The sequence below is a fragment of the Marmota monax genome, unplaced genomic scaffold, assembly GCF_021218885.2.
Source record: "Marmota monax isolate L192 unplaced genomic scaffold, Marmota_monax_Labrador192_F-V1.1 WCK01_AAM20220418_F8-fsc00132, whole genome shotgun sequence".
Lineage (NCBI taxonomy): Eukaryota > Metazoa > Chordata > Mammalia > Rodentia > Sciuridae > Marmota > Marmota monax.
This window is the reverse complement of record NW_026695199.1, coordinates 6,151,326-6,213,848: the sequence shown is the minus strand read 5'-3', so window position 1 is coordinate 6,213,848 and position 62,523 is coordinate 6,151,326. Positions and strand designations below refer to the sequence as shown.

General features: G+C 34.4%; 1 protein-coding gene and 2 long non-coding RNA genes across 3 annotated transcripts in view; 2 read left to right on the top strand and 1 right to left on the bottom strand.

Moving 5' to 3' along the window:
* Window positions 1–9,043: 9,043 nt before the first annotated feature.
* Oprpn (opiorphin prepropeptide) lies at window positions 9,044–23,702 on the bottom strand. Its single transcript, XM_058574044.1, has 3 exons — window positions 23,553–23,702; window positions 22,315–22,380; window positions 9,044–10,221 (listed from the first exon to the last, which is right to left on the bottom strand). Exons 2-3 carry the CDS (start codon window positions 22,366–22,368, stop codon window positions 9,145–9,147), a joined length of 1,131 nt encoding a protein of 376 aa, XP_058430027.1. The 5' UTR covers window positions 22,369–22,380; window positions 23,553–23,702; the 3' UTR covers window positions 9,044–9,144.
* A 15,806-nt stretch (window positions 23,703–39,508) lies between these two features.
* Window positions 39,509–41,184, top strand: LOC131423600 (uncharacterized). The gene is made up of 3 exons (XR_009225334.1): window positions 39,509–39,576; window positions 39,887–39,969; window positions 40,797–41,184. It is a non-coding gene; the product is annotated as an uncharacterized LOC131423600 (long non-coding RNA).
* A 16,649-nt stretch (window positions 41,185–57,833) lies between these two features.
* The window catches only part of LOC131423602 (uncharacterized), a 4,968-nt gene continuing 278 nt past the window's right edge, over window positions 57,834–62,523 (top strand). Inside the window, exons 1-2 of the long non-coding RNA XR_009225347.1 lie at window positions 57,834–58,034; window positions 60,700–60,750. This is a non-coding gene — a long non-coding RNA (uncharacterized LOC131423602). The remainder of the gene's footprint in view (window positions 58,035–60,699; window positions 60,751–62,523) is intronic.

Sequence of the window (62,523 nt, the reverse complement as noted above, 5' to 3'; positions counted from 1 at the left end):
GCAGGATGAGAGGGGGGAGGAAAAGAGAGAGAGAAGGGAAATTGCATAGTAAAGGAAGGAGACCCTCATTGTTATACAAAATTACATATAAGAGGAAGTGAGGAAAAAAAAACAAGAGAGAGAAATGAATTACAGTAGATGGGGTAGAGAGAGAAGATGGGAGGGGAGGGGTGGGGAGGGGAGGGGGGATAGTAGAGGATAGGAAAGGCAGCAGAATACAACAGACACTAGTATGGCAGTATGTAAAAACGTGGATGTGTAACCGATGTGAATCTGCAATATGTATACGGGGTGAAAATGGGAGTTCATAATCTGCTTGAATCAAATGTATGAAATATGATATGTCAAGAGCTTTGTAATGTTTTGAACAATTAATAATAAAAAAAGAATTTTATAAAAGGGCCTGTGTATTGGAGGAAAATATAACTAGACAAATGTTTTAAAAGCAGAAGCTTATGAATAATGGTAACTTAAATATATTTCATGGATTTTTTAGTGAAGTTTCTGTGTCAGTGAACAGATTTGGTTGATGTATTAGGTATCAACATATATTAGTGCATATCCAGGCATGGTTCAGTTAAATGACTTGATGGGGTGGTTATGAGGACTAGGAATTTGGCTCTGATATACTCACTGAGACTGATTACTTAGGAATGAAACTAGTTGCATTTTCTTAGAAGTAGTCCAGGATGGAAGCTAGAGCATGACATTTGAAAGGATGGTCAACAAGCAGATGTAAAATAGACAAGCAGTGACACCAAGGGCTCCAGTTGATTGGGAGACCCCTCTATAACTGAACCTGCAATACAAAAATCCAGAAGGGAACAGACATCATTTGGAAGTGAAGGCTGACAGGAAGGCAGCAGCAGGAGAGTAAATCTTAACAGAGCTCCAAAGTACTGGACTTGATTTGGCAGTAGGGTAGGTGTACCAGGGTAAGTTATAGACCTGAGTTCTAGAAGAACTAGAAAAGTAAGCATTTTTTTCAACCTATACTTATTTTGTTCTAGGCATTAAGGATAGAGTAAATAAAACATTCTTCTCATTGAGTGTATATAAATGAAAGAAGAGAGAATAAACAAGATAAATAAAGGAAATATATATATATATATATATATATATATATATATATATGTATGTATATATGTATATACAAAAAAAAGTATATATTTCCATTCTTAGATGCTGTGTATGGAAGTTCTAGTTGTTCCTTGGCATTGCCAATAATTGTACTTTCATGGGTGTTGTGGGATGCTATTGCAATTTTAATTTACATTTTACTTATAATGAATGATAATCATTTTTTACATGCTTATTTTTTGTTTTTTTAGTTGTGGGAATTAACTGCAGGACCTCACACATGCTAGGCAAGCACTGTACTGCTGAGTTGCATCTCTAATCTTTGTTTGTCCTTTACATATCTTTGATGAAGTGTCTTTTCAGATCTTTTTTTTTTAAATTTTTTTTAGTTGGACACAATATATTTATTTTTATTTATTTATTTATATGTGGTGCTGAGGATGGAACCCAGTTCCTCACATGTGCTAGGCGAGCGCTCTTCCACTGAGCCACAACCCAACCTCGTCTGTTCAGATCTTTATCACCTTTTCCCTTACAGCATTGTTTCTCATTTTTGTGTTACATGAGTTATTTATATTATTATGGACTCACGAACTCTATTAGAGTTACATGTTTTGTTAATTACTATAGCTTTATTTTGTTTTAAATTAGGAAATGTAAGTACTTTAGCTTTTTCTGATTAAATTATTTTGATTATTTTAATTCCTTTGACTTTACAAAGAAAATTTTGAATCAGTGGGTATATTTCTTTAAAAAAATCATACTGGGACTTTAGGTTTGCATTTAGTTTATAGATGAATTCAGAGATTCAAATCTTAACTACATGGGGTCTTCCAATTCCTAAATATTGAATTTGTTCAAATCTTCTTCAATGTGTCACTAATAGTGATTGATAGTTTCAATATACAGCTCTTGTAAATTATTCTATTTAATTTATTCCTAAATATTTCATACTAAGGATTCAGTTGCAAATATTATCTTTTATTTCAGTTTTTAGTTGTTCATTATTAGTATATAGAGGTACAATATATGATACAATAATGACCAGGCATCTTGCAATCTTGTTAAACTCACTTAAAGTGAGTTCAGATACAGCCCTTTTGCAGATTTCTTGAAGTTGCTACAATTTAAAGAAACAAAACGAGGTGTTCTATAGATTTAGCTAGGCTATACTAGTCAGAGAATGTGCGTCTTAGTTTTCTTTGTGCTATTGGGCCAGGGAGTAATTTTTATTACTGAGGTAAGATAGAAGGAATAAGAAATTGAAAGGAGATATTAAGAAAAACAAGAAAATATGACTTTAATCTAGAAATTCCTCATACTTTTCCAGACCTGTCACTCTCCATTTCAATCTTCTCCTAGGTCAGTTACTCCCAAATTTCTGGAAAAATCTGTAAATCTACCTGTGCACTATTAGCTAATCCCCCAATGAAGAAAGAAACATGGTATTTTGAGAAATATGTAATTTAAGGGACTTTCCAGTCCTATCTTCTGGTCAGATAGTGAAGACTTAAGGATATGGAGTTTGACTAGACTACCTGGTATCATTCCTTCATCCATTCCCATATGTATCCTTCACCAGATTTCCTTTAAAAGAAGGATCGGCAGTTCCAAAAGTGCACCTCTCATTCTTGAGATGGCCTATGTTTTCCTTTGAATGCATATTCCTTGGCTTCCCCTAAAGGCATCTCTCTCTTGAGATTGCCCCCATTCTCCCTTGAATGTGTATCTGCTTTCCTAAAGAACCCTATGTCTATGCCTCTGACAGGTGTGTGCTGAAATTCTTTTCTGTCCCACAAGCCAAAGACCCTATGGTCCTGAGTCACTTTCCCTCTTCTCTAATCTGTCACTCTGTTTTTTCATTGGAGAATTTAATCTATTTATATTGAAGGTAATTATTTATAGGCAACAATCTTACTACAGACAAGTTACAAAAACTTGTTTTCTAGTTTCATTTTAATTCCTTTCTTTTTTTCCTTCTTCTTCTGCAGTCTTTCTTGTGGTGAAGTGACTTACTCTAGCAACCTAATTTGATTCCTGGCTTATTATTTCGATTTTTGATCAATGCTTACCAAACTATATTTTGATTATAAGAAAGTCATGTGAAATGATAGCATCTTAACACAATCATAAAAATAAATATGCTAATAAACTCTACATTTTTATTCCTTTCCTCCTCACATTTTGAATTTTTGATAGCCCATTTTGCAGTTTTTAATATTGCCTATTTCTTTCTTTTTTATAGCTTTATTTTATTCATTTCATTTTTTATGTGGTGCTGAGGTTTGAACCCAGGGCAATGCTCTACCACTGAGCCACGACCCAGCCTTAATATTGACTATTTCTTAACATTTTACTTTCCTTGTATTATTTTTAATTGTTTTGGTTTTTGGTCCTCATACTAAAAATATGAATGGTTATGCATTATGTTAATAATATTGGGGCATTCTGAATTTGCATAATTACTCTTAATAGTGAGTTTTATTCCTTCTTACTCATTAATGTTTCTTTCTTTTTGTTTAAAAAACTCCCTATAGCATTTCTTGAAGGACAGGTTTGGTGGAGATAATACTCACTCAGGTTTTGTCTGGGAATGTTTGTATGTCTTCTTCATTTCTAAAGGACAGCTTTGTGGCCACAGAATTCTCTATTGGTAACTTTTCCCCCCTTTAGTAATGTGAAAATCTCATGCTATTTCTTCATGGCCTGCAAGGTTTTTGCTCAGATGTTTTCTGTCAGGTGAACTGGAACAAATATATGTGTTGTTTCTTTTTTCTTGCTGCCTTGAGAATTTTTATCTTTCACCTCTGAGAGAGCTTACTTGTAAAACCTTGGAAGTTATATGTCTTAGAGTAGACTTGTTTGAGTTAAATCTAACTGGTGACCTCTGACCTTTATGTACCCAGATATTTGTTTCCTTTTAGGTTTGGAAAGTTTTCTGTTAGTATCTCTTTCAATAAGCTTTCTAACCCCTTTGGCATTCTCAAGTCACTCCTCAACCCCAAAGTCCAATATGTTCTCTTTTAATGTCCCAGAATTCCCATAAGCTCTTCATTTTATTTTCTTTTTTTTCCCTCTGTGTATTCTCAAGTAGCTTGTCATCAAGCTTACTAATTATCTCTTTTCTTTGATTTGTCTTATTATTGATGTCTTCTATGTTTGTAATTTCACTTGGTATAGTTTTTATCTCAAGAGTTTCTGTTTGGTTTTAAAAAATCATTTCCATTTTTCTGTTAAGCTTCTTTTTAGTGTATTAAATCATTTCTCTATGCTTTCTTGAAGCTTCTAGAATTTTCTTAAAACAGCTGTTTCAAAATCTTCGAGTCCTCTCATATTAGTTACCATCTTGTTGTTGTAGCACTTTATTTTGACCACTAAGTGAGGTCGTGGTTTCCTGAAAGCTCTTGATGCCTGTTGGTATGCAACATCATCTGACCATTAAAGAATTATTTATTCCAGTCTTTGTAATCTGGCTTTCTTCCGGTCTTTCCAGAAATTTTAAGCACGCCGCTTATTTTCTCTGAGACTATATTTACTTCCAGTATATCAACACTAGATGGAACCCTAAGTCCAGGCTTGTCACAAGTTTGCTGTAGGTATGTCATTATTATTTGAGCAGTAGAGAGTGATTCAAGCACAGGTTTTTTTTTTTTTTTAAATCTGTAGTTGATGTGTTTTTCAGAATGAATCCGGGGGATACCTGAAAGCCTCTCCCTGGACCCAGGGCAGTCCCAGATGCCTTATTCACAGTCATCAACCTATCGTTGGGCATTATGGCTTTCGGCCTGACTCTGGGCAGATTTACTGTGGAGAGACCAGCCCAGATTTCTATCCCCTGCCTCTGACCACCAATGCTGTCAAGCTCTATAACACTTAAGCACATAGCCGCCCACTGCTGTGATCAGCAAGGCCAAACTAGCAGATTCCTGCAAGAGGGATGGAAGATTAGAAAAATAAAGACTCACATATGCAGATTTTGAAGATAACAGCTAGGATTGGGTGGAATGCTGCTCTCTTATGGAGAAGAAGGTCTAAAAAATTATGCTAGCTATCTTTATTATATATGTCTTATAAATCAGATTAAAGACTATGCAAGCATTATTCTTTGTATTCATGAAAGCTACAGAGTTAGCAATATAATGCAGTTTATCTCTCAGTTATACTACAGTTTCAATGTGCAATGTTAGAAGCTTTGTGTAGCTCTCCAGAAAGTCCATTGTTTAAAGTTACTGTTATGGGAGCAAGATAAGGAGCAGCAGAGCTGGTGAAACATTGTGGTTTTCTAACAGAAGAGTTCCTTTATTCCTGGGAGCTGTTGCCTGAGAGATCAAGGTTGAGGTTGATAAGACTCTAGCACAGAGCCTTCTCATGGAGGGCATTACCATAGCAATTAGGCATCCTGTACCTTTTCACAGAAACTTTCCCAGGCACCAAGCATGGCACAGCCATGAAGTCATCAGGGACCTCAATTTCAGACACTGCTCTCCCATTCACTGTCACCATTCTCCATACACCACAACTAGCATAGCACTAGAGTAGGACTAAGACCTATACTGCTATTGGCTACCTACTGCTGAAAAGCACTCATACCCAACCTGCTGCAACCAGCTACAGATGCTGGCCAGGATAGAAATTGGATAGACCTCTGCATCTCCCCCAAGGGTTGGAACTATTTCGAGATCCACACATAAACAGGCCTGGGGTTGGGAACATTAGGGTCTGCCTAGCATCTGGCATCACTAGACTGGTACTAAGTTCCAAGGCAAAGTCCTGTTCTTACTGCCCTGCTCTACTCCCATCAAAAGGTGTCTTCTTCTAGACCAAGCTGTCTGAGTTTGGGATAGCATTAGTGAAGGCAGTCCTTCATCACTAGGTCATCACTAGGTCATCAAGGTTGATATCTGAGTCTCAGAGCTGCAAGGACCTGCATAATCTCAGGGGTGCACCAAGTTCCATGCTGCAGCTGGCAGTGAATGCAATTTGAAAAATAGTTCTGTCCTATTGAAGTCTCTGCCTGATGCCAGGACAGGACTATGGTATCCATCTGTGAGCACTGGCATGGGGATAAGTGAGCTGCCTGAGAAGGATGGTGATAGATATAGTTTCTTGGCTGCTAAGGCTGATGATAAGCTGGGTTACCCCTGAATCTCACAGTCACAGGGATGTGTGTAAATATGTGCATGTGTGTGCTTGCAGGCAAGCTCTCAAGTGTTTTTTTCCAAGCCCATTTTAAGGCTGGCAATGATGCAGGGCAAAACTTGAGACTATACCAATGGTGTGAAGGTCTCTTCTTAATATCAAGTCAGGTCTAGAGGCTCTATCTATGAGCTTTGGCTTAAATATAGCAGCTTTTGTTTTCTACCTGGTTCTAAGCCTCACCATAGTGGACCTAACACTGAACTCCAAGAAAAGGTCTGGTTAGATTTCATGTTCTGGTCTCCAGTGAGTGGTTTTGCTCCCCACTCTGCTGTGTGAAGTTTTGGGAGGGATGGTAGCATTCTTTGCCATCTGGCTAACACAGTTCCAATGGCTCAGTCCACAGGTACACCGCTTGGGGTAGGATGCCCAGCAATGGATTCAATGTTATGGGCCTGGTACTGGGTTTCAAGTCTGAATTCTGGATTTAAATCCCTCTCTTTCACCCAAGTGGGAGGCATGTCCTTTACACTGTTCTGATTGGAGTTGAGGGAGAGGTAACGTGAGCAATTCCTTCTTTCCTGCTTTCTTCAATGCATCTTTTCCTTTTTTAAGTACTAAAAACAGCTACCATAGTTTCTAATCTAGTTTTATTAGCTCTTATGACGGTAGTTTGGTGTATGAATAGCTATTCAAATATGATGTGTTTGTGGAGAGATAATAGCTTAAAGGTCTTATTCCTGCTATCTTGTTCCATCTCTTCCTTCATTATCCTTAATTTTCATGCATTGATTGGTGTTTGGGTAATTGAAGAAGTCTGTACCTATTTCAGTCTTCTCAGACTGATTTTGTCTGCAAAAATTCATCAACACTCATTTTCTATTCAGATATTCTGGGAAGGCTGCGTGATGTGGTCCATGGGTGGGGTTGCTACTTGAGTCCTTGGACTCACTGGCCTGGTCCCTGAGTCAGCAGGTGGCTGACTTAAAGCATGGATCCACTTTTGTGAACCTGCTGGATAGGTCTGGTAGGGTTGGTCTGGAGCCCACATCCCAGTGATTGGCCTAAAGCTTGTGACTTCTGGGGCCCAACTTTAGCTGAGGGCTTTTGGGACAGGTCAGTCTGGCTGTAGAGAATATCAGAGATCAGATTCATCCTGTAGGTCTAAAGTTTGTTGCTATGAACTTTGGGTGAATACCATCTAAGAGTCTGGGCCCAGGGTTCTGCCTTGTCCTGAGTGTTACTGTGGCAGGCCCAGTATTGGGGTTCAAGGCAGAGTCCTGTGCTTCCTTCCTTCTCTTTCCCCAAAGTAGAAAGCATCTTTTTTCACATTGTGCTGCCTTTAGTTTGGGAGAGGTATGAAGGTAATGTAAAACTGTCCTACCAACTTCAATGAATCTTTTCTTATATCTGTGATACACCAAGGTATTCTGATTTCTGACTTTCTTTCTTTAGAACTTGTAAAGTTATTTTTTTCTATATAGATCATTATTCAAACTGATGTTTCTGTAAGGGGATAATCACTAGAGAGTCTTACTGTGCCATCTTGCTTTGTCCATTTCTCTCATGTTTTATATTTATAGTCTTATATTTAGAGCACCTTTAAAGTTTTAAAATATATTTTATTTAATATTTATTTTGTATCTGTACTTACACCTTTATGTATGTATTATTTCAATTAAAATCATTTTGTATTTTAATGTTTCCTTTCTTTTAGTTTATATTGTATTTTTCCTGTATTTATGTTCCTGTGTTTATGTAGAAATGTTCAGAGGTGAGAACTGTAATCTAACTATAACTGTAGGCAAGTGGGGTATGACTGGAAAAGGTGGGTGCCTGGTGCCATACTCTGGAGGGGTTTATTTTCTCTGGGGCTCCTTCTGCCTTGATGTTCAGCTTCACCTTGTTCCCAGAGTAATGAACCTGGCTAACTATGGACTACACTTCTAGAACCATGAGCTAAAATAAATTTTTACTCTTCTAAATTGTTCTTGTTGTGTATTTTGGTCACAGCAACAAAAAGATGACTAACATAGATATTGGTAGCTAGAGTGTTGGGAGAAACCTCATATCTAAACTATTATCATTTACTTGTATTTTATTACCTATTTCCCCCTATAGACATGTTAATCTCTTTGAGAAAGGAAATAAAAAGGTTATATGATTTATCTTTCAGCCATCTCTAATATTTTCTGTGTAAGAAATTAGAAACACATATTTTTCCTTGCCTGAACATTTGACTACATGATGTTGAGTCAGGCTACTTATGATGTGAACCTATGTGATCATAATTCCTCATTAGCCATCCATTCTTCTCGGATTACTTCTGCATACTTGGAGGATTACCATGCAAAATGTAATAGACTATGAGGTTTTGGTCAATTTTTGCTGATAAAATAGATAAGAGAGAGGTAGGGGTGACATTCTTTCTTGTTCCCTGCTATGTGCTGCATTTGCTGGCAGTAGTTATATCCTTGCACATCACAGGTCATTTGGGGTGGTTTTTCCTCATCTGTTTCCTCTCTCACTCAAGTTCTGGTATCACTATTTGTTCTCTTTGCCTCACCATATCTACTTACCTACCAGCTTCATTATGGCTAGATCTTAAATACTTCAATATTAATACCTTTTTGAATTTATTTAATCCTGCTTACTCACTTTAAGTTGACCCTTCATATATATGTTTGTGTGACACACACACACACACACACATCTATATCTATATACAAAAGGATTCTGTTTCTTTCTGGGTACCTGGCTTATCAGCTGTTGGTAGGTAGTAAAATATAAATTAGTATGGTAATCATGACAGTAGTAAATGTATGTTATTGCTCAAATTGTTTTTATTTGGTATACTAGTTGATCAAGGTTGATTTCATCAAAATAATTGACGTTCACTTCTAAGAAATCAGAGAAGTTTGAAAAATGTCATTTCTCCCATTTTCGACCAAAAATAGAAAGTAGGTTTTCCCAAAACTTTTTAAAATCGAATGTATTTGGATTGGAGGTTGTAAATTGAATATTGGTACTGAGCAATGTGATGGGGGGAGGACTGGTTGTAATTGGGGTAGTATCCTCAGTAGATGCTGTGGTGGTAGTTGCTGCTAATGTGGAGGTGGGCTCTGTTGTTGGGGAAGTAGGTAGTGTTGAGGAGGCAGTGGTTTCTTTTGTAGTGGATTCTGTGGAAAGGATGGTGGTTGCTGTTGTGGTGGGTTCTGTGGAAAGGACGGTGGTTGCTGTTGTTGTTGTGGTGGGGTCTGTGTAAAGGACAGTGGTTGCTGTTGTGGTGGGTTCTTCTGTTGTTGTGGTGGGTTCTTCTGTTGTTGTGGTGGGTTCTTCTGTTGTTGTGGTGAGTTCTTCTGTTGTTGTGGTGGGTTCTTCTGTTGTTGTGGTGGGTTCTTCTGTTATTGTGGTGGGTTCTTCTGTTGTTGTGGTGAGTTCTTCTGTTGTTGTGGTGGGTTCTTCTGTTGTCGTGGTGGGTTCTTCTGTTGTCGTGGTGAGTTCTTCTGTTGTTGTGGTGGGTTCTTCTGTTGTTGTGGTGAGTTCTTCTGTTATTGTGGTGGGTTCTTCTATTGTTGTTGTGGGTTCTTCTGTTGCTGTGGTGGGTTCTGTGGAAAGTATGATGGTTGTTGTTGGGGCAGTGGTGAATTCTGCAGTGTTGGTAGGTGTGATAGTTGTTTTTACTGGGGGTTTAGGGTTAGGGAAAGGAGGATGAACAGGAGGATGTACAGGGAAAGGGTGACATGGTGGTTTTGGGTATAAAGGTCGATTTGGATAACCAGGAAAGTGGTGAGGTTTTCTAATGGTTTTCGGTGGAAGGGATTGAGGAGGAAAGAACGCTGAGCCAAAGCGAGAAGGAGGAAAAAGAGGTCGTGATTGACTATATCCTGGGTGATTGAAAGGAGGGGAGCCTGCTGAAATCCTTCTTGGCCTGTAGTATATAAAAGATGATGGCAGCTTGCTGGATTGATATGGTCCACTGTGTACTCTGTGACTCTCACTGGGCTGTAGAGATAAAAACAAACCCAAAAGCAAGGTTTCTAAGTTTGATCATTTCAAATTCAAATATTAGCATATATACTTTTTGTGAATGCATTTTTAATATTATTTCAATTATGCAAATTAATGAGGGTAAAGTATTATAACTCTATCTGTATGTAGTGTACAATAATTTAATAAGAGTACTTAATATTTCCACCTTAAATATTTAAAATTTTCTATTAACATAACAATAGTACATGTTTTGGGGGTATGGTGTGATATTGCCATATATGTATACAATATGTACTGATAATTGACATTTCAACATCCTTATCATTACCTTATGTTTAAAACCTTTGATCTCCTCTCCTTTAGTTATTCATAAGATATATATTTCAGTATTTAAACTACAGTCACCCAATTGTTCTATAGAATACTAGAACTTATAAATTCTATTATGTGTTCTTGTACTTTTTAACCTTTTTAAAATCTCTCCCTCACCTACTCTTCCCAGGATCTAGTAATCAAAACTATAAATTCTGTTTGACATTTATAATATCCACATATGACAGAGAACATATGGTATTTGTCTTTCTGCATCTGATTTATTTCTTTGAAATAATAGCTGAAAACCTCCTTGATCTTGAGAAAATATGGACATTCAGGTACAGAAGGCCTAAGAATACAAATAAAGATGACCTGAAAAGATTCTTACCAGAGCATATGATAGTCAAACTTCCAAAAGTATAATACAAAGAGAGAATTTTAAGAATTGTAAGAGAAAAAACACTAAGTCATATTTAAGTATACCTTTATATACTTTATATAGACTTTTAGCAGATTTCTAAGCAGAAGCTTTGTGATTCAGGAGAGTATGTGATGATATACTCTAAGTTCTGAAAGAAAATTATTGTCAACCAAGATGACTATATCTAGAAAATCAATTATTTAGAAATGAAGGGGAAATAAAGACTTTTCAAAAGAAATGTAAACTGAGGGAATTCATACTATCAGACTGGTTTTACAAAAGATGCTTAAGGAAATCCCATTCTCAAAGTAAAAGATAAGAACCATTATGAAAACACATGAAAGTATTAAAACTCATTGGAAGAGCAGATACATAAAAGAGAAAGAGAAAAAAAATCAAACCTTATCAACACAGTAAGCCAGCAAAACATAAAGATGAAAAAGAGAGGAAGGATAGAACAAAGGATATTAAAACACACACAACATGAACACACACACATACACACACAAATTTAACAAAATGATGAAGTCAAGACCTTTGTTACCAATAATACCTTTGCATAAAATGGACTAAATTCCTCAATTAAAGGAGAGACTGGCTAAATGGATGTAAACAAGACCTAATAATTGGCTGCCACAAGAAACTCACTTCATTAGTAAACACAGACTAAAAGTGAAAGGATATAAAAAGACAATTCATGCAAATAGAAACCCAAAGGAAGCAGGATATAAATGTCTTATATCAGACAAAATAGACTTAAAAACAAAAATTATAAAAAGAGAGGCTGGGGTTGTAACTCAGTGGTGGAGCAGTTGACTAGCCCATGTGAGGCACTGGATTCGATCCTCAGCACCACATAAAAATAAATAAAAAAACCTTTACAATGAAAACTACAGCACACTAAAGAAAGAACTCAAAGAAGACCTTAAAAGATGGAAAGATCTACATTGCTCTTGGATAGGCAGAATTAATATTATCAAAATTACCATACTTCCAAAAGCACCATACAGATTTAATGCAATTCCAATAAAAATTCCAATGACATTCCTCATAGAAATAGAAAAAGCAATCATTAAATTCATCTGGAAAAATAAGAGACCCAGAATAGCTAAAGCAATTCTTAGCAGGAAGAGTGAAACAGGTGGCATCACTATTCCAGACCTTAAATTATAATAAAGAGCAATAGTAACAAAAACAGCATGGTGTTGGCACCAAAACAGACTGGTAGACCAATGGTACAGAATAGAGGACACAGAGACTAACCCACAAAGCTACAATTATCTTATATCAGACAAAGGTGCCAAGAATAAGCATTGGAGAAAAGATAGCCTCTTCAACAAATGGTGTGGGGAAACTGGAAATCCATATGCAACAAAATGAAGAGACTGGCTAAATGGATGTAAACAAGACCTAATAATTGGCTGCCACAAGAAACTCACTTCATTAAATGAAATTAAACCCCTATCTCTTACCATGCACAAAACTCAACTCAAAATGGATCAATGACTTAGGAATACAACCAGAGACCCTGTGTCTAATAGAAGAAAAAGTAGGTCCTAATCTTCATCATGTGGGATTAGGCCCCAACTTCCTTAATAAGACTCCTGTGGTGCAAGAATTAAAATCAAGAATCAATAAATGGGATGGACTCAAACTAAAAAGTTTCTTCTCAGCAAAAGAAACAATCTGTGACGTGAATAGAGAGCCTACATCTTGGGAGCAAATCTTTACCCCTCACACATCAGATAGAGTACTAATCTCTAGGGTATATAAAGAACTCAAAAAACTAAGCACCAAACAAACAAACAAACAAACAACCCCCCCCCCAAAAAAAACAAAACCAAAACAACCAAACAAACAAAACAAAACAAAACCCAACCAATAAATGGGCCAAGGACCTGAAGAGACACTTCTCAGAAGATGATGTACAATCAACAAATACATGAAAAAAATGTTTATCATCACTAGCAATTAGAGAAATGCAAATCAAAACCACTCTAAGATTTTATCTCACTCCAGTCAGAATGGCAGGTCTTATGCATACAAACAACAATAAGTGTTGGCGAGGATGTGGGGAAAAAGGTACACTCTTACATTGCTGGTGGGACTGCAAATTGGTGCAGCCAATATGGAAAGCAATATGAAGATTTCTTGGAAAATTGGGAATGGAACCATGATTTGAGCCAGCTATCCTTCTCCTTGGTCGATACCCAAAGGTCTTAAAAACAGCATACTACAGGAACACAGCCATATCAATGTTTATAGCAGCACAATTCACAATATCTAAACTCTGGAGCCAATCTAGATGCCCTTCAATAGATAAGTGGATAAAAAATGTGGCATATATACACAATGGAATATTACTCAGCAATAAAAGAGAATAAAATCATGGCATTTGCAGGTAAATGGATGGAGTTAGAGAAGATAATGCTAAGTGAAGTTAGCCAATTCCCAAAAACCTAATGCCGAGTGTTTTCCTTGATATAAGGAGGCTGATTCATAGTGGGATAGGGAGCGGGAGCATGGGAGGAATAGACAACTCTAGATAGGGCAGAGGGGTTGGAGTGGAAAGGAGAGGGCATGAGGTTATTAATGATGGTGGAATGTGATGATCATTATTATCCAAAATACAGGTATGAAAACGCGAATTGGTGTGAATATACTATGTATACAACCAGAGATATGAAAAATTGTGCTCTGTATGTGTAATAAGAATTGTAATGCATTCTGCTATCATATATAAGTTAAAACAAAACAAAACAAATATAGAGTATAAAATAAATAAATAAATAAATAAATAAATAAAATAAAGTTACTGTGTCCATCTACAGCTAAAAAAATTACGAAAAAACTGTAAAAAGAAATAAAGAGGTTATTATGTAATGATCAAGGGATCCATTCAACAAGAATATATAATAATTGTAAATATATATGTACCTAGTTATATAACAATCCAATTTTATAAAGCAAACATCATTATATCTGAAGGGAGAGAACTAGTAAAATAATAGTAGGCATCTTCAACATCATACTTTCATCAATGGACAGCACATCATTCAGAAAATCGATACTACCAATTACTAATCATTAAACTCCACTACAGATCAGATGTACTTAACAGGCATTTAAAGAATATTTCATCCAACACCTGAAAAATGTATATTCTTTCCATCATGATATGGAGCATTTTCCAGAACTGATCAGATATTAGGCTACAAAACTAATCTTAACAAATTAAAAAAATATAAATCATGTCGTGTAACTTCTCTGACTGTGGTGGAATAAAACTAGGAAATAAACAAAAAAAGAAACCTAAAAAATTATGCATTTATGGAGCCTTGACAAACTGCTACTTAACAAAGAGTAGGTCTTTGAAGAAAACAAAGGAGAAATTAAAAAATTTCCTGAAACAAATGAAAATGGAAACATACCAAAACTTATGGGATATATCAAAAGTACTAAGGAAAATTTATAGTAATAAAGCCCTAAACAAAGAAGCAAAACTATCAAATAAACAACAATGGATACAAGGGATCTAGAAAAACAAGAAAACAAATTCCCAACTTAGAAGGAAATAAATAACAAAGATCAGAGCATCAGTAAATAAGATACTAAAAAACAATATAAAGATCAATGAAATGAATTTATGTTTTAAAAAGATAAACTAGATTGACAAACTGTTAGACTAAGAAAAAGAAAAATATAGAGGAGGAGAAAGAGAAGACCCAAATAAAATTAGAGATGAGAAAGGAGATATTATAACTGATACCAAAAAATACTAGTGCAAAGAATTATTAATTAATTATTAATTAATTATTAATTAATTTATTATTAGTATGGTATTAAAAATTTTTTCTCCTTTGACACCTAGGTAATTTTAGTCCTGTAGTTCACATCACATCTGAAATACAGTTAGCATTATCCTCTTTGTTTTGTATCTAGTGTATTGAGAAGCATATAAATAGCACAGACATTTTAGCAATAAATTAGTGGAGAAATTCTCAAACTTTTTTGAAATATATTAGAGAATTTTAGTTTTAATTAGCTTTAATAACAAGTATTCTGTGTGATAAAATATTTCATCTTGCATGCATTTTGACACAAATAATTGGGAGAGAATTTGCTAAGAGTACCTGTGACCAATTAAAGATTATATCCAATGAAGAATCTTCTTTCCCAATATCTCTTCTTCCAGAAATGTCCATAAAAATTTTATATGGATATATTTAAATTAAGTATAAATAATTAGCAAGTTTGTGATATATACAGTAAGTTAATTGTTTAAAAGTTCTTGAGTTGCATTGTTTATAAATTCTTGAGCAGTTTGACTAAGATAAAATGATACTGTTTTTTAATGTTATTATAAAGATGGAGTGAGTGAATTTTATTTTTCCCTGTTGATTCCTTGTTTGATGATTTTATATAATTTTCACAAAATGTTAGCTTTTGATATATAAACATTATTTCTGTTTTCAAGTGTTCTGTTCCACCTTCAGTTTTAATACTGAATTAATGAACCAACATTTTATGCTCAGGATTGGTAATAGCAATCCAAAATAGGACAATTCCTGTTTTGTGAGCACTATCTTTTTAGTCTTATAAGACTGGTAGCCAAAAGTTACACATTTTGATGAGAGAGTACTATATAGTGAATATTGACTCAAATGTAGGAATTTGAGAAATCTGGGTTTCATCTTCTGTCTCTGTCCTCTCTTCCTCTTTCCCTCCCTTCTTTCCTTCAAAGAGATGTTTGTTGAATACCTATTATGAACATTGGGTATATACCTATAAACTAAAGAAGATCCATGCCTTCATGGAGATTTTATTTTAATGGGGAGAAGCAGACAAGAAACAAACAAAAGGTGATATATGTAGAGAAACTGGCTTATGAGATCAAGCAATGACTAAAAACTAAGAAAAAAATAGTGTAAGGAATAGAGAATGAACACTGTTACAAAGGTGTTGAGACAAAGATTCTGAAGAGGGAATGTTTGAGAAGAAGCTAATTGAAACTCACCTATAAACATGTGGATATTGAAGAGAACATTAGAAGGAGAAGACTCATCAAGAACCCTAAAATAAGAATCAGGTTGGCAAGTTCAAGAGACAATGAGGCATTTACTGTGGAAAATACTTGGTGTGTTGTTGGTCAGAGATGAAGCCTGAGAGTTAAGGGTGGTGGGAGGACTGTGCAGTGTCTTGTAGGTTGGGGTAAGGCTGTTGTATCTTATCTTAAATATTATGAAAAACCATTGGGAGATTTTGATTTGGAAGGAGCAATGTGGTAGTAATTGTTTTGTAAAAAGTTCTTGCAGGTTATTGTGTGCAGAGTAGACTGCAGTGGCAAAAGTGAAACCATGGAAGACAACTATGGTTGCAGAATAGGTGAGAAATGATGATGACTTGGTCTAGAGTTATAGCAAGAGAATGGCAAAAAATGGTCATTCAAATTGTTCCATAGAAGAGCTGGCAGGATTCACTGAAGGAGTTCATCTGGAAGGTGATAGAAAGAGTCAAGAATGATTTCAAGATATTTGGCCTGAACAATTGTATTTGTTGATATAGGTGGAGAAGATAAATTGTATGATATTTACAAGTCAGAAAAAGAGGTGTATTGAGAAAAGTTGCTAAGAGGGAGTAACCAGTGAAGATCAGGAAAGTGGTCTAGAATAAAATAAATAACTAATTTTGAGTAGGAAGTAATGATCATGTCAAATACCATTAGATATCACTAGGACAAGGATGAGAAATGGCCATTCAGGGTATAATTTGACACAGGTGGTTTAATTCAAATGATGTGAGCAAAGTCAGTTTAAAGTAGATTTAAGAGAAAACTAGAAAAGATGTGAGAATATTCAGATACAACTCTTTCTAAGTGGTCCATAGTGGTGGAAGGTGTAGTAAGCCTATTGGCAAATTAAAACCAACTGACCAAACAAGCAAGCAAGCAAGCAAGCAAGCAAGCAACCAACCAACAAAAAGGTGATATCACCACATGTTTATGTGCTTGTGGGAAAAAAACAATAAAGTAAGGGAAAATATGCTGATGTCAGATACTTAGAATAAATAATTACAAGAGGAAAACTTCTGTGTCAGGAAGAGGTGTGGGATTTGGTGTATCAGTTAACAGATTAGTCTTAGAATGGGGGTGATTTCAGTTCATCCAGTATAATGAAAGAAAAGGCAGAATGTATGTGCACAGGTCAGGGCAGGTTAAAATCTGGTATATTGCTTTACAAATTATGTGAATTTGGGTAAGTCATCTAATCTTTCTGTACATTAGCTTTCCTTTTTTTACAAAGCAGAAAGTAAGAATATCTATCTCAGAGTTCTTTAGGGGAAAGAATGAAAGTGACATAGGGAATCTATCACAGTATTTGGCATGTACAAATACGTAGTGAAAATTAAATATTATTTTTTTGCAAACACTTGAAAAACATTGAGTTAATTTTGTGATTATTTTATGAAGTGTTAAGCTTTTTTTTTTTAAATATTTATTTTTTAGTTTTCGGCTGACACAACATTTTTGTTTGGCATGTGGTGCTGAGGATCGAACACGGGCCGCACGCATGCCAGGCAAGCGCGCTACCGCTTGAGCCACATCCCCAGCCCAAGTGTTAAGCTTTTGCATGCTAGTTTACTTTGTGATGTCTCTCTGTAATCCTGGAATTGGAATACTAAGGTTGTGGCCAAATGTGACTTGCCAATTTTGGTAAAGTTTTATTGGAACACAGTTACATCCATTTTGTGTGTGTGTGTGTGTGTGTGTGGCTGCTTTCAAGCTGCATTGGCCAAGTTGATCAGTTGCTACAGAGAGTATGAGATCCACCAAAGTCTATGATTTTTACCAACTAGCCTTTTCAGAAAAAGTTTGTCAACTTCTGCTCTGGCTATTGTTACCGATTTATCCTGTGTCCTCAGAGAAGTTGTATTATGCCTCCAATAAGTGGTAAAAAATTCATAGATGATATTTATATATTTCAGGAGTTTTATTTTTTCACAAGCCATTATGAATGATGGAAAGTGAATGTGTGTGAAAAGACTGTATTTTTCTAAGGCGGTGCATTGACCTCGTGCACTAAAGTTTTGCATAGTACTCAGAATAAAAACTAAAGCTCTGCAAAGCCTTGTGAGATCTTATGAAATTCAACCCTCCTCCCCTCTCTGATTTCATTTCCTGTTCTTTTTAACCCCTCTCTCTGTATACCAGCCATACTAGACTCCTTGTTGCTCATGCTTACCTCCTTTCAGAAGCTGGTACTTTCTGTTTCCACTGCTTGCATGATTTTTTTTTTCCTCCTTCAAGTCTTTAATCCAATGCCATTTGGTGTCTGCCTACCTCATCTAAAATTGCAGCCTATTCCACCCCACCCCATAAACATTTCTTCTTTTCTTTCCTGCATTACATACTCAGTTGATTTGTTTATGGCTTGTCTTCCTGAAGGTCCATAAGGTTATTAACTTTTTTTCTGCACTAGTAACTGCTTTGTTCACACAACATCTAGAATGGTACCTAGTATATACCAGATGCTCAGTAAATGGTTTTGGATAAGTGAATTTGCATGAGTTGGTGATAAGCCCAAATTTTCCTTACCCAATTGTAGTCTTCTAGTTCCTTCCTTTTACAAGGTAAGGAGCATAAGACACATTTGAGGGAAATTGCAACATTTGAACAAATGTGTAAGAAGTTTTAGAAGTTGTCAGTTTTTCTCACTTTGGTTTTATGGCTTTAAAAATGTGATTTGTTGCCCAGTACTATCATCAGCATCACTTGAGGATTTATAACAAGCTTGTTAGAAGTGGAGGTCTCTGCAGACCTCCTGGGTCAGAATCTGCATTTTTATAAAGTCTCAGGTGATTTGTATGCCTGCCTGTTGGAGGCATTTAGAGTTCATAGAGTTTTGAAACATGCTGGGTGGCCTAGGTTATTTGATAGCCGCTGAATTAGTTTAATTCAGAAGACTAAAGGTTTTACTTTGCTTCTTAGTACTTCTTTTACCACAGTTAATTTTATATGTTATTTGATATCTTATATTTTTAAATTTATTTTACTCTTTTTATGTTTTTAAAGCTTATATTTATTGTTCCTAGGAATTATGAAGTGCCACATTGAAAGCTCAACCAGAATAGCCTGCTTAGTGCACAGATTGTATTACACACAAAGGATTCTCTGTTTTACGAATGAATGGCAGAGGATGGCGAAAGTGCTGCCTTCATTCTCTTGTGAACATGGCACACATCCCATTACCTTTGAGTTTATACTTGATCATAATCCATGTTCATGTCATACTTCAGATTTTCTATAAAATGGCATATTAGGATAAATGAACCTATTCATTATTTTGGGGAGTCAACCACACAGTGACACATTCACTCATTTTTTTCATTTAACTACTGTTTATTGAAGGTTTATATCATATCTGACTCTGTGTTATTTATTAGAAAATTACAAATACTTGCCTGACTTTCCAGATTTTTGTGAGGTTTGGTGGTGAGACTATAGTCTCTTTGATACATTGTTAATATATAAATGAGTGGTTACTTTCTACTTAAATCCAAGATATACCCAATCTCTTAAAGATAATTCTTCTTATATGTTGAATGTTCTAGATTCCAAGTAGGATAAAGTTTCTTAATTTATGCCAACAACAAAGATTGTTAAGATTTAGACTGAGAACTCATCAAAGAGTTAGGCTAACAACTGAAAAGATCTAGTCTAACAATCTCTCCCTATGAGGCAATGAATATAATAAGAGGTTGTTACTAGAGTGATTTTTAAGATTATGTCTTCGGATTATTACTTTCTTAAGTATAATCAAGAATACTTTATCTGATTTTATATTTATATGATTTTATTAGATTTTATCTAATCTTATAAAACTCATACTGATTAGGACATGGGATTCTTTACTTCTCATATAAACAGAATTTTACAACCTTTCAAACTAAAAAAAATGAAGTTGCAACTGTCTTGCAGTTTAGGCTACTAGGAAAAAAACACCATTAATTCAGAAGATATTTGTATAAGGCTCCTTGGAAGTTGCCCATTTTCAATATGAAGCAGAGGGTTATAGAAAGAAAAGACTCATTTCCTTTATTATGTCAAAAAAGTACTCTTTCAATAAAACTATTCCATTTTACCTAACTTTCTCAAGTTTAGAGCTTTCCTTTTTTTAGCATATTAAGTCTGAACCAAAACTTATTAATATGACTAGAGAAGTCTTAAGTGTGGGGAAATGCCACAAAAAGTAGTTTATTCTAGTGTGATAAACTTGATAATCATTCACAGACTTTTTCATTTGATGCATTCAGTTTAGATGAATTTACCTTAAAAGTTGACTTTCTATATCTTATGCAATTATAGCACAATAGTACAAGAACTTAATTTTGAGTAAATCAATTCAAGTGAAGACTGATTCTGAAATAATTCTTTTAGTTAGGTACTATGCAATAAAGACTCCATCTATAAAGATCTCAATATTTAATGGAACATTGACATTTTTATATCATCTAGTACTAGGCTTAATGTGCAGTAGATTGTCAATTATTATTAAGAAGTGAAACAATTTCTGAGTCCTCCCCTCTGAAACCTCTACCTACTTCAATACCAGTATACATTAAGAAAACTATTGTTTCACTGAGATTCCTATTATTTTGTTTGTTTTTTTGCTATGTATCTATCATTTGTCAATATACACATATATATCTATGAAAAGAATATATTTATATTCATTCATATATTTATATTCATTTATATTTTATGTATTCTAAATTTATATATTATTAATATATATTTATATATTATAAATATATATCAGGCATATATTTATACATTATAGATATATATAACATACAATATAAATATATTATACATTTGTATATTATTTATATTTTTATTAAATATAAATATATATGTGTTTACAAATACATAAAATTTATATATTTGTATCTGTATAGAGCTAACCAACTTTTCAAGTGTTTTAAAAAATATTTTCAAAAGTTTGAATTAACACAAGTGTTTCTTGAGTGACTTTTTTGTTTTTAAGATTTATTGTTTCTCGAGTAGGACTCTGTAGTGGCACACCCTCCTCCACAAAAAAATCTCAATTAAGTTTCTCTAGAAATCTTCACCATAATTGATTTTAAGACTATAAGCAAAAGAGTCTCTACAAAAAAGTTCAATGTATTTAAACTTCCTATTTTCCTGTTGCTCTATTTTACTTGACCACTGGCCAAGAAGAAATCAGCACTCCAGGTGCTGAATGCCCCTTTACTTGTTTTCCCAAACATGTATCCAGTATAGTAGTTTGTAGAAATATGTAAATAAGGCCTCTGGCCTTGAGCTGGAGCTTCACAGAGATGTCTACATTTCTAAGAGAAGTTACCAATTGGGCTCCATGGTAACAGCTGGCAGGGGAAAGAAAGAAAGGGGAGTTGTCCTTGAAGGTGTTAACTTGCCCAGAACAGTGAAAGAAAAAGCTGCTTTTATGTAAACTTTTGCAGACTGTGAACTTCTGAGCCTCTCCCCTTACATGCTGGGTATAAAGTTCTGAAACTCCCTGAACTCAGGGTTTGGGGGATTGATTGATTGCAGCAAAAGCTGTGCCCTCTGAACCTGGCTGCAGCCAAATAAAACTATTTCTTGCTATCTTTGGTGCCTTGCCTCATCTGTCCCCACAACACCTCTACTTTCTAGTCAATTCATAGGAACATTTTAACCATAAAACTATATTAGAAAGGACTTTTCATTTTAAAGTCTTTATTTGTTTAGGTATTTTTAAAAAACTATTATAATTGCTTATCCCTGTATTGGTACATCATATTGTCCTTTAGAAAACTTATCATGAAGGGTCAACTTTAAACATTACCATTTTCTAAAATTTTAAAGCATTTAGTCAATTTATGCTCTTTTTCTCTGTCAGTTCGATTATAATTTCTTTTTTAATATTTTTTAGTTGCCAATGGGTTTTTCACTTTATTTGTTTATTTATATGTGGTGCTGAGGATCAAACCAGGGCCTCACACATGCCAGGCAAGCATTCTACCACTGAGCCACAATCCCTCGATTATAATTTTTTTTGAAGAATAAAAAATAAGAGATGACTTTAGGTAAGATATAACTCCCCAGATTCTACTTGCCTTGTCTTCCTCATGCTTGGTACACTCTTTTCTCATGTCCACTATCCCTGACCAGAGGATTAGTAATAGTAAATGAAAAGAAAAAGGAAAATAAGAAGAGTCCATAATTATCAACAGCTTAACACTGTATTTTTATATAATGAAGGACATGATCACTGGTATCAAAACTTTATTTGACATTATGATTAGCAAGAAATAAACAAAGGACATTTAAGATTGGGGGTACTTACCATGAAACATAAAATAAGAGCCAGCAGGCCCACGATGGAAGGTAAGCTTTTCATTCTTTACTGTTCCTGAAAGAAGGCCAGTGATTTTCCATGGTTAGTCAAATCTATTGATAGTATTTTTCTTAATTTAAAATAAAAATTTAGAATATATTCTAATACTATTTATGTAATATAATAAAGAAATAGCACTACAGCCTTTTAAAGTTGTGCTTGTCACTTTGCAGAAAGGAAAAATATATCACAGCAATATTGTTACATTTGTTATATCTTAAAATAAAATGATAGCCTTGTTCTATGAAAGGTAATTCCCAGACAATTGTTCAAAGTACATTTTGAAAATAAAATTAATTTTGAACAATCCCTGTTGCCTCTATTGGTGACGATTTTGGAGTAAAATGACTTGTGTATACTTTTGTTATATTTACATAAAGTTAGTCAAACTTACAGATTTCTGCCTTGATATTGTCACTGTCATAGGACTATTATGAAAAATAACTTTTTAGTATAATAACTGTATTATTATTATTTGAAAGAAAAAGAATTGTGCAATATGTGTTTTTCCTTTAACATCAATCTACTTAAGTATTATTGCCCTGATACATATCTTTATTTCAAGAAATTCTCGAAAGTCAATTATTATCAATCAGTGTGTTGAGAAGATTTTATCTTCAGTTTGATTACAATTTCCAATAATATATCACAAGTACATGGCAACTGTGTTCAATAAAGCAAAGTTCATCTATCATCATTGCTGGTTGGTTGCCTTGGGGTTAGGTTAGTGTTGTGTCTATCATTTGTACTAGCATTCAAAATGAAAGAGTTACTGATTCTATAGTTGTGGTTACTCCTTAAAATTACTTTATCCAATATTCTATCTTAAAAGCAGCTTAAAAATACATAAGAAATCCAACTCAAATGAGAATAACAGAAATGTAAATAACAGAAATGTCTTTTTGTACATTTTTAAGACTCCTCTACTTATGATTGACTTTAGAGACCATCAAAATATATCAGCAAAAAATGTCAACAGATTTTGAAATTGGATGTAAATTGTACAATCAACATAAATGATGTTGATTTTAAACTTTACTACTGGTGATATTTTTTCTTAAAATACATCTGAGAGTATTGGAGAACATGACTATTTCTATTAAAAGTCGTGAGACTGATATGCTTGAGAATATGAGCAAAAGAGTTCCAAAGTCAAAATCCTTGCATTTATAGTTCTAAGTACTTACCTTAGTAGGAGAATCTTCTCTGAAACAATCAAACGGTTGATTAACCTTGCTCTTGCCAAATACTCAGTTTAGGTAGCCACAGTTTGAAAATTCAAGAAGAAAGAGAACTTTCACCAGAAAAGCCTCCCTTTTTAAATACTGCTGTTTGGATTCCTGTTGGAGTTAAGGGAAAGATTGAAAGAAGGTGAACTTCTGTATTGATAATCTTTACTGAAACAAAGAATAATAGTTGCAGTTGCCAATTTGGCAGCTTCACTGATGGAATTGTGATTCAATCACTGTTTAATAGACCTTGGGAATCATGTTGAATGCTACTGTACAATGGTTTCAAACTTGATTGAAAATTATAATTATATAGGGAGCTTTAAAAAAAATCTCAATTCTCAGTCTTTTCCCGAGACTAATTTGTCAGAAGTTATGGGAAAAGAACTTTAAAAAACACCCCAAGAGTCACAAAGTAAAACCTTTGAGAACTACTGTAAAATAGTATAGAATTTGGCTTCCACATTTCTAGATACATGTATCAGAACTAACATGAACACTGTGAGAATTGGCTTATTTGAGCAGAAACTTACTTGGGAAGAAAGATTTTTGAAGAATAGAAAAATGAGGCAGTTGAGATAAATGCAGTGTCTCAATTTTGAAAATAACAGGAAATGTCTACTTGTGGGAGATGAAGAAATAGGAAACAGCCTCTGATAGTTTCTTTTCTTTTTTTACTTTATAAATTTTTAAATTTGTTTGAATTAGTTGTACCTGGCACTAGAATGCATTTATGTACTTTAATATATCATACATAAATGGGGTATAATGATAAATTCTTAATCTTAATTTAAGATTTCTTTCCTAGGTATGTATTTTACTAAAATCATGCTTTGAACCGTTTAAAACATTAACTGTATGGAAATTACTTAACAATTTTTCTTGTAGCTAATGAATAGCTGGCCTACTTAAAGGCTAATAAAAATGTCAGATTATATTGGGTTCTACAAAAGATAATGTTAACACCACATTTACAAAATAAGATAGTAATAGTTCTACGTTACAGAATTGCTCTGGTGTTCTGTTGAATTAAAACATAGAAAAACCTGATCCATGTTAGTCAATGAAGTCTCTCAATGGGAATTCCTTACTAAATTTTTAACATATTCTGTTATGATGACTCTTTAGTAAGTAAAGGGTAAACTGTATTTATGTGTAACAAAAGATGACCAAAAACTTTTGGTGATGATAAGAAATTGATGGCTGGGGATGTGGCTCAAGCCGTAGCACGCTTGCCTGGCATGCGGCACGTGCCTCCCGGGTTCGATCCTCAGCACCACATACAAACAAAAATCTTGTGTCCGCCAAAAAAATAAATAAATAAATAAAAAATTCTCTCTCTCTCTCTCTTTTAAAAAAAAGAAATTGAGTTGGAATTGATCTTAAACTACCAAGTTTTGTTTGCCTCGTGGCTAATGACAACTAGTTGGCAACTAGAACTCACATACAATTGTCAGTTTGCTGATTATGTTTTGCACAATCCTGTAACTTTATGTGACCTAGAAGATCTTCTAATATTGCATATGTCCTGAATTGTTGCTTTCTCTAAACATGCTCATTTTGTGAAAAAGAAACAACTTTTTTCCTTGCTTGGTGCTGTACATTGTTTTGATAACTTGATATTTTTTAGCCAAGTGTTTTAAAGTGATTTATATTTGTAATGGATCACTGGCTATGCAGAACTTAAGGATAAACATTGTCAAAACTGAAATAATTTCCTCAAGGATCATAGCCAACAAAAGATTAGAGTGTCGGAAGTTGGCGGAAGTATACTTCTTTTAAAAACAAAAACTGTTACTCAAAGAAGAATTTTAACTAAAACCTGTCTTTACAAGATCTTGACTGGGTCCTTTTTTCATAAGGTACTTAAAGTAACCATTGTCTTTTGTTACAGGAAATTTAAATTGATGATGTAGTCTTATCATTGTTAGTGAGTATGATTATTTAGCAGATATATATATATATATATATATATATATATATATATATATATATATATTTTAATTTTTTATTGTTGGCTGTTCAAAACATTACATAGTTCTTGATATATCATATTTCACACTTTGATTCAAGTGGGTTATGAGCTCCCATTTTTACCCCATATACAGATTGCAGAATTACATCAGTTACACATCCATTGATTTACATATTGCCATACTAGTGTCTGTTGTGTTCTGCTGCCTTTCCTATCCTCTACTATCCCCCCTCCCCTCCCCTCCCCTTTTCTCTCTCTGCCCCCTCTACTGGCATTCATTTGTCCCCCTTGTATTATTTTTCCCTTTCCCCTCACTTCCTCTTGTATGTACTTTTGTATAACCCTGAGGGTCTCCTTCCATTTCCATGCAATTTCCCTTCTCTCTCCCTTTCCCTCCCACCTCTCATCCCTGTTTAATGTTAATCTTCTTCTCATGCTCTTCGACCCTACTCTGTTCTTAGTTACTCTCCTTATATCAAAGAAGACATTTGGCATTTGTTTTTTAGGGATTGGCTAGCTTCACTTAGCATAATCTGCTCTAATGCCATCCATTTCCCTGTAAATTCTATGATTTTGTCATTTTTTAATGCAGAGTAATACTCCATTGTGTATAAATGCCACATTTTTTTTTATCCATTCATCTATTGAAGGGCATCTAGGTTGGTTCCACAGTCTTGCTATTGTGAATTGTGCTGCTATGAACATCGATGTAGCAGTGTCCCTGTAGCATGCTCTTTTTAGGTCTTTAGGGAATAGACCAAGAAGGGGAATAGCTGGGTCAAATGGTGGCTCCATTCCCAGCTTTCCAAGAAATCTCCATACTGCTTTCCAAATTGGCTGCACCAATTTGCAGTCCCACCAGCAATGTACAAGTGTACCCTTTTCCCCACATCCTCGCCAGCACTTGTTGTTGTTTGACTTCATAATGGCTGCCAATCTAACTGGAGTGAGATGGTATCTTCGGGTGTTTTTGATTTGCATTTCTCTGACTGCTAGAGATGGTGAGCATTTTTTCATGTACTTGTTGATTGATTGTATGTCCTCCTCTGAGAAGTGTCTGTTCAGGTCCTTGGCCCATTTGTTGATTGGGTTGTTTGTTCTCTTATTGTCTAATTTTTTGAGTTCTTTGTATACTCTGGATATTAGGGCTCTATCTGAAGTGTGAGGAGTAAAGATTTGTTCCCAGGATGTAGGCTCTCTATTTACCTCTCTTATTGTATCTTTTGCTGAGAAAAAACTTTTTAGTTTGAGTAAGTCCCATTTGTTGATTCTAGTTATTAACTTTTGTGCTATGGGTGTCCTATTGAGGAATTTGGAGCCCGACCCCACAGTATGTAGATCGTAGCCAACTTTTTCTTCTATCAGAAGGCGTTTCTCTGATTTGATATCAAGCTCCTTGATCCATTTTGAATTAACTTTTGTGCATGGTGAGAGAAAGGGATTCAGTTTCATTTTGTTGCATATGGATTTCCAGTTTTCCCAGCACCATTTGTTGAAGATGCTATCCTTCCTCCATTGCATGCTTTTAGCCCCTTTATCAAATATAAGGTAGTTGTAGTTTTGTGGATTGGTTTCTGTGTCCTCTATTCTGTACCATTGATTCACCCACCTGTTTTGGTACCAGTACCATGCTGTTTTTGTTACTATTGCTCTGTAGTATAGTTTGAAGTCAGGTATCGCTATACCGCCTGATTCACACTTCCTGCTTAGCATTGTTTTTGCTATTCTGGGTCTTTTATTTTTCCATATGAATTTCATGATTGCTTTCTCTATTTCTACAAGAAATGCCGTTGGGATTTTGATTGGCATTGCATTAAACCTATAGAGAACTTTTGGTAATATCGCCATTTTGATGATGTTAGTTCTGCCTATCCATGAACAGGGTATATTTTTCCATCTTCTAAGATCTTCTTCTATTTCTCTCTTTAGGGTTCTGTAGTTTTCATTGTATAAGTCTTTCACCTCTTTTGTTAGGTTGATTCCCAAGTATTTTATTTTTTTTGAAGATATTGTGAATGGAGTGGTTGTCCTCATTTCCATTTCAGAGGATTTGTCGCTGATATACAGGAATGCCTTTGATTTATGCGTGTTGATTTTATATCCTGCCACTTTGCTGAATTCATTTATTAGCTCTAATAGTTTCTTTGTAGACCCTTTTGGGTCTGCTAGGTATAGAATCATGTCATCTGCAAATAGTGATAATTTAAGTTCTTCTTTTCCTATTTTGATGCCTTTAATTTCTTTCATCTGTCTAATTGCTCTGGCCAGTGTTTCAAGAACTATGTTGAACAGAAGTGGAGAGAGAGGGCATCCCTGTCTTGTTCCAGATTTTAGAGGGAATGCCTTCAGTTTTTCTCCATTCAGAATGATGCTAGCCTGAGGCTTAGCATAGATTGCTTTTACAATATTGAGGTATGTTCCTGTTATCCCTAGTTTTTCTAGAGTTTTGAACATAAAGGGATGCTGTACTTTGTCGAATGCTTTTTCCGCATCTATCGAGATGATCATATGGTTCTTATTTTTAAGTCTATTGATGTGGTGAATAACATTTATTGATTTCCGTATATTGAACCAGCCTTGCATCCCAGGGATGAATCCTACTTGATCATGGTGCACAATTTTTTTGATATGTTTTTGTATCCAATTCGCCAGAATTTTATTGAGGATTTTTGCATCTAGGTTCATTAGAGGTATTGGTCTGTAGTTTTCTTTCTTTGAAGTGTCTTTGTCTGGTTTAGGTATCAGGGTGATGTTGGCCTCGTAGAATGAATTTGGAAGTTCTCCCTCTTTTTCTATTTCCTGAAGTAGCTTGAAAAGTATTGGTATTAGTTCCTCTTTAAAGGTTTTGTAAAACTCTGCTGTGTACCCATCCGGTCCTGGGCTTTTCTTAGTTGGTAGTCTTTTGATGGTTTCTTCTATTTCCTCAATTGATATTGGTCTGTTTAGGTTGTCTATATCCTCCTGACTCAATCTGGGCAGGTCATATGACTTAAGAAATTTATCGATGCCTTCACTATCTTCTAATTTATTGGAGTATAAGGATTCAAAATAATTTTTGATTATCTTCTGTATATCTGAAGTGTCTGTTGTGATATTGCCTTTTTCATCCCGTATGCTAGTAATTTGAGTTCTCTCTCTTCTTCTCTTTGCTAACATGGCTAAGGGTCTGTCGATTTTGTTTATTTTTTCAAAGAACCAACTTTTAGTTTTGTCAATTTTTTCAATTGTTTCTTTTGTTTCGATTTCATTAATTTCAGCTCTGATTTTAATTATTTCTTGCCTTCTACTTTTTTTGCTGTTGTTTTGCTCTTCTTTTTCTAGGATTTTGAGATGAAGTATGAGATCATTTATTTGTTGTTTTTTTCTTTTTTTAAGGAATGAACTCCAAGCAATGAATTTTCCTCTTAGAACTGCTTTCAATGTGTCCCATAGATTCCGATATGTTGTGTCAGTGTTTTCATTAATCTCTAAGAATTTTTTAATTTCCTCCTTGATGTCTTCTATAACCCATTGATCATTCAGTAACCTATTGTTCATTCTCCAAGTGATGTATTCTTTTTCCTTCCTTCTTTTATCGTTGATTTTCAGTTCCATTCCATTATGATCAGATAGGATGCATGGTATTATCTCTACTCCTTTATATTGTCTAAGAGTTTCCCTGTGACATAATATATGATCTATTTTTGAGAAGGATCCATGTACTGCTGAGAAAAAAGTGTAACTGCTTGATGTTGGGTGGTATATTCTATATATGTCAATTAAGTCTAGGTTATTAATTGTGTTATTGAGTTCTATAGTTTCCTTATTCAACTTTTGTTTGGAAGATCTGTCCAGTGGTGATAGAGGTGTGTTGAAGTCTCCCATGATTATTGTATGGTGGTCTATTAGAATCTTGAACTTGAGAAGAGTTTGTTTGATGAACATAGCTGCACCATTGTTTGGGGCATATATATTTATGATTGTTATGTCTTGTTGGTGTATGTTTCCCTTAAGCAGTATGTAGTGTCCCTCTTTATCCCTTTTGATTAACTTTGGCTTGAAATCTATTTTATTTGATATGAGTATGGACACTCCTGCTTTTTTCCGAAGTCCATATGAGTGATATGATTTTTCCCAACCTTTCACCTTCAGCCTATGTATGTCTTTTCCTATCAAATGCGTCTCCTGTAGGCAGCATATTGTTGGGTCTTGTTTTGTGATCCATTCTACTAGCCTGTGTCTCTTGATTGGTGAGTTTAAGCCATTAACATTTAGGGTTATTATTGAGATGTGGGTTGTTCTTCCAGCCATATTTGTTTATTTATGTTACTAAACATGGTTTGTTTTCCTCTTTGATTATTTCCCCCCCCCCTTTACTGTCCTATCTCCCACTGTTGGTTTTCATTGTTATTTTCCATTTCCTCTTCCTGTAATGTTTTGCCAAGGATGTTTAGAAGAGATGGTTTTCTAGCTGCAAATTCTTTTAACTTTTGTTTATCGTGGAAGGTTTTAATTTCATCTTCCATCCTGAAGCTTAATTTCGCTGGAAACACAATTCTTGGTTGGAATCCATTTTCTTTCAGTGTTTGAAATATGTTATTCCAGGATCTTCTAGCTTTCAGAGTCTGTGTTGAAAGATCAGCTGTTATCCTGATTTGCTTACCCCTAAATGTGATCTGCTTCCTTTCTCTTGTAGCTTTTAAAATTCTCTCCTTATTCTGTATGTTGGGCATCTTCATTATAATGTGTCTAGGTGTGGGTCTCTTATGATTTTGCACATTCGGTGTCCTGTAGGTTTCTAGGATTTGGGATTCTGTCTCATTCTTCAAGTCTGGGAAGTTTTCTCGTATTATTTCATTGAATAGATTGCTCATTCCTTTGGTTTGAAACTCTGTCCCTTCCTGTATCCCAATGACTCTTAAATTTGGTCTCTTGATGTTATCCCATATTTCTTGGATGTTCTGCTCATGGTTTCTTAACAGTCTTGCTGAGCTGTCTATGTTCTTTTCAAGTTGAAATACTTTATCTTCATTGTCTGATATTCTATCTTCTAAGTGTTCTACTCTGCTGGTAGTATTCTCAATTGAGTTTTTAAGTTGTTTTATTGCTTCCTGCATTTCTAGGATTTCTGTTTGTTTGTTTTTTATAACCTCTATCTCCCTGTATAGTTGATCTTTTGCTTCTTGGATTTGTTTATGTAATTCATTGTTGAAGTGATCTTTCATTGTCTGATTTTGCTGTCTGATGTCTTCCTTGAGACTCCAGATCATCTGAGGCATGTATATCCTGAATTCTTTATCTGACATTCCATCTGCTGCAGCTATTACCTCTTCTAACATTGAGTTGACCTGCATTGCTTGTGGTCCTTTCTTTCCTTGTCTCTTCATACTGTTCGCGTTACTTTCTACTTGGTGAGACTGTTGTGCTATTGAATTTTCCCCCTATATATTTATATTGGTCTTGTATAGTTGCAAAGTCTCCCTGGCAGGCGTGGGCGGCGGCTCTGCCCCTCCTCCAATTGGGGCAATGTGCCTACCACGCCGGCAGGCCACTGGGCCTGCTCTGCCGGTCGGTAGCAGGTCCGCCTACCTTGCAGGCGCGGGCGGCGGCTCTGTCCCTCTGCGGGCCGCTAGGCTTGTTCTGTCGGTGGTCGCAGTTCTGCCTACTTTGCAGGCGCAGGCAGCGGCACTGCCCCTCTGCAGGCCTCTGGGGCTGTTCTGCCAGTGGGTCGCAGGTCCGCCTACCTTGCAGGCACGGGGGGCGGGGCGGCTCTACCCTTCCTCAGGCCGCTGGGCCTGTTCTGTCTGTCGGTTGCAGGTCTGGCCTGTTCTGATGGTGGTCACAGTTCCGTCTACCCTGCAGGCGCGGGGGGAGTGGGCGGCTCTGCCTCTCAGCAGGCCGCTGCTCCTCTTCTGCCGGTGGGTCGCAGGCCTGCCTACCTTGCAGGAGTGATTGGAAGCTCTGTCCCGCCGCGGGCCACTGTGCCTTTTCTGACAGTGGTCACAGTTCCGCCTACCTGGCAGGCGCGGGGGGTGGGGGGCGGCTCTGCCCCTCAGCAGGCCACTGTGCCTGCTCTGTGGGTGGTCACAGTTCCCTCTACCTTGCTGGCGCAGGGGGAGGGGGCTGCTCTGCCTCTCAGCAGGCCGCTGCTCCTCTTCTGCCGGTGGGTCGCAGGCCCGCCTACCTTGCAGGAGTGATTGGAAGCTCTGTCCCTCTGCGGGCCACTGGGCCTTTTCTGTGGGTGGTCACAGTTCCCTCTACCTTGCTGGCGCAGGGGGAGGGGGCGGCTCTGCCTCTCAGCAGGCAGCTGCTCCTCTTCTGCTGGTGGGTCGCAGGCCCGCCTACCTTGCAGGAGTGAATGGAAGCTCTCGCAGATATATTTTTTAATAAATCTTTACCTAATAGTATTAAAGTCATTGATTTATGTTTGTTCCTCTGTTTTAGTAGTCACTTTTCTTTCTTTAGTCTTTCTTATGTATGTACAGGCTGTGTACATAATGTGTAAAATTTAAAATTGTTTGCTTATTGTTGAATTGATTCTTTTATATTGTGAAGTGTGCCTTCTTATCTCTAGTAAGACCATCTCTAATTTTTTTCATCTACCAGTAGTATAGTACACCAGCTTACTTTTGGATAGTGTTTGCATGGCATAATTTACTTTTCAATCATTCTCCCTTTATATTTAAGAAGATTCTCTTTTGGGCAGTATATAATGTTTAAAAATTAGGTCTGATATCTTTGTTTTTATTAGAGAATGTGATGTTATTGCATTAAATATAAGGTACTGGTGTCTTAGTGGTTAGATTTATCACCTTACTGTTTGTTTTCTATGTCTTCCCCATTACTTTTTTATTTTTTTCTTATTATTTTTCCTTCTTTAGGATTTATACGGTAAGATTTATTCCTATTTTATTCTATTAATTTGTTAGCAATATATTCTTTTATTATTATTTCACTGATTATTATTTAGACATGAAAACATGCATCTTTGATGTATCAAAATCTATCTTGTTAGTATTTTTATCATTTTCAAGACAATGCAAGACACTTATAACAATTAACTAAATTTAATCACTTTCAACTTTTATGCTATTATTGCAATAAATCCTAGTTCTACATGTATAGTAAACTACACAAGATTTTTTTCATATTTTTAAAAGTCATTATTTATTTAGATTTACCCACATGATTATCTTTTTCAGTTCTTTTCATTTTTTTCTACATTTGTCATTTGTATTCTTTTTGCCTGACTGTCTCCCTTTAGTATTTTTCTTATTGTTGGTCAACTCTCTTTCTCTTTCTTTCTTTTTTTTTTTTTGGTCTAAAAACATTTTTATTTTGCGGGGATGTTTTTGCTGGTATATAATTCTAGGTTTCCAGTTATTTATTTGGGGGGAGGTATCAGGAATGGAACTAAGGAGCACTCAACCCCTGAGCCACATCCTCAGCCTTATTTTGTATTTTATTTAGAGAGTGTCTTAGTGAGTTGCTTAGTGCCTCACTGTTGCTGAGGGTGGCTTTGAACTTGCAATCTTCCTGTCTCAGCCTTCCCAGCCACTGGGATTACAGGAATGTGCCATTATGCCCGGCCCCAGTTACTTTCTTTTAATACTTTAAAAGTGTTATTTCATTTTCTGGTGCAGAGCTTATTGTGACTTTTGGATTTTGGAGATAACATACTCATATTTGAGTGAGCTACCTCTGATTTCTATTTCCTGAGTAACACGTAAAGCTATAAGTTCTGAGAGGGACTATTGAAAGAGGACAATCCACAACAAGGCCAGGTCACAGTACCAGCTGCTTTTTAGCTTGGGCCTCATGACTCAGCATATGCAATGATAATCAAAGTGCTTGTGGCAAACAGGGATACAGGGTGGATCTTGTGGCAAGCAATGGTGCAAAAAAAAAAAAAGCCTAAAAAACAAATCTATGAAAAATCAAAACTTCTTGGCTGATGCTGATATCTCTGAGTGTAGAAGATGGGTCCTTTTGGTCCAAGATCTGGTCCAGGAAGAAGGAATACTAGAAGATTGTCCCTGACACATCCAAGATGACTAAATGAGACTGTTTCCACAAATGTTGGATAAACACTTTGACCCAAGTTCTTTTCCTAATGGGCTGACTCAAACCCTCAGTCCTGAAGTATCTAAGTCCTCAGGGGTCCTACATTGTCTTGGTTGTTGCAGTTCCCCCTTAATTTTTATTATTGGATATGGACATATTAAGTAGTACCACAGAGAATCCCCTGACACCATAAACAGTCTTCTGTGTTCCCTTATTTTAAGGGCAATGTAGTCCCCCGCTCCTTGTAATCAGGATCAATCACCCAAACCACTAGAGTAACCCCTTTATGTGTCTTTGTTCAGTAACATGAAGAGATAAAAATGTCCTAATAGATATATTCCTCCCTTGTGAACTAAGACTTCCAAACTAGCTTAGCTCAAAATTGCAGGAACAGGAAACAAAGATTCTGTAAGCAGATAATTATTTGCAGCAGTGAGAAAAGCCCTAATCCCTGAACCAGTCTGGCCATGGGAGAGACAGATACATATGTTGTCACTGATTCAAAGTGTACAGTGCATCCTGTAAAACATTATCCCATTCTTGCAGGATATACAATCTTAACTGGAATCAGTAGGCCATTACACCTGTCTGTTAGGTTGGTTTCCTCTATGTGGTAAGAAGAGTAGACTATGTGCATGAGCTCATTGTCACATTCGTTTGCTGTGAAATGAGTTTCCTTATCAGAAGGAAGTTTCAATAGAACACTGTTACTGAAAATATTCCAAAAGTCCATTTATTGTGGTTATAGCAGAAGTAGCAGGTATCCACATCCAGGGAATCTGTCTATTCAGTGCAGAGAAGTCTTTTTTCCCTTTCTCATGGAAAGGGAAACTTTACCAATTTGATATCAGAAGTCTAGGAGATGTTTTTCCAAAAAGTATTGATTATTTGCATAAGCCAGAATGGATTTCCTTCAAAATTTCAGCTATTGCTTGCCATAGGATCCACCTAATGTCATCCTGGGTGACTTAAATATTCAGCTAGGCGTCCCATCCTAGCATCCTCTCTTTCTGATCTTTTCCTGGACAATGATCTCTCTCTTCCCTACTTCAGCTATTCACTGTCATGTTCATATGTTGGGTTGCTTTTTACCCTGATATATTCCACTTTTAAGCCACTCATTCAAACATCTCACTCTGGGACTACACCTGCGTCTTTTTTAAGCTTGCATGATCAATTCTTCCTACTAGGAGCAGCAGTCCTTTGACCCTTTGACTTTCTCAATCTATCAGCTCTCTCTCTCTGTCTTTCCTCTTTTTAATCAGCATAGAGTAAATGATGGAACATTAAAGTAATATTTTTCAAAAATATACTTGATAAGTATTAAATATTTTTGATTGCTGAATAACAGTAAGAAATACATTGAACAACAAGGCCCATTATGCATACCCATGAACATATTTATCGGAACAAGGGGTTATGCATTGTATTCTGTATATTCCATTCCACTCATCTCTTTCCAGTGAATTCTATTTATTTCCATCAATTCCTAGACTCTTTAGTCTCATTTAATTGTATTTCATCAAAACTCTTTCCCATCCTGGAAAAAAAATTCTTATCTTGGAAGAAAAAACCATCCCTGATGTAAGATAAGAAATAAGGCCTCTTCATAATCTCTTTCAGGGTGCAGAAAATAAAATAATTATCAATTATGATTATCCACCAAATACCAAGGAGCATTTTGAAAATAAAGTGAAGGCATTTTGTAATCTTTCTATCTCTTTCCCCATCATTCTTTGTGAATCTCGTAGTTCACTTCAAAGTAGGGTATAGATTTCTTTGTTAGATAGAAAAGGTTGTAGGAACAAACATATCCAAAACATATTTCAAAACAGAGCTCAATTTCTTATCCATGTAATATTTAATTGGCATCATAGTCTTTCAGGGTTAAGCTTGGGAAACTTGCTTATACCCAGTCATCCTGAGCACAAGAATGGTGGCAGTTGTTATCTTAACATACGAATTTAAAGGTTTCCCTGGGGTTTGTCATTCCAATATCAGGAAGAGAAAAGATCTTGAAGGAACACATAAGAGGGTTTTATGGTTCACAGAAGTAACATATCACTTTTTGCTCCTACTCCATTGGCTGAAATTAAGCACATGGCTACATATAGTTGCAAAGGAGTTTAGGAAATGTAGTCCAGTTGTGTCCACAAAGAAGAAAACGGAGGAGAAAATGGATTTTCCTTTGACACCTAGTGTTTTGTGATACCCTTCGGTAATTAAATTCTCAATTTTCCAAGAGATTTAAGATTTCTTCAAAATGACTTTTTTCTTTTCCAGAACTGGGGATTTGAGCCCAAGGGCACTATGCCACTGAGCTACACCCCTTGCTCTTTATATTTATTTATTTAAAAATTTTGAGACAGAGTCTCACTAAGTTGCCAAAGCTGTCCTCAAACTTGCTATCCTGCTGTTTCATCCTCCTGAATTGCTGGGACTATAGGCATGCACCAATGTGTCTGGCAAAAATAACTCTTCACAATAAATATTTATATTAAATTTTCTTTGATATATAATTGTGCAGGATTTTCTGGATGTTTATAGATTTCTTAAATCCTTTATCTAATGATTCTTCAAGTGCAGCTTGGGGTTTTTGGTTACATGGAAGATATTCTGAATCCCTATCCAGCTTGGTGTTATTATATCACTATTGTTTATAACTGGTAGAGGTGAATGACATCATAGTATAATGTAACCCTTGGAAGGCTATCATTATGAAGTAAGCATTACATATCAGTAATATCAGTGAATGAAATAGGAGTACCCAGAAGGAAACTAGGTAAGATCATTTTTTTTTAGCTTTGTGAATAGACTTGGCAAGGTCTTATGTACTTAGTTGACATGTGGTGATAGGATAAGAAGAATGGGAATACATGGGCTTTATTTATACTGTCATCTGGTCCAGGTTCAAAGTTTACTTTTCTTTGAAAAATATATCTATATCTATGTCTATGTTGTCAATGGACCTTTATTTATTTATTTATATGTGCTGAGTTTCAGGTTTGAGAAGAATTGAACCCAGTGCCTCACACATGCCAGGCAAGTGCTCTACCACTGAGCCACAACTGCAGCCCTACTTTTATTTTCATTTGCAAGAAACCTGAGCATTTAATTTGCATATTTATAATAATGAATCATCTCAAATTTTGTCTTGGGAGTGCTCACCATATAGAGGAGAGGGAATGGACAAAACTGGCTTAATTGCAGTAGTAATAGTAATTCATGCATTGTAGAACAGTTGACTTATCTCTATGTCTTTATCCTTCTATCTGTGTTTTTGAATCAGTAGTTGTAATCAATTTCAAACCCAGAACAGGCTTAAAATAATTGGTAGTAATTATTATTAAATTTTGTAATCAATCTAAGCATTTATTATTACCTAATTACCTATCTGTAATTACTTATGTTTTCAACATTATAATGTCAGCAGAAAATGGAAACAAATAAACTCCAAATAGTAATTATAGACTGGGAAATAAGGAGTACTTCAAGATCACAGTGAGATTTAAAAGGGTATTTAAAAAAGGGATGGGGAGGACAAACTTTAAAAGATAGGAAAAAAAGAAGAGGGTTCTAACGTTTCAGGTTTGAGATGAAGGAGTTTTAATACCCAAGGAAGCAGTCTTCTTGTAACTGGTTTAAGTAATGTTGAGTGGGTCATGGAAAGTGGTGTGATCAGAACTCTGAAGATAGGAATTAAGGGGGTGAAAACATCAGGCCTAATGTATGGAAGATGTGTCTAGAGCAGGCACAGAAAGAAGATAATGGGCAGAGCTTAAAATTCACTGAGAAAGATGGGGGCATATTCTAGAGGTTGGTTTGTTATTTAGGTAAGAAAATAAAGGTGATAAGTGGATGTTAAAAGAGGAGGAATTTGTAAATGAGAACAGAAGGATCTAGATGTGGATGAGGGCAGAAAGCAAAATTTCCTAGAGACATATCATTTATAGTTAGTGGGATATCAAGAACTTTCAAAAATTTACTTTTTATATTCTTTTAATTCACTCATAATTGTACACATGTCTTCTTCATTGCTCTTTCATTTGTCTCTTTTGGATGACTTCAACATCCCTGTAAATGATTCATCCAATGTCATGACTTCTCAATTCCTTGACTTCCAACATTTGGATTTCAAAGTCCAATACTGTTTTCTTTTATCCCAACCTCACTCATATTAATTTCTTAGATATTATCATTACCAACACTGTATTTTAACTCTGTCTAGTCTATCTTTTATAAAATAATCAGGTGTTGGAAATTTGTCTTAAAAATAGATAATTTCTTTTACTAGCATCGGAGATGTGGTAGAAGAATTAGGAGGAAGGGATACGTAGGAAAGAAGAGTCTTAAAACAGATTCCTTCCTATACCCTCGAAAATGAAATACAGTCCTACTGATATCTTGATTTTAGCCTTGTGAGACTCTAAGCAGAGAAATTAACAGAGTCATTCTGTTACCTGGACTTCTAAACTCCTATCTATTGAGATCTATCTATGTGAGATAATAAATTTGTATTGTTTTAAGCTGCTGTTTGTGATAATGTCTTATGAAAGCCATATAAAATAATATACAAGTTAAATATGGAGTTAAAACTTAGCATGTCCAGTGCTGAACTATTCCCAACCCTTGCATCCTGATCCTTCTCCAGGCTTTCCTCTCTCACTAAATGATTCATACCATGACTAAATTATTCACACCATGACTTAGGCCAACATTATCAGAATTTTTCTAGATTTTTATTTTCTTCAAATCCTAAGGCCAATACTTCATCAAATACTTTGGGATATATTTTTTAAGACTGTATCCTGCATCTGACCACTTTTTCCTGTCTCCACTAATCCCATCCCTGTCCAAGCCACTGTCTCTCTCATCAGGGTTCTTGAAATACCTTTCACTCTTGCTCTTGTAACAGTTTGTTGTCCATAGAGTAGCAAGAGTTATGAAGTTTTGAAAAATGTTAATAATGTTTTCCTCTAATTTAAAGATGCAACTACTCCTCAAAACATTTAGAATAAATTTTAAAATCCAAAGCCTTTTATGATGAGTTCCTTCCGCTCTCCTCTTTTCTCACTGAATGTGGGCCACATCAACATTCTTAGGATCCTCCTCCCCAGAAATCTCTTGCTACTTTAGATCTTTACATGTGTGACTGCTTCTCCTTGAATATTCCCTCTCTAGAGCATTTAATATCTTGCTTGTAAACATTTTTCAGGTCTTCCTCCTGTATCACTTAAGCAGAGAATTTCTCTCTAATTGTGTCATATGAAACATTCAATCATCACTATTCATTGTCTTACTATACCTTCCTTATCATTAGTCAAAGGACTCCTTACTTAAATTTAATTTATGTACATCTTATTTTTTATAGAATGTCATACTAAAATGTAAACTCCACGAGGAAGTGACCCAATTGCCTTCATTATTATTACTGTCTATTCAACTACTAGTACAACCCCTGTTCATGATATGCTCTCAGAAAGATATCTGTGGAATGAAAGAGAGCATAAAGCACACATAAACAAATTTGGGCTTTAAGTATCTTTAAGAGGTTTTAATTCATATGTGTTTGGTTTGATGGAAATATGGGAAATTAGAAGAAAAATGTTGTTCTATACTTCAGTCAAAAATGGAGGGATAGAATTTTCATAATATAATGAGGTCATTTGATAAATAGTTATAATACTTTTGCTTAAAACCTCAACTAATAGAAGCAATAGAAACTTGGAAAAAAATCAGTATTTGAAAGCATTATACTCTCCTTAGCTTGAAAAAAAAATATATTTTTTTCATATTGAAGTCCAATAATACATATATCATTGAGATATTTAGATTTGCTATGAAAGTATTTCTCCTCTGTAATTTAACAGCTCATTTAAAGCCATCCTCTGGTGTCCATAGGTGATTGATTCCAGGACCCATGAATATCACAATCTGTGGATACTCAAGTCCCTTATATAAATGGTATAGTATTTGTATGTGCACATCCTTCTGTTAAATCATCTCTTATAATACCTATATCAATGTAAAGCGGTATAGTTTTTAAATTTTATTATTTAGAAAATAGCAATGAAGAAAATATGTACATGTTTGGTATAGATGTGATATTTTTATTGAATATTTTCAATGCAAATTTGGTTTAATCCATGGAGGCAGAACCCATGGGATGTGGAGGGCCAAATATAATTATTAGACAGTACTCAGGAATTTTCACGGGGCACGTGTGGGGAGGGCTAAGATTATTTAGATTTAACATTTATTTGTGTTATTTTAGGCTTTGTAATTGTTTGATGGCTGGCAATGAAGAGGACATCTTTTTGCCTATTCTTTCTTCATTACCCTAAACTGCAAGCCCAGGTACTTCATTGTATTTTCCCCTAATTATTTCTTTCTCTTAATGTTATGAGGATTTTGGGAGCATCAATTTTCATTTGAATGACACAACAAGGGACAAAGTTGTAGCTCTCATGAAAACAGTAGAAGTGTCATATTATTTCGCAACTCTTTATTTTCACTTTGTTTTACCTGTTTGTGAAGGTTGCTTTTTAATTTTTTTTCAGATTGTTTCCCCCAAATGCTCAAAGCTTTGGGAACATCTCATCCTTATCCAAAAATAAAAATGATTTTATTCCAAATGCTCTGAGAAGTAGTGTTGAAACTTGCATTTGGGGTAGTAGGAGAAGTAGTTATGGTGTTATTGGCACCTGTTGCTATAGTTGTTTGTAGTTTGGGTCCAAGAGTAGGAAAGGAAGACAAGTTGGGGATTTTTCAGGGGGTAATGGAGGTCCAGGTAGATAGGTTCTTGATTGGAAAGATGGATCGATAACCTGGACCAGGTACTAGAATTCTCCCTGAGCCATAAGGAGGAGGGTAATGGAAGGGTGGAATTCTCCCAGAACCATAAAGAGGAAGGGCTTGTTGAACAGGTCCTAGTCCAAAAGGAGAAAGTTGTGGAGAAAAGAGGAGGCAGTGATCTAGGTGGACATGGTCTCCTGGGTCCTCTATGACCCTCACCAGGCTGTGGGTAAAGGAAATAAACAATTTTAAATTTGATATTTCAAAGTCAAGCATTAGGGCATAGACTTTCTGAGGCAGGTGTGGAATTCTTAGATGGCCCTCAAGGTTTCTTCTCCCCACTAGCATCTACTGACCTGATCTTTTCATTTGTGCCCTTTTAAAACAAGTTCTTCAATATCAGACACAGAAGAAGCCAGTAATTCAATGCTGCAGCAAATGGTCAATTGGTTCCAATTCAATTTGCCCAGTAGTGGAAAGGACCACATGGAAGTGAATACGAGATGAGCCGTAGAAGCTGAGAGTGGTTTCTGGCTCATGGCCACCAAGAAGGTAGAGCTTATATCCTACAACTAAGTTCCTGAATTGTGCCAACAGCCATGCAAGCTTAATGGAGCACCCTAAGATACAGAATGGAACAAACCTTGTCAACACCTTTTCAGCCTTTTGAGATCCCTGAGCAGAGAACCCAACTAAGCTAAGCTCAGAGTGAGAACCAAAGAAACTATGAGATAATAAATGGGTTTTTAAAAGATACTAATTTTTGGTAATTTGTTATGTGGCAAGAGAAAACTATTTACATGTTTTTAAGTCATGATGTCTGACAGTATCAAAAACTGTAAAAGTTTTTCTTTCCTTTCCGAATACCTGGGCTTTTAACGAAAGCTGGATAATATTTATGGAAAGAAAACATCATGGGAAAAATCCTGTGTTTGTCTTAGAGGCTATCAACAAAGTCAACTACAAATGGAACTAAATGCCCTTACAGAATGGGGCAATGTGTTTACATGTTTCATTCAAGAGCTCAGGGTTGTTCCAGTCTTTAAATACACACATACAAAAATTGTAAAATACATTATTGAGCATCTACTTTGGGCAATATGTTAATGTAGGAGCTGTGAGTACAAATGTGTGTTATGTAAGTTAAAGACCAAGTTGTTACAAACAAGATAATACAAACACAGTCCAAATGGAGAAGAATGTGTCTCTGGAATTTATTTATTTATTTATTTATTATTTTTATCTATTTTTTATTGGTTGTTCAAAACATTACAAAGCTCTTGACATATCATATTTCATACATTTGATTCAAGTGGGTTATGAACTCCCATTTTTACCCCGTATACAGATTGCAGAATCACATCGGTTACACATCCACGTTTTTACATATTGCCATACTAGTGACTGTTGTATTCTGCTACCTTTCCTATCCTCTACCATCCCAGCTCCCCACCCCTCCCCTCCCATCTTCTCTCTCTACCCCATCTACTGTAATTCATTTCTCTCCCTTGTTTTTTTTCCCTTTCCCCTCACATCCTCTTATATGTAATTTTGTATAACAATGAGGGTCTCCTTCCATTTCCATGCAATTTCCCTTCTCTCTCCCTTTCCCTCCCACCTCTCCTCCCTGTTTAATGTTAATCTTTTTCTCATGCTCTTCCTCCCTGCTCTGTTCTTAGTTGCTCTCCTTATATCAAAGAAGATATTTGGCATTTGTTTTTTAGGGATTGGCTACCTTCACTTAGCATAATCTGCTCTAATGCCATCCATTTCCCTGCAAATGCCATGATTTTGACATTTTTTAGTGCTGCGTAATACTCCATTGTGTATAAATGCCACATTTTTTTATCCATTCATCTATTGAAGGGCATCTAGGTTGGTTCCACAGTCTAGCTATTGTGAAGTGTCTCTGGAATTTAAATACCAGGATTTTAGTTCTGCCTTTGCCACATAGAGGTGGTGTGCATATATTTTTGAGGCTCTCTTTCCTTACCTGGAAAATGAAGTTCATAAAAATCCCTACCTCCTGGAGTCATTAACAGATTTGTTGTGAAAAATTATTTGTAATGCTTATGGCAGTGCTCAATAAATATTGTATGCTACTATTTGTTGTTAACACTTAGTACAGTGCTTTTTATAGAGTGTAATTTTTAGAAATAAAAATAGCAGAAAAGTAGTATAAGAAACACATTAAGAATTTACAATGATTACTTTTAGTGTCTCACTGAGAGGGCAGCATTGGAAACAAGGCTTAAAAAATATAAAACAAGGAGGGGGCATGCCAAATAGAGGGAAAGTATGAAATAATAACAGGATAAGAAAGAATAAGTCCTACATTACTGTTCTAATAAGTCTAGGTTCCTTGGAGCAGATTATTCGTACAGGACACCCAACTACATTCACTCACTGTTTCTTCAATTTCTTCATTTATTTGTTCATCTGATACATAACCCTTGCTAATCCCAAGCTTTAGAATTAATCAAAACCATGCGTTTATTCAGGTCCTATTTCCAAATTATTGAACAGTGTAGAAGATATCATAAGCACTGCACGATTACAAATTTACGATCCTTCATCACTGCTCTGTAATCCTTTTGGGTGTCTTTGATTAGTTCAATCCCCTTTCCCAGAGGTCTGTAATTTTCTAAGTTGATGCCAATTTTATCAAAGTTCTTTATCTAATTTTGACACATTCCATACCCACCAAATGGCTTTCCTCCTATTTCACCAAGACATTGCAAGCAATTAGAAATGAACTGCCTCTCTTAAATAGCCATGCACAACTGTCACTTATGTTCAATCACATTTTATCCCCCTGAATCTTACCTTTCCCCTGAATTCTAATTTAGCTTTTTCATCATCTCAGTTGCTTATACCCTAAATTGTTTTTACTTGTATTATTGTAAAGACCTTTTGATTTATCTCCTGATCCTGTTTTTGCTTCTCTCTTACCTAAACGACACAGAGATTTGTAAAAAAAGAACTGCCAATTTTCCTACTTTTATTTTTATTATTTTAATTTAATTAATTAATTAATTAATTTTAGTTTTATTTTTTTTATTTTTTTAAATATATGACAGCAGAATGCATTACAATTCTTATTACATATATAGAGTACAATTTTTCATATCTTTGTATATAGAGTATGTTCACGCCAATTCATGCCTTATACATGTACTTTTTTTTTTGCATTACAGTACTTACTATACATATATACCACAATTTTTCATATCTTTGTTTATACATAAAGTACGTTGACGTCCAATTCAAGTCTTCATACATGTACTTTGGATAATGATGTCCATCACATTCCACTGCCCTTGCTAGTCCCCTGCCCCCTCCCTTTCCCTCCCATCCCTCTTCCCTATCTAGAAAATTCATCTAGTCCTCCCATGCGCCCCCTCCCTACCCCACTATGAGTCAGCCTCCGCATATCAGAGAAAACATTCGGCATTTGTTTTTTCGGAATTGGCTAACTTCACTTAGCATTATCTTCTCCAATGTCATCCATTTACCTGCAAATGCCATGATTTTATTCTCTTCTATTGCTGAGTAAAATTCCATTGTGTATATATGCCACATTTTAAAAAAATCCATTCATCTACTGAAGGGCATCTAGGTTGGTTCCAGAGTTTAGCTATTGTGAATTGTGCTGCTATAAACATTGATGTGGCTGTGTCTCTGTAGTGTGCTATTTTTAAGTCCTTTGGGTATAGTCCAAGGAGAGCGATAACTAGGTCAAATGGTGGTTCCATTCCCAGATTTCCAAGGAATTTCCATACTGCTTTCCATATTGGCTGCACCAATTTTCAGTCCCACCAGCAATGTATGAGTGTACCTTTTTCCCCACATCCTTGCCAACACTTATTGTTGTTTGTCTTCATAATAGCTGCCATTCTGACTGGAGTGAAATGATATCTTAGAGTAGTTTTGATTTGCGTTTCTCTGATTGCTAGAGATGATGAGCATTTTTTCATGTATTTGTTGATTGATTGTATATCTTCTTCTGAGAAGTGTCTATTCAGGTCCTTGGCCCATTTGTTGACTAGTTATTTGGGTTTTTTTGGTGCTTAGCTTTTTGAGTTCTTTATACACCCTAGAGATTATCATATCTTTGTGTATATGTGTATATATATATATATATATATATCTGATGTGTGAGGGGTAAAAATTTGCTCCCAGGATGTGGGCTCTCTGTTCACCTCATAGATTGTTTCTTTTGCTGAGAAGAAACTTTTTAGTTTGATTCCATCATTTGTTGATTCTTGGTTTTAATTCTTATGCTGTAGGAGTATTATTAAGGAAGTTGGGGCCTAATCCCACATGATGGAGATTAGGGCCTAATTTTTCTTCTATTGGACGAAAAGTCTCTGGTTTAATTTGTAGGTCCTTGATCCACTTTGAGTTAAGTTTTGTGCATTGTGAGAGATAGGGGTTTAATTTCATTTTGTTGCATGTGGATTTCCAGTTTCCCCAGCATCATTTGTTGAAGATGCTATCTTTTTTCCAGTGCATGTTTTTGGCAGCTTTGTGTAATATAAGATAATTGTAATTTTGTGGGTTAGTCTCTGTGTCCTCTATTCTGTACCATTGGTCTACAAGTCTGTTTTGGGGCCAATACCATGCTGTTTTTTGTTGATTTTCCTACTTTTAAAAAGTTCACTTTCAACCATCCTAATCCTATTTTAATCACTCTCTTCTCAATTCTTTCCTTCACAGGAAGGCACTATGAAAGGGTAGTCTAAATTTACCAACTTGGCTTATCACATTCCACTCTCCCTTCAACCTGGCTCCTGCCATCAACATGCAATATAACTGTTTTCTTGATATTCCCAATGAGATAGACAAAATGCTGAGATTCTTCTCTGTCACTAGGACTCATATTTTTCTTCTCCATCTAGTGACAGTTCATTGGCTTATGGAAGGCATTTGACCCAAGGGCCACCATTCCAAAGGTTAGTTATGGTGTATGAAATTTCAGGACTTTATTTTTAAATACTAAGAAAAAATTCTTAGTATGGGAAATATTTCACATAATTTTCATTGTCGAGAATTAACTGAAAGTAACTTTGCCTCCTATAGACATCTCAGTATTCATCTGAATATTATTCAATGAAAAATCTTCACAGAAAATATTTATTATTTTCCTAATGTTTTAATCCAATCACAGTGATTAATTCTTTTTTTCAGAACTGAACAAAGTAATGAATTAAAAATGATGAAAATACTTTGTTAGGAAGAAAAACTATGTTCTTGAAAGGCTCTAATTGGAGCTATCTTCTACATTTGTTGGCTTAGGAACAACAGAGCTAAAACATGGATACTTTGAAATTAAACATACATTGTAATGTGGTAATAGTAGTCAGACTTTGTCAGACTTGACTTCAGGATTAAATGAGATAATGTATGTAATGCATTTGGAAAACAAACTATAACAGAAAACACTCAAGAGATGACAGACTGAGTATTATTACTTACCTTGCCCATATGTAAAGAACATTGTATCCTAATTACAATCAGTAATTATTAATCATCATGAATCTCAGGTAACTAGTCTTATTTCTTTTTGTACTGTTTATGTCCAACTGCTTATATTTTTGGAAAGCTCTTTTTTCCAACTTTATTTTGTAAAAAAGTTGTTTAGATAATCCCAAACTGCTACTTTAAAATAGAAATTATTTTCCTCTTGTATTCTGAGGACATGAAATTATTGAAAATCATCTTTAAGACCAGGTCAGTAATATGTTTTATACAGAAAATCATGTCATATCTATAATGCACTCAGTAAAATGGCCAAAGTTAGATTACCCCAGTCATATTTGAATGGCTTGCTTTTTAAGTTTCCAAAAGCACTTTTAAAGAGGTATTATTTCATATTTTGTAGTGATATAATTTTATGTAGTCTTCTTTGTGAAAGTAGTAGTCTTCTGAAGAAAAAAGTTATCTTTTTCCATTTGATATAATAGATTTTATAGTTTTTTTTCATAGAAATTACTCTGGAATTAAGTGCTTCTTCTTAACACTGGCATTAATCTATCTGTACTTTGAATAGAATTCCACTCTTTAAAAATGCTCATTTTTTAAATCTCTTGCAATTTTGTGTGATATTTAGTGTTTCAAAGGGTGCTTTCTTAGCCTTTTATAAATGGTAGGTTTAATATAGATGTTAGTAGATTCTCAAGATTCAGCAGGAAGAGACTGTCTTTGATCCTTGGACAAATGCACTTCCCTAGTCCTTTTCTTGGATACTCTTATTTGGTCTTGGTTGTGGTCAGAAATACTACATTTGTAATAGATAAGGTAAATGAAAACGTAGCTAATTCATGAACCACCTATTCTGTTTTAGCTATTACATTTTATAGAGCTCTATCTACTTGTAAAATTGCTAGAGCATGGGGACCTACACTTACTTATGCATATCTGTATAATGAAGTCTGATGTTATAGATCTAAGCAGTCCTATATGATATCCATCAGCCATGTGTGGCTATTAAATTAAGTTAGATTTAAAATTTAAAACACTAGAACTGTCTTTTTATATCAATGATTGATAGCTAATATACAAGGAAAGATGTATAATTAATGTAAAAAGAAATCTTAAGTCTAGTTACTAAGAAAAGTATGAAGATATGGGATAATGATTAACAATACTTACCTAGAGACATTCTGTAAGAGCTCAAAGGCCCAAGATCAAAAACAATAGTTTCATTCTTATGGTGGCCCCTAAAAATAGGCAAAATGGCTGATTAGCTTTACCTTTTTTTAAATTAAAAACTACTATTTGAAACATGTCTTAACACATGATATATAATGTAATGCAGGCCTCTTACAATAGCAGATTTTTAAAAAATTGCCTAATATTATTTTGGATTCAGTATTAATGTGGAACAATATTGGTAGGATTTTAAAATTTGACCATAAAACATTGGAGTAGTTTTTAATTTTGACTTGTAAACTGACACTGGAGATAATGTCAGAGTTGTTCATAAAGTGTTCTGAACAATAGAAGCTTTTAGAGGTAAAGTCTTTGGCTTTAGAAGTAACAATTTTGATATGGACACTTGTTTACATTTTTTAAAAATAGCAGTTTCATTACTTTATAGATTTCTGTACACTTGTGTTTGAGATATTAAGCTTTAAAATGGATTATATATAATAAACCTAATTTCTTAGCACACCTCGAAAATATGAAACGTCAACACTATGTTAGGTTTAGCCAAAGAGTAATGAGAGTCACATAATATGTATCATAGTTTTAACAATATTCTACTAAATTATTTTATTCTACAATGAGTGGTCTGAAATCAGCTGAGAAAATAGAGTTGTCCAGTTATTTTTACTTTCAATTGACTAAAAATTTGTATTTCAAGTACCTGATAGCCTGAGTTCTGGGAAAGCAACCCTGTGCATCATTGTGCAGATTTGTCAACTCTGACAATCAACTTTGCCCATAAATCAAGTGTGTTGGCTGGACAATGCAAATCTTAAAAGGATCTTAGGGACAAAATATCACTGTATATTTAATTATATGTAAAGATGGCTATTTCTTTAAGCATTGATTCCTAAGAAATATTTTTATAATAAATAAAATATAAGTTTAAAAAGCAAAAGTGAAAATAATCATAAATACATGCTTTAAAACAATTCTCTCTTTTAGAGTGTATCTAGTAACATCCTATCATTATGAAGTTTAAAGAACTTTAAGATATAGTGGAGAAAAAGTGGATTGTGTATTTGAATGGAAAACTGTTTTCAAGGTCCCATATGAATGCTTAATCTAACATATAGAATTTTTGAAAATTTAATATACTTTAGGACTTAAAATGTCACATAAGGCACTTATTCTTTTGGTGCTGAAAATGAATATTCTGTAAAAAAAATTCCATTAAAATACCATATTTAAAAGTCTGAGAAAAATTTCATGAAGGGAAAATTCTTTAATTTCTATTTCCAAGTACCTACCATTGTGAGAAGATCCTTCTTAGTGTTGTTTAAACTTCTGCCCCAAATGACCCTTGCCAGTTTTGTTTTGAAAGATAGCAAATGAAAATTAGAAAGGTCAAGAAATTCCAATTCTTAAATATGTTGCAATAGATTTCCATTGGCAATGAAAGAAAGACCAGTTGGAAAATAAAATAACTTCTGAGTTGATGCTTTTCAAAGATGGGAAAATCATCATTGCCAATTTGGCAGTCTTTTTCTGCAGGTTTTTATTTTCTTATTTTCAATTTCTGAGGAGCATCAGCCATTCAATATTTAGGGTTTCCTGAGGAAATATAGACAGTGATTGATGCTGCTTTGTCTCAGGAAAATAAACTGGAACCTGTTGTATGCCTTTTTCTCTTTATTTCAAAGAAAAAGCCACAAGCTGTTCTATCAGTTTTAATAGGTCATCTTTTATTGTGTGTTATTCCTTAATTTATCTCAAAAACTATGTGGGGAGTAAAATTATTTTTAAATTGAATTCTAACATGATCTAGAGAGAATATGGGGAAAAATGAGAGTTCAAATTATAAATGACTATAAAATAGACATTGCTAAAAATATAGACCCTTCCTCTTCCCCCAGAGTGCCACAGCCAGTAAAATACAGTGTACCTAAAATATGTTGCTTGATTGCTTGGATCACTGTGCTGAATCTTCTGGGTTTATTTTTTTCTATTTTTTTCAGTGAAATAATCAAATTTATTATCATTTTGTATCTGATCCTATGCATTATTTCTCACATTTTTTTATAATATTGGCTTCATTGAGCAAATTTGTTTAAAGGATGAGTAAAATGGGTACTTGGGTTAACATTTTAATCTGTTTTGGAAATAGTGAAAAAAAAATCTTGTGGTGAGAGACCATTCAGTTTGTTTCTCATGCTTAACTATATTTTATTTCTTAATATCGTAAGCTATTTAGGTTATTGAAAAGACCCTTATATAGACATTTTTAAAGGAAGTTCCAATTGTCAATGAAGAGATGCGATCAACTGTGTTTTTAAAAGTTATGTGGTCTTTACCATTATTAACATGAGAAATTTGAATAAAAACATGATGACATGAATTTTTCATTATGGTGAAATTATACAGAAAAATTTTTACTTAGAAATCTACTGAAAAGTCCCAGCCTTATATTTTTGATAAATATAGGCATTGAGAAAAATATTTTCTATGCTAGATGATTCTAAAATTTCAGTTTATATAAGTTGTATAATAATAATAGCTAATATTTATTTAACCTTTACTGTATTCCACATGGCAGGAAGCACACATCTGTTAAGAAACAGAAACAGTCATTCAAGTTAATCTTTAATTAACTCATGGTTTTAAATATTCCTGGCTGACACTTAAAAGAGGCAGGAGAATCATAAGTTGGAAGCCAGCCTCAGAAACTTAACAAGACCCTGTCTCAAAATAAAATTTAACAAGGGGTGAGAGTGTAATTCAGTGCTAGAGCACCCCTGGGTTCCATACTTGGTGGGACAAAAGCAACAACAAAAATAATTTTCTATATCTATAACAGTGAAACATTTCACCAATTAAGAATTAAAAGCAGAGAAGGGCACAGTGGCACAGGCCTGTAATCCCAGCAGCTTGGAAGGCTGAAGCAGGAGTTCAAAGCCAGCCTCAGCAATTTAGGGAGGCCCTAAGGAACTCAGACCCTATCTGTAAATAAAATATAAAAATTGGCTGGGGATTTGGCTCAGTAGTTGAGTGCCCCTGGGTTCAATCCCCAGTACCAATAACCAATAATACTAATACTAATAATAAATAAATAAAAACAAATGCAGAACATTTTTACCAAAAACAAAACAATACAAAACAACCCCCGCCCCCAAGGCAAAAATCCAAAACATTCCTGGCTGAATGCTTTCTCAAAAAATACTTAAAAGATTTAATATCTTTGGTCACAGGAAATTCAAGGTGACAGAGTCACATGTTGGTAGTACATAGACTTACGTGCAGATAGAAAATATTTTTCTGATATAGTTAAATTCTCAGAATTAAACCCAGCAATACAGTTAACACATTTGAAGTTTGCATCCCTATCATATGACACTTATTTCTGCTGAAATGTAGAATTAATAGTTTTATTTGGACCTATGAAAAGAATATAAATATTCTTATAGATTATTCAGAGGTAGGTGATTTGATTTCTGGGTTATTGACACCTTAAATATTTATTATGCTTTAGAATTTCTGTGGAAATAATCTGGGTGGGATTAGTCAATGATTCCATTGGGCTCAGAGAGAACACTTATTCTATTGGATTAAAGAAGTCTAGAATGATGAGATGTGATTAAAAATAGAAGTTAACGACTGAAGAAAAGCTATAGCTCTGACTATATGTATATATGTGTGTTGTGTGTATTTGTGTTATATAAACACATTTTAATAGTCATACATACATCTTTATATTTCTATATTTGTTTTCAGTATGGATGCTTTCAGAGTCCATTTGACAAAGTTAAAAACTTTTTGGAAGTTAGCTATACATTTTACCAGGTGTTTTCAAATAGCCAAAGCTAAGAGAATGATGAAACCAGATAAAGAATTCACAATGTTCATAAAATGTAATTGTGATAAGTGCTTAAGAGATATAACTTACCTTTTCATTGAGAATCATAAGAAAGTATCCCATTTATTTTCAATCAGGAAGTGTATTATTCTGTAGTAAATGTGAAAGTGGTCCTCAGATTATAACCTAAGTGTCCCCAGCCTATGAATGTAAACAAGTATACAGTTGCCCTGTAATCAAAAACACTGCTAGACTGATAGTTCCAACCATGTAACCAAACAAATTCAGTTCTTTCAAGGTGTGTTTTGGGGAGTATTATTGGATTCATCATACCATTTGAATTGATGAATCATCAATAGATAGAAAGTTGAAGTGATCTTGGGACATAGAAGGATGGTTAAGGAATTGCATTAAATAACTAAATATTTAAATAATTAAATAATTAAATAATTTAAATATTTAAATTAAACAACTAAATAATTAAATATTTAATTGCATTAAATAACATATGGTGAGAATAACTAAGTGATATATCTTGAAATGTGAGAATGATATTATGTCTTGATATATGACTTTTTATGTGGGGTATATCTGTGTGATGATAGAAGGTTCATGTTATTTGAGTAACTGAAGGGGAAGTAAAGCTCATTCAAGATGAATCAATAAAAGTAGAGAGATCTAAGTTTTAATGAACATTTAATGACATTGGGAAAGAATGATGTAGCACTTGAAACAGAAAAAGATGGTAGATAAAAAATTCTTCCAAGAGTAAGTTTGGAGACTGAGAGACTGAGAGCAATACAATGTAGAAAGAGGAGTGACTCAATGAGAGGTTTTATTTAAATCAGAGATGTTTTGTAGAAGAGTAATAGCTTCTGTATTGACTTTGATGCAGTAACAACAGCAAAATCCTTAGTGACTAACAAAGACTTTTGTTCCTCTTCTGTCAGATGTTGGTAGCAGTTAGTAGCATGTTTCTGAAGATCCATTTGTCTTCTTATTCCAGTGCCCACATTGAAGAAACAGTCTCTATTAAGGTTGTACAGCTTTGACGGCTTAAAGGCAAATACAGTAAGGCAAGTGTGTTGATATTCCTAATTTTAGTTTGCCTCCCACTACTTCCGTGGTCAAAGCAAGTCACATTTCAATGGTCAAATGTCGCGACCCCTTGCCCACAAGGAAGACGCAACTCGAGAATCTTCTTTCAACAGTTTTATTCAGGTCCCTGGATATTTCTTCTTCTCCCTCTCGGATGCCCCTCCCAGCCTTAATAAAGCATCCCAAGCCCCAATGCAAAGCTGCCGCGTGGAGCTTTCTCACAGGGTGGTGAAAAATCATGTGCCAACTCTCCCAGATAAGGAGTTGTTTGTCACAGACCACAGCGGAGCCAGCGTCATCTTGTAATGGCGACCATAATCTGCAGAAACGGCAGAAGCGGCTCACCACAGTCAAAGTGAATCACAACTATTCACAATGACATTGTGAGAAAATTATACTCTTGCTTACAGATGGGGAGGCCCTCCAAGCCATAAGGCAAAGATTATGGCATTGAGGCTACATTTAAAATTTTATTTTTATAAAGGAGGTACAAATAAATAATTGGCAGCCCTTGTACCATCTGCTGCAGTTGGGACACAGCAGCCAATAGGACAATAATTATCTCACTCCCTTAGTTTGAGGGTTGAGAAAGAGTCAATAGCTTCTGTTTGAGAGGGTCCTATTTATTTATTTTTCATAAGAAGGATCTTTTTTAAGATACTCTAATTCCTTCTGCTTTCTCTGGGATATAGTTTTATTAATATGCTTTTTAAAAAGTAATTGCTCAATTTTTCATTTTCAGCTAAATTAATTTCTAGTTCTAATAATTTTTTTCTCCTAACTGCATTATTTTTAGAAGCCATCAGTCTTCCTCTTTTGGTCTCTTTAATATGAAACTTCTTGTTGTTACTTATTTATCACCCTTTTTATAATTTGATCAATACTTAGACTCTATTTCTAAATATTTTGCCACACATTTCATTCATTTGCTTCTCATATTTCTTTCTACTTCTTCCTCTTTTAAAAAGAATAACATTCTTTTAAAAAACCTTTTTCTCCTCTAGGGTTTTTATGGAAGGTTTCTTAATTCTTTCACCTCTGAGTACTTCCTTTCTATCTTCTCCTTTTTCTACATGGGTTTTCTTCATGATTTCACCTTTGTCTGACCTTCTCCTCTTCATGCTTTGCTCTCTTTGGTTCTATTCTTCTCCCCCTGCCTTTCTTCTCCTCTTTCTTCCTCTTATTTTTCTTTGTACCCATCATTATACAGAAGAACTATGTTGGACAGAGAATTGTACTCTGAGCTATTGCTAATGATAAAGACAACAGAAATTACATTAAGAAGGAGTTTGTGAAATTCTAGTTGAATGAATTTTTTTTTTTAAAAAACTCAAGGATAAATGGAACACAAAGCTGACTTGACCATCACAATAGATTCTTTTGTGGTGAGGGAGACAGGGTGCAGAATGGCAGGATTGAACCTAGGGGTGCTTAACCACTAAGCCACATCCCCAGGCCTTTTTAATATTTTATTTAGAGACAGAGTCTCTCTGGGTTGCTGAAGCTGACTTTGAACTTGTGATCTTCCACCCCAACCTTCCTAAATTGCTAGGATTATAGGCATGCGTCACCACGCCTGGCTAGATTCTTAATTTGTTTCTCAATTCCAGATATTTTAGAAGTTTTTTGAAGATTAAACTTTATAGAGAGGCAAAGAACATGGGGTACACTAATCAGGTGTAAATTACCACTCTTCACTCGCCTGCTATTTGTGCTTGCATATAACAGTGTTCCTATCTCTAGATTGTCAGTAATAATAGGAATTATAAGGTCAAGCTTAGTATGAAATAAATTGTTATATGTCAGACTCTTCAAAAAGAGCTTGGCACATGTAAGGTATATTTTCTACAATAATCTTCTGTAGTGAAACCTTTATTAATTTTTTATTTATTTATTTATTTTGTAGAATTAAGTCCAAAGTTCTTATTCTTGCCCTTGATATATAACTATAATGTCTCTGTTTTTTAGCTCCATTTTTCTAGGTATGTTCTATATTCATGGAAGACTTTTGTTTCTTGGGCTAGGAGAGACTTGATATTCTAAGAACTACAGCCACAGCAGATCATGTACATGTAAAGGTGCCATGTGCTCTTTCTACTCCAAGTACTTGATGTGTTTTCATTCAGTATGAGTCATCCTACCCTTTTCTATCTATTGAAATCAATTTATTTCTTTTTAAAAATAATTTCCTCAGTAACATTTTACACTAAATGGATAATTTTTAATGATCCTAATAGTTTTCATCTTGGTGTTAATAATTATGCACATTCTTGACTTTTACTGCCTGTTCCTTTATCACTAGATTGTCTTATTAGCTATGAGAGTCACTTTTAATTCTTTAACCAAAATATAGTGATTATCTGTGTCTCCAATAATTGTCCCTAATATTCTTTTTATTAGGGGAATAAACATCTACCTCCTTTGTTTGTTCATGATTATTTGTGCATTTGTGCCTTTGCATATAATATTTACTAGAGATTCTTTTTCATACAATTGATTTCCTTATTTCTGTTTATTTTTGCCATTTGAACCTTTGAGGAATAGCAAATGAGTAACATATTTGTTTTCTAATGTTCTCTGTCCTAGACCTGGTGAAATTTACTAAATAATTTGGATAAATTAATTTACCAACTACATGTGATCTAACACATCCCGATGAAATGATTCATGGAATAGTACAAAGTTTCAGTTAAAAAGCCTTTGTGAAGGGCTGAGGTTGTAGCTCAGTGGGTAGAGTGCTTGCCTTGCACTTGTGAAACACTGGGTTTGATCCTCAGTACCAGATAAAGACAAAATAAAGATATTATGTCCATCCAGAACTAAAAAAATTTTTTTAAAAAGTCTGTGGAAAATAGCTGTTTAGGTGAAAAAGTAGTATTTGAGATATTCGTAAAAGAATATCTGCAGCTCTGGAGGAACTTAATGTTTTTTCTTCCTATGAATTTTGAAAATACATCCTATTACTATGATCTCTTTGGGAGTAGGACTGCATTTGCACCTCTTTTTTGTAGCTTTGGCATGGTAATGACTTTATATATATTAATCCCTCCACATCTACAGGTTCTACAACCATGGATCCATATTTTTGAATGAAAAATGTTCAGAAAAAATTTTGTCTGTACTTAATATGTAAACTTTCTTTTCCTTGTCATTATTCCCTAAACAATGCAACAATGATTTAGATAACACTTACATTGTATTGGGCATTATAAGTAATCTAGAGATGATTTAAAGTATGTGGGAGGATAGGTGCAGGTTTTATACAAATTCTATGTTGTTATATATAGAAAACTTGAGTGTGGATTTTGGTATTTGTGGGAGGTTTTGGAACCAATTCTTCATGAATACTGACGGACAAATGTATGCATATGTATATATAATTTATATAAAGATACTTATATAAATATATATGTATTTGCATATATATTTACTTGATTATGACTAAAAGCCTTTCTGTTCCATATCAAAAGAAAAGTAATTTAACAGCTTTATAATTTTTGGACACATACTTTGTGTGTTATAGGATAACCTGATGGGATGAAGTTGCCAATAATAGTGCTGTCATTCTACAGAGGAGTAAAGAAGAGACCAATATACACATGATCTAATGCATAAATCAAGTTATGTTTGAAAGTTTTTACATGGCAGTGAGATTAAAAGAGAAATGAAATGAATCTGCATTCCTATATTTTTGCTTAACAGTGAAAGAGGGTGATCACAGATTATCAATATTCATTTTTCGGGATCTGTAAAGACAAAACATAAAAACATAAGCCACAATTAAAAATACAGAAGCTCTTCCCTGTCCAATTGCTTTAAAATAGCCAAATTCTGGATAGGACATTTGAAACTGATCACTGGAGTTAAGTGGATGTACATTTGAAAACTGTTCTCTTTCATGTATGACTTTGTAATTTTTAGAAAGTCACATAAATTCTCATAGCCTGTTTCCTCATCTTTAAAATCAAGTCAATGACATCTGCTTCACAGGACTAGTATGCATATTAAATTAGATTCAGTACAAGAAGTATTTAATGCAAGAAGAATATCTTAAATATTGTTAGTGTTCAACAATTGGCATATATCATCATAGTTTTTATGTTATATAGTAGAGATAATTCTTCATATTCATTGTTAATTCATATTTATAATTAAGAGACCCTATATTCAGAAACAGGAGTGATTATGGTATTGTTCTATTTCTTCATTTTCTTTCTGATGGGTTATGTGACATCATGATGTGGGTTTTTGAATCAATGTTTATAGTAAGAGAACTCTTAAAGGTTGTGATTTTGCTTATCATTCTATTCTAAAGAATAACTGTAATATTTTCTAAAATTTTTCCTTTTCTTGAGGCCTTATTAGACTTGATAGTTGCTTATGAAAAATGCACACTTTGTGGAATGTAATAAACTTTGAGTCAAAAACTAGTTTGCTAAGGCTCTAATCAAAAGCAAGCCTTTTAGGAAAATAAAACATACTTTTGTACTGGTAACAGGTCAAAACACATACACACTTGATGAACCTTTGACTGTCTCTCTTTTTGTAGGAATTGGCCAGTCCTAGATTTGTAGATATGACCTAATATTCAGAGAGGCCAACTTTAATCTAGCTTCTAATCCACCTGGAAGATTTATCAACTATTCGTTTTTCCTTCTCTTTGTGTCCAACTGTCCCCTACCCCAAACCCTAGTTATTTAAAAACATCTCAAACTTTCTCATGTAGTTAGAAAATATTTTGAAAAAAATATTTTTTACCTTGGTAAGCTTTTGTCTTCTTGAGATTTGGTATATTTGTGATCTCAGACAGTTGTAGAATTTACTATTGCTTTTGTGGCAGATTGTCAGGAGTAGTATCAGCAGCAGCAGCAGGGGTAGTGTCATCCACAGCAGCCGGAGTAGTGTCAGCAGCAGCAACTGGTGTAGTGTCAGGTATAGCTGCAGTGGTAGCAGCTGCAGCTGCAGAAGTGGCTAGTGGAGTTGTGTTTATATCTTCAGGAGCTGCTGTAGTTGGGAATGGTGGGTGGTGTGGGGGACGGGGATGGTGAGGGCCATTTGGGCGTGGAGGGCGGTGGGGTCTATGGAAACCAAAAAGATCAAAGGGATGAAGGGGAATTCCAGGAATTAGAAAACCTGGTCTAAATTTTGGTGATGCTTCGTGGTTTTGTTGAAGGAATACATGTCTTTGATTCCCAGGACTTCTTTGTATAAGTGGTTTAAAATTCTCCTCAGAACTGGAATGGAACTTCAGAGAGAGAATACAAAAATATTATTTTTATACAAGTAGAATGCATAAACTGAAATTAGACTTTAAATGTGCACATTTAAATCATTTAAATTTATGTGATTATTCTAACTTTATTCCATAAGTAATTAGATAATGTGCCCATCTTATACAGGTTTTCAGTTATGATCTTTGGTGAAATATACAGGAGGTAGACTATATTTCTGTTTTTCTCAAAGTCTAGTAGTATTATTAAAGCTTTTCCCAAAATGTGTTCCATAATAAATGCTCTGATGAAAAGATTTTGGTGATCAAGTAACTCTGGATAGATTTTGAGTAAAGTAAAACACAATTTTTTACAGCAGGACCTAATTACTGGTGTAATATGTCAATAAGTATTTAGCATATCCAAGGAACATGCACTATTTCCCAAATTTACTTCACCATGGAAATTTCACATGTGAAATTTACTGTATCAATTTCATGGACACTTTTTGATTTTTCAGTCATACAGACTTTTAACATGATATTGCCTTCGATTTTAAATTAGGCCCTGACCTCTCATTCTTATCTTCTCAGGCAGAGGCTAATCCTTGGGATTCTAAATATGACACTCCACTTCTTCACAAAATGGTAATTCTTGTTTGCTTTTGTGTCACAGAACTCCCTGATGCCAGATCTTTCAGATTGGCCTTGGGGTATTGGAGGAAGAAACTTCTAATCCTCAGATCTGGTATTCTCATGACTTTAGGCACTAATCAGTGTTGTGTCTATCTACTGAATAGAAGAGCTCATACTTTGGTAAATCATTTAGTTTATAAACTTTGACTCTCTGGCTTTCCTTAACATGTTTTTTTAAGTTGGGAATAATAGAATATATTTATTCCTTTTGACTCTCTGAAATGACTGGCTTTTAATTGTAATTGAAAACATGAAAAGTAAACTAGAAATACAATAAAACTTACTTTGTGTTTCTTTTGCTTAAAGGCATCAGCAGACTAAAATGAGATGGGGAACACAAATATAAAATTAGATTCAGAGCATGTATGGTATTTTGAGAAGTATACTCATTGTAAATTATTTATGAGGATGCAATGTAGTTAGGCTAGGATGAGTAGAACAGAATACAAATTAAAAATTTCATCATCATATATGGGGAAACTTTCAAGAGTTTAAAGAGTAGATAGCCATGAAATAAGGAGATCTATTTTTTCTGGAGCTCTTTAAAAAAAAAAGTTCCTCCTTCTACATTCACATGGGTGTGTTAGCAACTGGTCTCAAGTTTCTCAGTAGCTAAATTTGGCTTCTTTTTCTTGTCACTCTGGTGCCAAATGTGGAAACCATCAAGGAATTAACATCTTTATGGACTTGGTGTAAGGAAAAGCCAGATTATCTTTTATGGAAGAGGAAAATGGCTGGTCTAGAGAAGCTCTTAAAATAAGAGTTTTCATAGGATGGTAAATACTCTTTGTTGCATTTTTAGCATTGGGGCAACAAAAGAAGAGGCAATTCCCATAGCTAGTGGTCCTTGTAAGACACTGGTGGCTTGTGAAATTATCCTACATTGTGTTTGCTGCAATAATAAGTCTTAGATCATGTCTCCTTGACCCTTTGCATAATATAACTTAGGAGTAGTCTTAAGTAAACAAATTAAAAATATTATAGAACCAAGTGCATATGCTTGGTTGGAAGTTAATATTGTGTCTATTTTTAAAATGTATTTGATCCATGTGAAAATATTTGTATGATTGCAAATTTATTCCTAGTGTTTCTTACAAATCAATTTTCTACTTTACACATTTTTCTTTTTGGAGAGCTTGCCAAGGACAATTTTATCTAGGAGTACTATTGTAGAAGTTGAACCTGAGTGTCCTATTTAAAAATCACTTAGGACATTACAGTGTGTAAATACTTACACTTGTTTTGGATTCCAGAGACAACTAATACATGAGAATAAAAGGAGCATATTAATTATGTTCCAAGGCCAACAGAAGATCGTTGAGAAAGTTAAATTAAGATTTTAGAATAAAATAAAAAAAGCATTTGTGTAATATAAAGCTGCATTGGCATAAAACAATGAGCTAAATATATATTTTATGATTAAAAACTGAATACAAAATACATATATGTAGCGTGTTTTATATTTACCGAGAAGGAAGCAGTTAAGGTAAAGATGAGAGCAAAAAATATGAAAGTCTTCATCTCGTCTTAGGGTCCTCTAGAAACAAGCAGCAAGAGACGCTTCATGGTGATGAGCCAATAAAAGAAAATAAAGTTTTAACCAAAATTATGGTGTTTGTGCCTACTATAGCATATCTGTGACAAATCAATATCAAATTAAAAAAATACCAAGAGTCCAACATATTTAAGTAAACTTTAAGAATAGTAAATCCCAAAATGATACATAAAGTGAAAAAAAGATGTGGATGGAAGTCAGTTCTTTTTGCATTGTTAAAATCACATCTTAACTAACCACTTGAGCTATTTTTCAATTAACAAAGGTTACTTAAGAAGACAAACCCAAAATATAATTCAGAATGTGGTAAAGCTGATATCCTGTACACACGGTTTCTATTAGTTGTTTTAAAACCATGTGATGATATGCAAAAGAAGGATGAAAATATTCATAACTTTAACTTAAAAATCTCAGTCTTAGAATTTTTACTTGATAAATTAGCTAACAAATAAAAGCCAATAATGTTCATTCTAGTGTTACTTGGCATTAGAAAAATACAAAAAACTACGAATCACATAGACTTTGTAGAAATTTAAAAAATGCTTACTGTATACCGTATTAAACAGTGAAATGTTTAAATACTGTATTGTATTTAAACTATCCAGATATATTAAATGAAATGTAATAAAAATAAAAATGGGTGTGGTACATTGTATAATTTATGTATGGATTTTCTATTGTAAATAATTCTATGGTGTTTTATTGATTTTATAATTTAAACACATAAAGGAAGCCAAAAATATTTCATTAACATGATCTTCTGCCCTGGAAGAAGATACATACATAAAATACAGAAAACTTTAACTGTTAATTTTTACTTTAAAATATACATAGTTAGAAATATTAAACTTAATATTAAAATATTAATTTTATCATCAGGATATTTTATTATCTACAAATAAGTCTTAAAAATTTATTGTTCTTGCTAGTTCTTTTATTTCCTTTTGTTATGATCATTATTGCAAGATTCTCTGATCAAAATGCAAAATCCCCACAACTCTCCAGTTGTAGTTATTTGAAGACTATCATAAAAATATACTTTCTACATAATTTTGCAATCGCGTGATACTTCAGTAATGAATCATTTGTTTTGCTAGCATTCATTCAACTATTTCTTTTCCCAAAGAAGAAAAATGGTTAAAAGAATTTCTAATCATAAGGAAAACATTAAAAGCATGATCTAAACAACATAATTGGTGAAGAATTACTAACAATGGCTTTATTCCATAGGGCACCCCTTTGTGACTCTAAGGAAAAACCACTTGACCAATAGTCTCAAAGGTGAGTTGCAATTGTTGAATCCTGGTCATTTAACCTAACCTATCAGAGGCCTATTTTTGTAATTTTTAAAAATAAAGTTATTAGTTTATTTAATAAAGTGGACAATTTTAAATTTCAGCCAAATTAATAAATACAATTCTGTCATAGAAAATAGTCATAATCTCAAGCAAGATATGAGACATATTTTAGTATTTTTTTCCCTTTTCTTGGTAATAAAAAGGTAATGGGATGGAAACAATCTACTAATTAAAAAAAAAAAAAGAAGTCCCAGTGATTTCCTGTATAATTTAGTGGAAACTGATTTTTCTGCCACTTAGAACATTTTCATTTTTATAGGTATAAAGCTAAAAAATGTATTTATATCTTGTACAGATTGTTTTAATATCTTGTCCAGAGGACAAGCTATTTTATTATCATTATAATTATTAAAATTTTTACTAAAATTCCTGTATTTTTCTCTGTATGGTATTTCCTTTCAAATGCATTGATTATTAGGACTCTAATAGTCAACAGAAAGCAAAATTTGAGATTTTAAAATACTTCAACTGATTAGAAACTAGCTATAATCAAAGTCTAAAGAAAATTATCTTTTAAACCTACAAAAGTTTAAAAAGATACCATAACAAGGGAACTACTTTCTCCTTGTCTAACGGTGTCAACCTTACCTCAGTTTCTGGAGTCTGGAGGCTGAGAGAGAGTGAGTGCAGGCTCTGGCCTTATAAAGGATTCCCCCCTCCCCTTTATTCTTTCTATTTTGCTAAGCAAAATATTATTATTATTATTTTAGCATTTGCTTTGGGCTAATCCAAACTATTTCCGGAAACAAGAGGTATAATCTTCCAAAGTTGACATTTGTCCTTTTCATTTTTCTCAGCGACATCATGGCTAATTATATGTGCTTCAGAAAGAATACAGCTTTATAATTTTTTTTTTAGCATTTAGATGTGATCTTTGAGTCAATTTCTTTTCTTCATTTGAGAAATTTTCCTAAGATTTTATTGCAAAATAGTAATTATTGCAACTTAATTACAAATCCTAAGTCTAATGAATATTTCATAATGAACTTGCCAGTTACAATATAATACTTTGTTATTATATGCTAATGTGAACTCTGAAGTGGTAGAAAATATTTGACCATAGTAGTTTCTTTTGTTTTCATCTTTAGCTTTTTAAGGTGTAATACTTTATTTCTGAAAGTTAATTTTAATGATTATAAAATTAGCTCAACTTAAACATCTAGCATTTCCAGGGCATTGTATCCTTTTTGTTTTTTGACATAAAAATGAGAAAACGTTGATTAAAGAATCATTTTGATACCCCTTACCATAGACTTTTACCCCTAGATTCCTAATAATTTCTTATTACAGAAGATTTTTGCATCATATGCTTGTAAGAATTGTGCCAATTATTGAACAATACAAAATGTGAGTATTGTAGTAGTCTGACATTTGCTTCAATGTCAGTGAGTTGACGTTCCATCAAAATGTCATTCATCACCAGAAAGATAAGAAAACATCACAAGGAAGACCTACCGGTGGATAATCAGATTTGCAATGCTCTTCTTTCAAGTTAGCTGTTAACAATGGTATATCCTTTTGGCATTAATTCACACTGTGATGAATTAAAGAACTGAAGAGAACCTCTAGACTTTTGATCCAAAGGTGAATTGGAAGGTAAGAGGCATATGTTTCCTTGGTTGTTGGCTTTTGAATTTATTCATAGCCTTAAAAAATTTTTAGGATGACCACTTAGAATGAGAACAACCTAAAATTA

Bases quoted from the DNA above. Each gene is read 5' to 3' on its own strand.
- Oprpn (XM_058574044.1), bottom strand. From the start codon at position 22,368: ATGAAAAGCTTACCTTCCATCGTGGGCCTGCTGGCTCTTATTTTATGT. The intron at 10,222-22,314 runs GTAAGTACCCCC...TTATCTCTACAG, and splicing joins CTCTTATTTTATGTTTCATG to CCCAGTGAGAGTCACAGAGT.